At 55.0% G+C, this 60948-nt stretch overlaps 2 protein-coding genes across 2 annotated transcripts; one reads left to right on the plus strand and one right to left on the minus strand.

The window, feature by feature from the left end:
- The first annotated feature begins 3680 nt into the window (after nucleotides 1-3680).
- Nucleotides 3681-21484, plus strand: EPHB4 (EPH receptor B4). The gene is made up of 17 exons (XM_020875982.2): nucleotides 3681-4189; nucleotides 6739-6812; nucleotides 7002-7289; nucleotides 8026-8422; nucleotides 10321-10476; nucleotides 10661-10993; nucleotides 11321-11445; nucleotides 12120-12285; nucleotides 13217-13319; nucleotides 13538-13602; nucleotides 13715-13828; nucleotides 13945-14192; nucleotides 17542-17757; nucleotides 18053-18202; nucleotides 18633-18826; nucleotides 19020-19175; nucleotides 20377-21484. The coding sequence occupies exons 1-17, from the start codon at nucleotides 4138-4140 to the stop codon at nucleotides 20504-20506; spliced, it is 2967 nt and encodes a 988-aa protein (XP_020731641.2). The 5' UTR covers nucleotides 3681-4137; the 3' UTR covers nucleotides 20507-21484.
- A 2628-nt stretch (nucleotides 21485-24112) lies between these two features.
- Nucleotides 24113-59676, minus strand: ZAN (zonadhesin). Its single transcript, XM_020875968.2, has 46 exons — nucleotides 59625-59676; nucleotides 59036-59132; nucleotides 57726-57778; nucleotides 57260-57406; nucleotides 56808-57079; nucleotides 56555-56642; nucleotides 55397-55549; nucleotides 53365-53529; nucleotides 52950-53041; nucleotides 52349-52427; nucleotides 52112-52258; nucleotides 51303-51574; nucleotides 50922-51006; nucleotides 48900-50099; nucleotides 48000-48184; nucleotides 45518-45659; nucleotides 45241-45357; nucleotides 44628-44752; nucleotides 44282-44427; nucleotides 43311-43454; nucleotides 42849-42956; nucleotides 42556-42725; nucleotides 41274-41476; nucleotides 39841-39982; nucleotides 39319-39566; nucleotides 38904-39084; nucleotides 38547-38658; nucleotides 38074-38168; nucleotides 37595-37771; nucleotides 35900-36108; nucleotides 35494-35638; nucleotides 34959-35203; nucleotides 34703-34867; nucleotides 34377-34501; nucleotides 33769-34061; nucleotides 30408-30619; nucleotides 29811-29952; nucleotides 29226-29473; nucleotides 28022-28151; nucleotides 27636-27810; nucleotides 27164-27340; nucleotides 26787-26926; nucleotides 26210-26409; nucleotides 25959-26097; nucleotides 25286-25426; nucleotides 24113-24222 (listed from the first exon to the last, which is right to left on the minus strand). Exons 2-46 carry the CDS (start codon nucleotides 59110-59112, stop codon nucleotides 24113-24115), a joined length of 8121 nt encoding a protein of 2706 aa, XP_020731627.2. The 5' UTR covers nucleotides 59113-59132; nucleotides 59625-59676.
- Between the last annotated feature and the right edge of the window lie 1272 nt (nucleotides 59677-60948).

Here is a 60948-nt window from a genome sequence, read left to right on the forward strand (position 1 = left end):
CTAGAGAAAGTCCACTCATGGCAAGGAAGACCCAGGGAAACAAACAAACCAAAAAAAAGAGAGACTAACCAATAAGGAGATAGTCAACAAATATTTATTAGCATCTACTATGAGAGAGGCTTGCATGGGACTTCAAGTGAACACAACATGTAACCTTTTATGAAGCTTAGAGCCACATACAAGCAAATACACAGTCACTAATAAATTATATTAATAAAAGCATGTGTCTATTACAACTTTGTATATGATGAGTTCAGGAAGGTTTGTGGTGGTCATGTAAGGAGTGGATTCAGATTTTGTGGGCCCTGATGTTTTTACAATGTGGGGGAACCCGCTTTAAGAAAACAAAAATAAAACCATGAATATAAAATTAGGTGTAAAAGTTAAAGTTTACTTAGATTGAGCAATCACAACCGGCTGCACTGTTAAGATGACAGACACCATAAATATCACAAAATCTAGAAAAACAATACAATATTTGTAGTTAATAACTGCCAACAGATCACTATAATTCTATCATGTCCTGTCTCTTAGATGTGAACTCTGACCATCTCTTCATATTATGATTTTCTATTATTTTCTATTCTCTCTCTCTCTCTTTCTCTAGTATGGCTGATTGAATTTTTTTCTTTCATTATTGAGAATTTCTAAAAATCTCATTGAGAAAAAAAAATCTCATTGAACTTTACAACTTATTTTTGGTACCATCAAAATCTCTATCAAATTCCTTTTGTGCAAGAGGTGTGAGATTTGGGGCCATTTCTACTGTTCTCCTGCTGTGACTAACCTTGAACACTGTTTAAATGGATGGTACTCATTAACTCGGGTAGTAGGAGGAGTCTGGAAGGTGAGAGATGCCTAAACTTAAAACTTTCTGAGCTCCCAGATAAACTTAACTCTAGACTGACAGAGTCAGGTGGTCCTTACAAGGAGGGGCTGGGATATGGGAAAAGGAGAGACAATTTCTACAACTGATGTTGAAAGGGATGGCTTCTTTGTTGTTTAATACATAAAGAAAAGAAAAAAAAAATCCTAACTCCAAGTCCACTCCAAACAACTGTAACCATGTGGCTAGCATAAAGAAAACCCTACCAGCTGTTGGGGGTGGGGGGTGCCCCACACAGGTACTGCCACTGGCAGTATATCGAACATGGACAAGGAACAGGGGCAATAGCCTAATAGCCTAATAGCTGGGGTGGGAAAACAGCAAAGTACTCTAAGTGCCCTAATAATGAAGAAAGGTGGGCTTGAGACTTGTTGGGGTCTGTGGAGCCAGCGTCAAACCAGGTAGTGCCATGGATGCTCACCTGTGTAATTTAACCTGGTGGATACTGAATTAGCTTACCTCCAAAGTGGTTCTGGGTGGTAGGAAGCTGGAGGAAACAATCTCACACCCACAGAAGAGGCAGAGCATGGTTTTTGAGCACTTGAGTGTATCATCTCCATGGAAGAGGGAAATAATGGGATCTCCACCAGAGCATAGATCTTTCAGGTCAGGAGCCCTGTTTTACAAACAAATCTTGCAAACTGGCAGAGTGATCACTTGGCACATAGTAGATGTTCAATAAAGGTTTCGTTTTATTCACTCTTTGATTGGTAAACACCAGGTGACTCAGTGGTAAAGAAGCCCCCTGCCAATGCAGGAGATTTGGTTTCTATCCCTGGATCAGGAAGATCCCTGGAGAAGGAAAGGGCAGCCCACTCCAGTATTTTTGCCTAGAGAATCCCATGGACAGAGGACTACAGTCCATGGGGTCGCAAAAGAATTGGACACAACACAGCGACTTAACAACAGGTATTAGGAACTGGCTCACATGCTGTGGGGTGAGGGCTGAGGACCCATGATAAGGGATCGACTGTGTATATTCCCTGTGGTGCTCTGCTCCCTCTTGCTGAGGGAGGTGCTCAGGGGTCAGAAATACAGGGTTTGAATCTGTGATGAGCTGTTGCATCTCTTCACCCCTCTGACTCATCAGCCCATCACTCCATCCAGCCTGATTTCTCGGGGCACCTGGGTTTCCTTTCCATTCAGGCCGTGCACCCCCCCTCACCCACCCCCACCAAGATGATGAACTGCCTCCCCCATCAAAGGAGAGGAGTTAAGCAACCAAGAGCCTGAGGGGGATTGAGGGCAGGGCCCAGGAGGAGACACAAACATAACTTTTAGAGGCTGGAGAATCAGTACAGGTTGAGAGCAGTCAGAGGGTGTCGGGAGGAGATGGATAACCTGGAGGAGAGGCTGAGTAAGGAGGGAGACGGGGCTTGGATCGGGGAGGGAGGAGGGAATTCCCAGCTCTGACCTGGTCTGCCTGGCTCCAGCCAAGCCGGCTGTTTCCTGCCCTCCGTGACCCCCCACCCCGGAGCAGGACCCAGGCAGGGCCACGAGGAAGGGCAGGGGTGTGGGGAGCACCACTTGCAGCAGAAAGATAAGTGCGCTGGGACAAGAGGTCTTTACAGGCCTTGCTGTCCTCACCGTGGGTTAGAGGGGCTTGGCAGCCGCGCAAACATCTAGGACTCCTCTCTCCCTCTCTCTTGGCTCCTGGGCTCCTCAAGACTCTGTCCCCCTTAACTGCCTTCTGAGTCTAAGCTCTTTCCTTCCAGCTCTTCCACTGGCCGACTCCTGCAGTACTGTCTTGGTCTCCCCAAGACCCACCCCACGGGTGCCCAGACAGAACCGGGCTGGGGGGAGGAGCTGCTTTTCTGTGGCTCCCCTCTAACTGATGAGATGGACGGGGAATGGCCACGAAAGGAAGGGCCCTCCCAGCCACGCCGAGGGCCCCCAGGAGCCAGACAGGAAACAGCTTCAGGAAAGACAGACAGCATCAGACCCGGCCCGAGTCCAAGGGGTCAAGGCTGAGGGCAGCGCGGGAGCCCTCCTAAACGCGACGGTGGGAGAGAGAGAACCATGATTTGGGAATCTGGCCCTCCTTCTTTCGGATCCAAGTACCTTTTATTTACCCTTGCTTGCTTCCCATCTCAACCCAGGTGCCCCGTTCCTCCGCACGTTTTCAGCGATAGGTTGCGCGCATAGTAGGTCCCCAATATTTAATGTTTGTTGAATGACTGTGTGAACATTCGCTCCACGGTTATCTAAGCTGCGATCGCTGCCTCGGGGCCCGCTGGGCCACCCCTCCGTCCTCAAAAGTTTCCCTCCAAACACGGTCCCCTGCGCCAACTAGGGGGTGGTGGGAGAATCCAGGAGAAGAATCCGAAGTCCGCAGGAAGCATCCGACAGGGCTTCGCGTGTGCGGCCCTCCAAGCTGCTGGGTGCGTTTCTCTGCTCCCTGGTGTCTGCTGGGCTCAGGCCTGCCCCGGACGGGGGCGGTGGCGGTGGGGCGCCAGGGGGAGGGGGCAGGCATCCCTGGGCCCCAGCCCCGACACGCGCGGTCCGGGCCAGGGCGCACGGCCTCGGTGCAGGTCCGGGCGGTCCCCCGCTAGGCGCCTGCCGCCCCTCCCCCTTCTCCAAACTTTCTCCCAACTTCCCGACCTGCTCCGCTCAGCGCCCCGCTCAGCTTCCCTCATGAATTATTCAGCAGCGCGCGCTCCAATCAGCGCGCCCCGGCCCCCTCGCCCAGCCGCGGCTGGGGGGTGGGGGAGCTCCCCCCGCCCCCCGCGCGCCCCTCCCTCCCGGCCAGGCGCCGCCCGGCCCAGTCCCCAGCCCGGCCCAGCCCCAGCCCGCCCGGCCCGCGCCGCAGTCTCCCTCCCTCCCGCTCCGCTCCCCGCTCGTCTCTCACCCTCCCCGCCGGCGCGGAGCGCACTCGGCCCGGCGGCACGAGCAGCGCCACTCCAGGGAGGGGGGGAGACCGCGAGCGGCCGGCCCACCCCCAGCAGCCTGCTGGGGCGGGACCCCGAGGCCCCGGAGGGACCCCGACTCCAGCCACGTCTAGCTCTGCGCCCGCCCGGCGCAGCCGCTGCCAAGACGCCCCCCGCCTTCTCGTCTGCGCGCGCGGCGGGGACGCGGGGCCACACCTGGGCGCCGCCGCCCGGTGCCCGGCGCGCCCGCATGGGCCCGCGCTGAGGGCCCCGAGCGAGTCCCGTGCGGGGAGTCGGCGTCCACCCGCACCGGCGGGGGTTCAGACCTGGGGGGGCTAGAGCCCCCCAAACTCGGATCGGATCCAACAGGAGTGAGGCGGCGCCATGGAGCTCCGGGCTCTGCTCTGCTGGGCTTCGCTTGCAGCCGCCCTAGAAGGTAAGTTCCCTTGGGGGCACCCCAGCCCTTCTGGGGCCCCCGAAGAGGGGCTTCGGAGTGGAAGGGCCGACCTCTGTCTCCCCCTAAACCGGCACCCCAACCCCAAACGCTCCGGACCAATAGTGCTAGCGCGGGAGGGGGGCGGGGAGGAGGCGGCCCAGCGGGGAGTCGAGTTTTCTTTTGTTTGGGAAAGACTTGGAGTCGAGCTCCGTCCCGGGACGTGCCCCGGTCCCGGCTCCCCGAACTCTTAAACTCGCGTCTCCAGACGCCCTTGGCAGCCTTTCGTTTTCTCCCGACTCCAACCTGCAGAGCTCTCTCCAGAGTTTCTGTCCCTCTTCCCACCTCCGCCAAACAGGAGGAAACATTTCTGGAGGAACGAGAGGACAGGCAGAACTTTGTGCTAGGCCATAAAACTCCGCCCGCCCCCCATTCCAGAGCGTTCACACCTTGATCCTACAACAACCCCTGCCGCAGTAGGGGATGGCTGCCTTCTGCACTCAAGTCTCCAAACCTCCCAATCTCTCCCCAGTTCGCGGCCCCTGGAGCAGGGAGGCTCCCGCCCTGTCTTCCCCAGGCTGCATGCCAGCCCTTTAAATGCAGTGTAGACCCCAGCCCTTGCCCCAGTCCCACCAGAGTCCTTTTCCCTAACCCTAGCCTCCCTCTTGTCCCCTGAACTCAGCCTGACTTCTGTCTCCTAGGCTCTCTTAAATTTCTACTTTTTCTGCAAGGCTGCAAATGTTACTTTATCCGTGAGCCTCTGCCCTCCCCTCAACCTCTAGCAGGGGAGCGGAGAGCCCTATAAACCCTCCTCCCACAACCCTAATCTCCTTTCAATGAGTTGCCTCCTTCCCCTCCTTCACTGCCTGCAATCAAAGGGGTCTTTGGGGAGTGGGCCATGGGGGGCTGCTGAATAGAAGGAATCAAAGGCAGTTGGAAACGCGTCTCCTCCAGGCTGGGCAGTGCTGCTCTGGACTGGGGATCAAAGGCAGGGTGTGGGGGAGAAGGGAGACTTGCTGGGCTCAGGAAGACCAAGAAAGAACCAGAGGGAGAGAGGGGGGAAGGCGAAGCAGGGAGAAAACCCGCCAGGATGACGTGTGGTGAGAGAAAGAAAGATGCCAAGGGGAACAGGGAGTAACTTCGAATTCCTGTTACCTAAGTGCTTGCCGAGCCCAAGGCCCGCTGCTCTGTGCTTTCAATTTTCACTGTCCCAACAACCCTGTGGTGGGAAGTATTGTTAGCCCCATTTTACAGGTGAGCAGACTGAGGCAGGCGTTCAGTCTTTTATCCAAGGCCCTGTGCCTCAGTGAAGGTGAAAGATGGGAGACAGAAAGCAGAGTGACAGTCAGAGAGATGGAGGTGGCCAGAGAGCGGGGGAGAGGTGAGAGGCAGGAGAAGTGCTCCAAGAGAGGGAGGCAGGCAGGGCCGCGGTAGGATGAGAGAAAAGGGAGCCGCTTGGAGCGCCCAGGACAGCCCGAAACAGACAGTGTGTAAATTGGAGACAGGAAAACACTCTCCAGTCTGGAACAATGGAGGGTGGAGACGGCTGCCTCTATCCACCCGCTTCCCAGAACCCGGGCATCCTGTCCCCAGCGTGCCGGGCTGTCTCCTGCCACCCATGGGGGGCCTGGGCCTCTCCTCGGGCGGGCCAGGCCTCCGCCTGACCCCTGGCCTTCAGTGGACATCACCTGGTCTCTGGGAGGAGGCTGCCCCACCCACCTGCCTTCCTGTCTCTCCTACAGTCAGGCCAGGGGGGACCTGGGCCCAGGTGCGCTGCAGGCTCCTCCCCATCAGACCTGTAGCGGCCCCCTCCCCGCATCTCCCAGGGGATTCCCCTACCCTCCCTCCACCCTCCTCCAGCGCAGTTCTCCTAATCCCCCCTTCCGCCAGAGCCCCACTCCTCCCCTCCCCTCCTCCGACACCCCTCCCCCGAGGCCAGAGCCCAGCCAGGTGTACTCACCCCCCCATACTCACACCCCTAAAATCCCCTCCCCTCTTCTTTCCCGTAACCAAATCCAGATGTGAGGCTTCCCAGACAGAGGCCGAGGGCAGGGAACCCCAGCGTCCTGGCCTCCAGGATGTCCTCTTCCGAGGACAGCTAGGCAGTGGGGAGGGGATGGGGTTCGGGGCTGGGGTGTTTGGTCTGAAGGATCAGAGTTGGGGGAACAGAGACAGCATCTTTGCGTTTTGGGGAGGGACTGGGACACCCTGATAGGAGGGGTGTCCCCCTACCCCACGTCAGGTCTGGTCTCGAGTTTGGCCCTTTCTGAGCTGTTTGCCCGTTTTTCTCCCTTTCAGCAGCTGTGTCTCCCCTCCTCTGGGGCACAGCAGGTCACAGAGGCCTGGACCTGGGGTTCCTGGGGGTCAGCTCCCTGCCTGCCAGCTGTCAGGGGCGGGGCTGGCGCTCAGAAAAGAGGCTTGAAATCTGGGTGCGGGTGGGAGGGTGGGCAGAGGACAGGGCAGGTTCCCCTCCTCGGCCTCTCTGGGGAGCCTGCTTCCAGGGCTTCCTGTGTCTCTCCCAAGCCCCAGCTGATTCTGTCTGTCTGTCTCAGAGACCCTGCTGAACACAAAATTGGAAACTGCCGATCTGAAGTGGGTGACGTTCCCTCAGGTGGACAGTGGGCAGGTAAGAGCTGGGGCTCGGGAGGAAAACCGATGGGGATGGGGGGGCCACCGTGCCGCTGCTTCCGGCGGCACACACCCAAGCCCCGCATCTCAGCAGCCAGGGCAGGTGTCGTCTGAGCCTTCGCTCTGCGAGGGTCCCCCCAGCCTGCCTCCTGGCCCACTGGCTCAGCAGCCCCTCTTCTCCTCACAGTGGGAGGAGCTGAGTGGCCTGGACGAGGAGCAGCACAGTGTCCGGACCTACGAGGTGTGTGACATGCAGCGGGCCCCAGGCCTGGCCCACTGGCTGCGCACAGGCTGGGTCCCCCGCCGCGGGGCCGTCCACGTGTACGCCACGCTGCGCTTCACTATGCTGGAGTGCCTCTCCCTGCCGAGGGCCGGCCGCTCCTGCAAGGAAACCTTCACCGTCTTCTACTTCGAGAGCGATGCGGACACGGCCACGGCCCACACGCCAGCCTGGATGGAGAACCCCTACATCAAGGTACCCAGGCGCCCCGGGGCTGGGGGGTGGGGTCTGGCCTGGGGGATGGAAGCAGGAGGCCCCCGGTTTGAGGAGGGAAGCGGGTGGTCTGCTAGGTGGAACGGCCAGTCTACTCCACTGGGCAAGTACACCTCGCCCCCCCCCCCCCCCACCTTTTATTTTGGCTGGGCCAGCATATCTTGCAGGATCTTAGTTCCCCCGCCAGGGATTGAACACATGCCTTTGTTAGTGAAAGTGTGAAGTGCTAACCAGTGGGTCACCAGGGCATTCCCACCTCGCCCCTTCACAGCCTTTGCACCAACTGATGCCTCACTCTGGAGTGCCTTCTCTCTGCCTCTCCCACCCGGCTCCTACTTGTCTTGTGATTCCTGCTCTGGGGTCCCGCCTGCTGTCGCACTCATTATACTTTTAACTTATCCTTAACTTTTCCTCATTTCCTTCCTTTCTGTTTCCTCGGCACAGAGTCCGGGGCCTGGCCTAGAACAGGTGTTGATAAGTGTCTGTAGGGGGAGTAAGTGCACAGCTGGGGGCGGCTGGACTCTTCATAGGAGCTCAGCGAATGTGAATGGACTGTGTTGCGGCCTGCAAGAAAGCTCACGATGGGAAAGGTGGGGAGAAGGTTCTGGAACAGGGACTGAGCAAGGTCACAGAGAGGGCGAGCCTGGGCAAAAGACAGTCCCACGGGGTCCTCGGGGAGTGGACGACTGTGGCAGTGAGTCTCTTCCCGCCCTGGCAGGTGGACACAGTGGCTGCTGAACACCTCACCCGGAAGCGCCCCGGGGCCGAGGCCACCGGGAAGGTGAACGTCAAGACGCTGCGCCTAGGCCCGCTCACCAAGGCCGGCTTCTACCTGGCCTTCCAGGATCAGGGCGCCTGCATGGCCCTGCTGTCCCTGCACCTCTTCTACAAAAAGTGCGCCCAGCAGACTGTGAACCTCACCTACTTCCCGGAGACCGTGCCGCGGGAGCTGGTGGTGCCCGTGGCTGGCAGCTGCGTGGCCGACGCCATGCCCGCCCCTGGCCCCAGCCCCAGCCTCTACTGCCGGGAAGATGGCCAGTGGGCCGAGCAGCCGGTCACGGGCTGCAGCTGCAATGCGGGGTTTGAGGCCGCCGAGGGCAACACCAAGTGCCGAGGTGAGGGGAGGGGTCTGGTACCCTGCTTGCGGACCTGCTTCTCAGGATTTCCAGTTTGAACGTTCTTTGCTCTCCTGGGCACTCAGTTACTGGAGGGTGTGTTTTCAGGGCCCCCAGCACCGTTCTGAGCTCTCTATCACTTCCACGCTCTTGCTCCTGACTCCACACAGTTGCTTTCAGGACCTGCTCCTGGGCTAGGGCACCTTGTTAGACTCAGAGGCTTCATGAACTCTAGTCCTGTTCATTATGGTTTCCTCTGATTTACTGATACTGAATTCTCACTTAGCTTGTTCTCGAGAGCAGAGGTTCTTTTTTTTTCTTTTTTTTTTTTAGTTCTACCAATTTATTGCTACCAACCCATCTCCCTCCACCCTCGTGCACACATGCTCAGTCATGTAATCCCATGGACTTCAGCCCACCAGACTCCTCTGTCCATGGATTTTTCCAGGCAAGAATACTGGAGTGGGTTGCCATTTCCTTCTCCAGAGAGCAGAGGTTCTTAACCTGGATTTTGTAGATAGGATGAGGGAATCTGTGAACTTTCAGCTCAGTTCAGTTCAGTTGCTCAGCTGTGTCTGACTCTTTGCAACCCCATGAACTGCAGCACACCAGGCCGCATCACCCAACTCCCGGAATTTACCCAAACCCATGTCCATTGAGTCGGTGATTCCATCCAACCATTTCATCCTCTGTTATCCCCTTCTCCTCCTTCCTTCAATCTTTCCCAGCATCAGAGTCTTTTCCAATGAGTCAGCCCTTCACATGATGTGGCCAAAGTATTGGAGTTTCAGCTTCAACATCAGTCCTACCAATGAACACCCAGGACTGATCTCCTTTAGAATGGACTGGTTGGATCTCCTTGCAGTCCCAGGGACTCTCAAGAGTCTTCTCCAACACCACAGCTCAGAAGCATCAATTCTTCTGCACTCAGCTTTCTTCACAGTCCAATTCTCACATCCATACATGACCACTGGAAAAACCATAGCCTTGACTAGACGGACCTTTGTTGACAAAGTAATGTTTCTGCTTTTTAATGTGCTGTGAACTCTGGTGGAATTTAAAAAAAAAAAAAAAAAGATGGCTTTTCCTTTTCACCCATCTCTACCTGAAACTGGTCACTTCTTTTCAGAATGTCAGTCACAGCCCAGCGGTCAAAGCAAGACCTGAGCTTTGGGCCCCATTCAAATGCTGGGGGTTTTCACAGCTCAATAGAGATGATTTGCAAGAAAAGCAAAATGTTGTTTTCACTATCTGTGACTTCAGGATTTCGTTGGCTGTCAGTCCTGCTGCTGTATCTTATTAATAGAGAAACATACCCTTTGCCATGTTGTGAACTTTTCTTCCTGTATTTTTTTTCAAGTATCTTTTCTTAAATCCATGGAATTCTCCAGGCCAGAATACTGGAGTCGATTGCCATTCCCTTCTCTACCTGTTTTGGTCTTTGTATTTTCACTTACTTGGTTTTATTGGTAATCTGTGTATTTTATGGTGCACATTTAAAATCATTATTCTGAGCAAGGGTCTTGAGTTTCACCAGGCTGCCATGGGATGGTGAGGTGTGCACGCCAAGGTTCAGATCCTTGCTCTGGAGAAAAGTCTTCTCCTCTTATGGGCCAAGTTTCTGAGCTCCTCACTCCCTGCTTCCCTCTTTGCACCTCATGCAACTTTGTTTTTTGGCCACACTGTGCGGCATGTGGAACCCTAGTTCCCTCACCAGGGGTCGAACCTGCACTCTCTGCAGTGGAAGCTCAGAGTCTTAATCAAAGGACCACCAAGGAAGTCCCTCATGCACCTTTAATAACCGCTGAATGTCATTTTTTTCCCCCTGGATCTCCAGCCCCAACCCCACCGCTGAATGTCTTTGATGCAAGTTCTAATGGATGCTTTCTCTGTCTCAGCCTGTGCTCAGGGCACCTTCAAGCCCCTGTCCGGGGAGGGGTCCTGCCAGCCGTGCCCAGCCAACAGCCACTCTAATGCCCTTGGCTCGTCCATCTGCCAGTGTCGCATCGGGTACTTCCGGGCCAGCACAGACCCCCGGAGTGCACCCTGCACCAGTAAGTGACCAGTGACCCCTGGGGTGGACCCCTCACCCCAGCCCCCGTCCGCCCATGCCTTCCTCCTCTTGACCGTGGCCTGGTGCCCTGCCGACGCAAGATGTCAGTGTGGCTGCCGGTCTGTCCCCACTGCCCATGCCCGGCCATTGTCTCAGCCTCCGCCTGATGCCCTGGTCTCCCACAGCCCCGCCGTCCGCCCCGAGAAGCGTGGTTCCCCGCCTGAACGGCTCCGCCCTCCGCTTGGAGTGGAGCGCGCCCCTCGAGTCGGGCGGCCGGGAGGACCTCACCTACGCGCTCCGCTGCCGGGAGTGCCGCCCCGGTGGATCCTGCACGCCCTGTGGGGGAGACCTGACCTTCGACCCCGGCCCCCGGGATCTGGTGGAGCCCTGGGTGGCAATTCGCGGGCTGCGTCCTGACGTCACCTATACCTTCGAGGTCACTGCCTTGAATGGGGTGTCCTCCTTGGCCAGTGGGCCGGTCCCGTTTGAGGCTGTGAACGTCACCACTGACCGCGAGGGTGAGACTGGGGACCCGGGGCAGCCTGTGGTTGTATGGGAGAGGCCAGCAAGGGCGGTGGACAGTCTAAAGGACTGAGGCAGGGAAAAGGCAGCAGCTGGGGAGTGGAGTTCCCAGGAAGTAACACTGGGTCAAGGCCTTTGAGGCAGGAGGCAGAAAGAGAGGGTTAAATAGATGCAGAGGCGGGCTCCAGAGTTCAGAGAGAGCCAGGAGGAAATCCCAAAACAGCTGGAGGACCCAGACAAGTGTGGCCAGCAGAGGGAGAGCTGGGGAAGATAAGGGCCAGACCCGCCACGCTCCAGGGCCCCAGCGCGTCTGTCTCTCGCAGTGCCACCCCCAGTGTCTGACATCCGGGTGACTCGGTCATCACCCAGCAGCTTGAGCCTGGCGTGGGCCGTTCCCCGGGCACCCAGCGGAGCAGTGCTGGACTACGAGGTCAAGTACCATGAGAAGGTGAGGACCAGGCCCCGCCCTGGGGGGTGAAGGTGGGCAGTGGGACCTGCTCCAGGGGCCGGGACACCTGAATTGCAGGCATCTGCCATATACCAGCTAAATGATCTTGTGTCAACCTCTTGGCCTCTCTGAGCTTCATGTTTTCCTTGTAAAATGCTTAAGAAAGGAATTTCCTGGCAGTCGAGTGGTTAGGACTCCACACTTCCCTGGTCAAGGAACTAAGATCCTGCATGCCAAGTGGGATGCCCCCCCCAAAAAAATGCTAGATAATGGAGCCTACCCCACAGAATGGCTACCAAGACTAAACGATGTAATTCATGCAATACACACAGCTCAGTGCATATATAGTGAAAGTCGCTTAGCCGTGTCCGACTCTCTGTGACCCCCATGGACTATACAGTCCATGGAATTCTCCAGGCCAGAATCCTGGAGTGGGTGGTCTTTCCCTTCTCCAGGGGCTCTTCCCAACCCAGGGGTCTCCCGCATTGCAGGCAGATTCTTTACCAGCTGAGCCACCAGGGAAGCCCCAGTGCATATATAACTGAGCACAAAGGCCTCACCTGTCTCACAGCAGGGTGGAGATGCTAGTGATGGAGGCAGGGGAGGGGAGATGGGAAGAGCCGTGGAATCTGGGGCCCCTGGCTTACGGCCAGCCCCCCTCTCCTCCCGAACAGGGCGCTGAGGGCCCCAGCAGCGTGCGGTTCCTGAAGACGTCGGAGAACCGGGCAGAGCTGCGGGGACTGAAGCGGGGAGCCAGCTACCTGGTCCAGGTGCGGGCACGCTCCGAGGCCGGCTATGGGCCCTTTGGCCAGGAGCACCACAGCCAGACCCAGCTGGACGGTGAGTCTGGGGGGGCAGGGTGTGCCTGGGGTTGGCTGTTCCCCACAAGGTAAGGAGGCCTTGGCCCTCAGGACCCCTGAAGTCACGTCCCTCCCACTTTTCTTTCCACCGAGAAGCATTCTGGCCTGGCGATGGGACACAGAAACCAAATCCAACAGCTGGGTGTGAAGGCCTGCTCAGAGGCTTTCCAGCTATGTGACCTTTAGCAAAAACTTGACCCCTGAGCCTCAGCCTTCTCATCCAACACATGGAAATAGGAGGCCTCTCTCCCAGGGCTCCCAAGGATTAAATGAGGTGACACTTTGATAGTTTTTATATGCTGGCCCAAGGGTTTTTGTCCTAAACCTTTTAATTTTTTTTTTCAGTTTTATTGGGATATGATTCATCTACCTTATGATTCACCCATTTAAAATGTATAATTCTTTGGCTTGTAATATATTCACAGAGTTGTGCAACCATCCCCGTAATTAATTTTAGAACATTTCAGCACCTCAGAAAGACACATATACCCCTTCCATTACCTCTCAGCCCCTGGCAAACACTCATCTACTTTTTTGTGTCTAGATTTGCCCATTCTGAATCTTTCATACATATGCTGTCATACGATACAGTCTTGTGACTGGCTGCTGCTTCTTTCATGTGGCATAATGTTTTATAGGTTCACCCGTATCAGGACTTCATTCCTTCTTGTAGCCGAAAAATACTCCGTTCTTTATCCATTCATCTGTTGATGGACGTTTAGGTTATTTCCACCTTTTCATTTTTAGCCTTAGGTACCTCCTATTCAAGTGGGACTTTTTTGCGGTCACCAGTATTTATGACAGAACAGAATCAAACCCACTCAGGCCGGGAAACTTCTTCCCTGGCCCCGAGGGATCTGAGGAGCCCGTGAGCCCTCGGAGTCTCCCTGATCTCACTTCTTCTCCTCCAGAGAATGAGAGCTGGAGGGAGCAGCTGGCCCTGATTGCAGGCACGGCAGTCGTGGGCGTGCTGCTGGTGTTCGTGGTCATAGTCATCGCAGTTCTCTGCCTCAGGTGAGCATCCTGGGCACCAGGAGGCCCTAGTGGAACCCCTGGGGCTGACCGCCCGCCCTCTTGCTCCAGGTTGAGGCTCCTGGGCTATCCAGGGAACCTACCTGCTTTCACTTGGAATCCTCTCTGACTCTTGCTTCTCTCTTCCCATGCATTCCCTCTGGAACTGTTTCCTCTGGGACATGTGACTCAGTTTACTTCTTCTGTCCCATCCACTCCAGGAAGCAGAGCAGCGGGAGAGAAGCTGAGTACTCGGACAAACACGGCCAGTATCTCATCGGGCACGGTGGGTAGGCCCTTCCTGAAGGATTCAGGGCTGGGGCGAGAGCTGTGAGCCCAGGGCATCTGAGTGCAGTGGGAGTCACCTCTTGGCTAACGGGCCCCATGCGATTCCCCAGGTACTAAGGTCTACATTGACCCCTTCACTTACGAAGACCCTAATGAGGCTGTCAGGGAGTTTGCAAAAGAGATCGATGTCTCCTATGTCAAGATTGAAGAGGTGATTGGCGCAGGTGAGTGGAAAACGCCTGGGTGCCGGGGAGGAGGGTGGAGTTGGTGGTGGGGTGGACGGCAGGGCCAGCCAGACCCCCCGGAAGAGGAGAGCTGACCCTCAGTGTCCTTCCTGAAGGAGAGTTTGGGGAGGTGTGCCGGGGGCGCCTCAAGGCCCCTGGGAAGAAGGAGAGCTGCGTGGCCATCAAGACCCTGAAAGGCGGTTACACAGAGCGGCAGCGGCGGGAGTTCCTGAGCGAGGCCTCCATCATGGGCCAGTTCGAGCACCCCAACATCATCCGCCTGGAGGGCGTGGTCACCAACAGCGTGCCTGTCATGATCCTCACCGAGTTCATGGAGAACGGTGCCCTGGACTCCTTCCTGCGGGTGAGCCCCCCAACACACCAGTCCACCCTGCCCTCCCCCAGCACAGCCAGGCAGCTCAGAGCCCAGGACAGACGGTGGGTCCCGTGTCACTGCCCCTCAGCCCTTCATCCTCCACCAGGGAAGGTTGAGTCCTGGGACTGGTCTCCCCGTGGGGCCAGCCGACCCCGGGATCCGGAGGAGCTGTCATCTGTCCTTGTGACAAATATTTACTGAGCTTCTCTTTCTGCACCCACCACCATCCGGGGCCTCAGGAATTCGAGCCCTGAACGTCTCTGCTCTTGGCGAGCTGCTGGTATAATGCGGGAGGCTGAAAGTTAACAAGTTCAAACAAGTTTTATAGAAAGTAAACAAAATTTCAGATGTGAAAAAAATTAAACAGGCTCATAGAAATGAGAGGAAAGAGGTCAATTTTGCTAGTTTAACAAAATTGTATGACGTTTTCTTATTTTTTTTAAACTTTACTAGGTATCTTTTTTTAAAAAAACAAAACTTTTTTTTTTTTTTTTTTCCGGCTATGCCACGTGGCCTATGGCACTTCCCTGACCAGGGATCAAACCTGTGCCCCCTGCGGGGGAAGTACAGAGTCTTTTTGTTCGTTTGTTTGGTTTTTTTTGAAGTGCAGAGTCTTAACCACCGGACCACCAGGGAAGTCCCCAAAAGTTTTTTCTACATAAGAAAACAATGTTGCATTTAACAGAATGACAAAAACCCCCTGGTATCACCTACTACCTAGGTGATACTCATATTTTTCCAGTTGTCCCCAACATGTCCCAGCATCCAGTTCAGGATCAACCATCGTACTGGTAGTTATTGTTTTGAGTCTTTTTACATCCCAGGACAGTCCTTTGTCCTTCTGATAGGCTGAAGGGCTGGGCTACTTGTCCACTTGAATGTGTTACCTTCTAGGTTGACTGGATTCTTCCTCGTGGGGTCATTTAGCTTGTCTCTCTGTGTTTCCCATAAGGGAAGCTGTATCTCACATTGTGATAAGTTCAGGATTCTACATCTGTGGCCAGCCTCCATCAGGGGGTGCAGTGTACTTCCCACGGTACTGTACTAGGAAACACAGGCTGCCCAGCTCCCGTCATGAGGGATGCTGCAGCAGATGCTGGGGCAGTGCCTTGTGGATGTGGGAGTTTGTTCCATTGTCTGGGTGCAGGAGAGGGAAGGGGGTCTGTCTTAGAAGAGATGGCATCTGGGTAGATGAGAAAGCCAGCCGTGAGAAGATGGAGGTGGGGGGAAGCATATTGGGGACTGAAGAGCTCCCCCAGAGTATACGGGATCTGGTGCATTCGAGAAGCAGAAAGGCTGGTGAAGCTGAACCAGGTCAGTAGAGGAGCAGTAGTGGATCACGTCATAGTTGGTGGCTGGGTCTCGTGGCCTTAGAACTGCGGGTGTGATTAGAAGACCAAAAGAGGAAGCTTTGGGGAGGATATCAGCAGGACTGAGTCGCTCAGTCATGTCCGACTCTTTGCAACCCCAAGGACTGTAGCCTGACATGGAATTTTCCTCTGGCATGAGGAGGCAGAGGAGGACAGCCTCATCTGTCCATGGAATTTTCCAGGCATGAATACTGGAGTGGGTTGCCTATCCCTTCTCCAGGGGATCTTCCTAATCCAAAGATCGAACCCAGGTCTCCTGCATTGCAGTCGGATTCTTTACCGTCTGAGCCGCCAGGGAAGCCCATCAGCAGGAGAGGAAGATGATTTAAGAAGATCCCTTGCACAGGTGCTGGGGAGCAGGGGCAGAAACCAGGAGCTGATGAATTGTTGTTTGGTATCTTAGTCATGTCTGCTCTTGGCGATCCCATGGACTGTAGCCCTCAAGGCTCCTCTGTCCATGACATTTCCCAGGCAAGAATACCGGAGTGGGTTGCCATTTCCTCCTCCAGGGGATCTTCCCAACCCAGGGGTGGAACCCACGTCTCCTGCATGGGCAGGCGGATTTTTTACTGCTGAGCCACCAGGGAAGCCTGCCCGGATGAGGAGACTGGCAGTCACTCAGGCTGTGGGGGCTGTAGTGGGTGTGGAGAAGCAGCTGGGTTTGGGGTGTGTTTTGGAGGCATAGCCAGCAGAACTTGCTGATGGATCTTAGGCTGTGAACAGGGGAGAGGGGAACCGTGGAGACTCCGAGGTCCCTACCCTGAGTGCCTGGAAGTGAGGCCACCAACTGAGATGCAAGGCGTGGAGCAGGTGCAGGCTTGGATGATGGGTTCAGTATTCAGTTTCTGGACTCAGCATTGCTGGCCCTGCAGGGCTGCTAAGAATCCCCTGCAGGCTAGCTGAACCCAGAGGACGGGCTTAGTTAACCACCATGACTGACGGGCTTACCTGATGAGAGCAGACTCTATGAAGGTGAAGGTCGGGCTTTAGACCTTGGTTTTGGTGCTGCAGTTCGATCACACCTGACTCCTCACCATTCTCTTGCATCCTGTATACAGTTGGTCCAAGAGGGCTGGGCGAGAGTGTGGCTGGATCAATGCCAAGGCACACCTCTCCACCTGGAGACAGGTGTCTTCAGAGCACACTCGTAACTTTCATTGCTCTGTTGCTGTCAAATAAAAAGAACATGTTAGATCCAAACCATTTGTCTAATATTTCCTGGATGGAATGCACTGACTGTACTAGGTTAAATGGGAGAAAGTATAATCTTTTTTAAATTTTCATTTTTATTATTTTTTTAACACTGAAACATTTTGTATTAGGGTATAACCAATTAACAGTATTATGATAGTTTCAGGTAAACAGCGAAGGGACTCAGCCATACATATACACGTACCCATTCTCCCCTAAACCGCCCTCCCACCCAGGCTGGCAAATAACATTGAGCAGAGTTCCATGTGCTATACAGTAGGTTCCCGGCTCCTTATAATCTAATTACGAGAGACTTGAGTGCATGTATTTGAAACAGGAACAGTTATAAGCATTGTGTCACGATACTGCAAAGAGAACTGAGAGAAACAAGAGTAAAATAAAGCAGAAGGGGTTTACCTGGGATGTCAGCACACCTGCTCTACAGGTTGGAGTGAGATGGGTCTGGAAGGGATAAATACGGTTTATTTTATTTTTTAATGTATTTGTTTTTATTGATTTATTTGGCTGTGCCGGGTCTTAGTAGTGGCATGCAGGATCTTTGATCTTGGTTGCAGTTTTCAGAATCTTCAGTTGCAGGACGCAAACCCCTAGCTGCGGCTTGTGGGATCTTAGTTCCCCGACCAGGGACTGAAACCTCTGTATTGAGAGTGCAGAGTCTCAGCCACTGGAGCACCAGGGAAATCCCATAAATGTGGTTTAGAATGTCAGGGAAAGAGGGGAGTCCTAAATGCCACCCCCACCATTTCCATCTCCAGCTGAACGACGGCCAGTTCACTGTGATCCAGCTCGTGGGGATGCTACGGGGCATCGCGTCAGGCATGCGCTATCTCGCCGAGATGAGCTACGTCCACCGAGACCTGGCCGCCCGCAACATCCTGGTCAACAGCAACCTCGTCTGCAAGGTCTCAGACTTCGGCCTCTCCCGATTCCTGGAGGAGAACTCCTCCGACCCCACCTACACGAGCTCTCTGGTGAGGCTGGGGGATGACCATGTGATCTAGGTTCTTAGGGCCGAATTGGAAAGGCGGGAGGCTGAGGGACTGACAGCTCTGGTCCAGGCCAGGATGTAGGAGCAGACCTACATTGTGGCAGACGTGGGGGCTGGGGGATCAGCTTAAGGAACCTGGCTGCCAAGAGTCCAGGAAAAGAACAGAGTTGGGGAGCTGGCTGTTTGGGGCACCGAGAAAGGAGGCCTGAGCTGGGGGAGACGCAGAATACCTGAGTCCTGGGAATCCCTCAACTCGCCTCGTCTTCCCCCGTCTTTAGGGAGGAAAGATTCCCATCCGCTGGACAGCCCCTGAGGCCATTGCCTTCCGGAAGTTCACGTCTGCCAGTGATGCCTGGAGCTACGGGATTGTCATGTGGGAGGTCATGTCATTTGGGGAGCGGCCATACTGGGATATGAGCAATCAGGATGTAAGTATCCCGTGGTCCCACCAACCTGCCCTGGAATGTCTTGTTTCTTGGGATGTGGGGCAGCAGGGTGGCGGGGGATGCGTTCTCAGGGAGCTCATCACTGTTGGGTCCTTGAGGCGGTGAGGGCGGCATGGTGAGGAGGTGATCTGTGTCGAGAGTTTGATAATAGCTCATCTGGTCACAGACGGAGGCAGAGATGGAGGGCAGGCTAGGGAGGTTACATGTCTGGATCATAGCTCAAGAGCTTCTAGGACATTGAGCCACAGCCAGACTAGGCCCTGGCCGGGAGGACCACCCATAGGTTAGCCCTTCTGGTGGCCTGCAGCACCCATCCCAGCGTTTGTTAAGTCGCCATTTCCCTGGGGTCCTTCGGCAGCTTCGTTTTCCCCTTGACGCCCTCACCCAGTGCTGCTTCCACCCATCATTCCAGGTGATCAACGCCATTGAACAGGACTACCGGTTGCCCCCACCCCCAGACTGCCCCACCTCCCTGCATCAGCTCATGCTGGACTGTTGGCAGAAAGACCGGAATGCGCGGCCCCGCTTCCCCCAGGTGGTTAGCGCCCTCGACAAGATGATCCGGAACCCTGCCAGCCTCAAAATCGTGGCCCGGGAGAACGGCGGGTGAGGACCCCAGAGGACGGACCCTCTTTCCCACATTCTGCCACCCCGAGAACCTTGCTCCCCCCCCCCAGAAATATCCGTCCTTTCGGTGGGATGTGGGATGGTCTCCTTCCGCCTCTCCAGGCCTGGGCTCTGCATCCCCACCCTGACACACGCTGGTGCTCAGGGTATCCTCCGCATCCTCGCCCTCCAGGGCCTCACACCCCCTCCTGGATCAGCGGCAGCCTCACTACTCAGCTTTTGGCTCCGTGGGGGAGTGGCTTCGAGCCATCAAGATGGGAAGATACGAAGAAAGCTTTGCAGCCGCTGGGTTTGGCTCCTTCGAGCTGGTCAGCCAGATCTCCACTGAGTAAGTCGTGGTGGGAGCCGGGAGGCCGGGGGGTGGTGGTGAGGGCCAGGCAGCCAGGAGGGGTGGAATCTGGGTGACCAGAGTCAGGCCCAGTTTAAGCAGGGGGCTTTGAGGTCAGCTTCTGGTGCCCATTCTAGAGCCCCTCCCCCCGAAAACTAACAGCTGCAGGGGCTGAGAGCTCGGGAATCTTCCAGGTCAGCTGTGCCCGCCTCACCCCCTTGCACCACCTCGGCCTTGGGCCATCTCGCTCCCGCCTTACAATCTGTGTCTATCTTTGTGCCTCTATCTACATTCCAGACCCTGCTCTCACATTAACAACGTGTCAACTCTGGATGTTTTCCCACCCATAAAAGGAGAAGGTTGGCCTGGGTTTTGGAAATCCTTTCCAGCTTTAATGTTAAATGGTTTTACAATTCCAGTGCCTTCCAAATACTGCTTTTCCCTCCTTGGCCTCTCCGTGGTCCTCCTTTCCACCTTTCCATTCCTCTCCCAAGGACTCCTCTCACCCCCGGGTTTGAATCACAGAAATAGAAGGACTAGAAATCCAGACACAGAGGGTCCAAGAGGCCCTTTCTTTGGGAAGCCAGTCTTGTCCCAGCAGGTCTGGGCCCCTCCTCCCTGACTGGCTGGAGCCTTCCCTTGACGGGTTCACTGACATGGGTTCTTGCCTTCCATTTCTCATCGCTTCTTTCTTATCTCAGCCTCCCCGCATAAGGACGGGGGCTGTGAGCAGTATGTTTCTGTCCTCTCTCTCGCCCATTCCTCTCTCCACCCACCCAGCTCCTCCTCTCTCTTTCTACTTTTGATTTCTTTGTCCGGGAGACTTTTCCTTCTGACTTCTTTGTCCTCTGAAGCAGTCTATCGCCAACCTCATTTTATGGGCTTTTCTCTCCCTTTCGTTCCTCCTCTTCCCTGATTCTCCGCCTTTCCTTCTAGTTTCAGCATCGGGGGCGCAGCCCTCCATCCCTTCTTTCTCTATCCCTGCGGGTACCTAGCCTCGCCCCCTACTGCGACTGCGCAGAACTGTGGTGGGTGCCTAAATCGGCCCCCACCCCCGGAAACTGCCCGACAACTATTGACGACTACCCGCTTCCCCGCTGGCCATTCTGATTGGCTGGCACGCCTGAGGCGGGGACGGGTTTTTGAAGGAGAGATGACCTGGGAGCTTGGTGGTCTCACCTAGCTGTTCATTCTTCCCCAGGGACCTGCTCCGAATCGGAGTCACTCTGGCGGGACACCAGAAGAAAATCCTGGCCAGTGTCCAGCACATGAAATCCCAGGCCAAGCCTGGAGCCCCAGGCGGGTCGGGAGCACTGGCCCCCCAGTACTGAACTTCATCTGCACGCCTGGCTCCGTAGCTCTGGAGCGGCAGGGACTCCAGCGCCCGGGGATCCCTTCCCTTTCTTCCTGGGGCAGAGTCGGGTGGGGGGGGTACCCAAGAAGCTCCCATCCCCACGCCCCACTGACTGGATTGCACTTTGAACCCATGGGGACGGGAAGCTGGCTGTTTGGAGAGAGAGGATTTGGGGATTCTGCAGTGTGGAATCATTACACTCCCCCCTCTCCCCCGCGGGGGGTGGGGGGACCCCAAACCGAGGGTGCAGGAGCCCTTCCCTCAGGATTGGGTGTGACGGGAGAAAAAGGAGCCCCCGGAGTCTGCCAACATCCCAGGGCTAGTTGGGCAGGGTCTCCACAGCCCCCCTTCGATCCCCAGTTAGGGCCCCCAGGTGCCCCCCCCTCACCTTGAAGGGCAGCAGGCCCTGCAGACCAAAGAGAAGGGGGGGACGAGCCTGCGAGCTCGGGAGGCAGGAAGGGGCGTCATGGCCCAGTGGCGAAGTCATTGGACTTGGACGTCCCAACCTTGCTGCTGTCTCCGCGGAACTCAGTTTTCCCTTGTAAATGCCCCTCCCCCATCTGCTGCCTTCATATTGAAGGTTTTTGAATTTTAATTTTTTGTTTTTGGTCTTATTTTTCCTTCCTTTTTTTCGGTTTTTGTTTTTTGTTTTCCACAGTCCTTGTCATAACTTTTTGTGTTAGAGGGGACCTGTTTCATTATTGCCTCTTCGGCCCAAGTGGAAACAGGGACCTGTCGTTGTGTCTTGTTTCCAGAACAGTGCCTTGGTCACGCCACAACCCCCTGACATTTCCCTGCCCCCCAAGTACCCCCAAGCTGTGTCCATGAGGGCGTGTCGGGGGTTGGCGGGGGAAGTGGTGGAAAGCAGAGACAGACACCGGTGCTTGGAGGGGTTCTTAAATTATATTTAAAACGACTGTTTTGTATAAATAAAAGAAAATGGGAAGTGTCTTCACTCTGCGGGTGATGGAATAGACTTCTGTGGAGGGGGGCTCTGGTATGGAGGGGCTTTTGAACCAGGCTGACAGAGGGGTCGGAGGTCTGGAGATAGGGCTATGGTGGGGGCGGGGGCTGGGTGCTTGGATCCCAGCCCCAGGGTGTGTTTGAGGTGGTGGGGTGGGGGCACTGGAGATGAGTCATTGGCAGCTGCTTCTAACGGCTCCAGATGGCTCTGCCAAGAGCCTGGGGCACCTCCGGGGTGGGGCTGCCCTTCCCCCCCACCCTACCCGCCCTGGTTGAGGGGCTCTATGACCACAGGGGAGGCCTAGCCAGAGCTCGGGGCCCTGGTCCTACAGCCCCCTGACGTGGGGAGGGGGATCTGCTGGGGTGGAGGCCCCGTCAGATGAGGGAGACAGATGTGAGCCAGATGTTGACAGCTGGGGTTGGTTTAGAGGCGGTAGGGGGAGCGCCTGCATTTGGTTGTGGGGGAGGGGCAGAGGCTGGCGTGGAGGACACGGACCCCCCACGTGTATGTACACACACAGACACATACGCTGGGCTGGGTCTGGAGGACAATTCCCCCTTTCAAGATGCTGCCCAGGCAGGTTCTCCCAGCCTCTTGGGAAGGGAGGGGAAAGCACCTGAGTATCTTTCCCCCAGCTTCTCCCTCCTGAACAGGAAGATGAGGCTGGGGTCAATTCCCTGATGTCTTTCTCACTACGTTCAGTTTCCCGGCCTGCCCACCCCAGGGGACACCTGCAGGGGCAGGCCTGAACCCAGCCCGCTTTGTCAAACTGGTGCAGCCTTGCCATTTTTGCATCTCAGTTGCCCCCTGTTGTCGTGCTGGGGTTGGTGTGTGTGAATTGTTCAGTTGTGTCCAACTCAGTAACCCCATGGACCGTAGCCCACTAGGCACCTCTGTCCATGGAATTTTCCAGGGAAGAATACTAGAGTGGTTGCCATGCCCTTCTCCAGGGCATCTCCCCAACTCAGGGATTGAACCTGGGTCTCCCACATTGCGGGCAGATTCTTTACCATCTGAGCCACGAGGGAAGCTTCGCCGGGGTTGGTATAGGATCCCAAACCCCAGCTTCTGCCCCTCCCAGCCCAGGAAGCCTCCAGGAGTGGTCCTGTCCTGTTTCCTGCCTCTACTACTTTCTTTGGAAATCTAATATTCTCTGGAATCCTCTGTCGCCTTCCTTGATGACATGGCTCATGTTTGTACCTCTAACAGGATGGGCGGGACTCTATCCTGCCGAGGACTTAGGATGCTGGTGTAGGCCACCTCCCCCTGCCAACCAGACATCCAGGCTAGATAAGGAGACCTTAGGTGGGTCAGAGGTCAGGGGAGCCGGACACAGATGAAGAACAGAGAGGCAAAGGGTCAAAGAGCAGGAAAACGGAGGTCAGTGCGGGGGGACAAGGGGTGGTGCCAGGCATGCCGCTGGGAGTCCCGTGATGCTCAGGTATGTTTAAACATGACCAGCCCAGCTCCAGAGTGTGAGCTGCTCCCTCCAGCTAAGAGGCAGGGGGACCTGGCCAGGGGCACCCCTTCCTTCTTGGAGCCCTTTCCCCAACCAACTTGGGTCTCGCTTCCTTGGGTCAGCCACATGAAGGTGGCCACTGGGCTCATTTGGAGGACAAACAGAGTAAGGATTCCTTTCTAGAACCCAGGGTCCTGCCTGCTTCGGCGTCCCCTGTCTTTGGTATCTCACATCTGAGCCCAGTGGGCAGCCTTCCTTTTCTTCTTAGAGCCTGAGCGGGACCTCCCAGCCCCCTCCCCCAGGACCTGCCCGGTGGGAGGCACGAGGCGTGGGGCTCAGGGCGGGCGTTACTGCACTTTGGCCCTTGGCTGAGGTGAGCCGTCACTCCTAGTAGGATGGAGCTCCAAGCTCCTCCCAAGCCGGGCCTCAGCCCCCACCTTCAGTTACCATAGCAACCCCAAGGCCCTTTGGGTCACAGGCCAGTTCACCCTTTGGAAAAAGCCACATTTCCCATCCTGAGCCTCTGCCCAGAGCTTTAATCTCATCATTGGAAACATAAAACCTCAGGATCACCTTTCACTTACCCAGGTGGGAAGCTCAGAGGCCAAGTTCTACAAGAACCAGGATTCCTGGGGTGACCTCTTTTCTCCTGCATCCCCGAAGCCCCTCACGTGACTTTGTCTAAGGAACAGACAGCCGCTTACGTCCTCAGACCTCGGTTCCCCTCCTTGTGGACACTTTCTGGAGCATCCAGCCTTAGGTCCCCGGGCCCGCGTCTCCCTTCTGTTCTCCCCACCAAGGTCCACCTCACAGACCCTTCCTCCACCAGAATCACATGGGAAGTCACGTCTCAAAAATAAGTGATTTTATCTCTCCTTTTTCTGTGGACAACTCAGAACTAAGCAACTCTGAGGGCGTGCTCTGGACTAAAATCTGAGGGAAAAAAGAGAAGATGTGGATAAGAGGCAGCCTCAGGCCAGGCGCCAAAGTTGGCGGGCCGTGGGGCTGGGGCTCACCCGTACCTGGTGGCTTGTCTCTGGTCTGGCTCTGCATTTTCTCCCTAGAGGGCGTGGCGAACAGACACGAGTGATGAAGGTCAGCACCCACTCCCCACATTTGCTCCCCCACCAGCTGGCCCACCTCTGCCCGTTTCCAGAAACTCACCTCCTCCTTTTCTTCCTGGAAATGCACTCTCTGGTCACTGCCGCGGGCACTATGACCACCATGGGCACCAGCCATGGCAACAGGATGGAGGCAAAGTTGGATGCTTCTGGGGTGCGGGAAACAGAAATAGGGGTGTGGGATAAGAAGAGGTGGGGGGGACACTCCCTTCCGGCCCTCAGCTACCACCCTGGAGGGACTACATTCCCTGCACATCTCTGGGTCCTGGCTCCCCCTCCAGGAAGCCGCCACCCCCAGGGTTTTCAAGACCTTGATGCCGCCCTCCTGCTCTCGGGGGACACACAACTCCCACAGACCCTTCAGAAGGATGTTCACCCAGCTGGTCCCCCAGAGTCCAGGGTACCAGCTGGGTCAGTGCTTCTCCAAGAGTAGCCCTGGTATCACTTCCATCAGTCACCTGGGAGCTTGTAAAAAAATTCAGGCATCTTGGGGCCCCACCGAGACCTACCAAATCCATGTCCCAGAGACAACCTTGCCCCAGCCTGATCTTAGGAACAAGGATACAGTCAGAGAATTGCTGGTGCAGAGGCACATGGGAATTATAGTTTAGGATGGAGAAAACCGATAAAAGGTACCAGGAAGGCTCAGAGGGACACAAGAGATGGGAACAACAGCAGGGCGAGGCATACAGATCACAGAAGCGGGGAGCTCAGGGTCAGAGAGAAGATTCCAGAGTGCTGGGTAGGGCATAGGGACTCTGAGATTCTTTGAGGATACTGATCCTGCTAATCTTTAGGGATCATATCTAAATATTATATTATTACATCTTATATAGTAATATAAGACATTGACAATATATTATCTATTATACGTCTATGGGCTTCCTTGGTGGCTCAGATGGTAAAGAATCTGCCTGCAATGAGGGAGACCCCGGTTCAATCCCTAAGTTGGGAAGATCCCCCGGAGAAGGGAATGGCAACCCACTCCAGTATTCTTGCCTGGAGAATCCCATGGACAGAGGAGCCTGTTGAGCTCTAATCCATGGGGTCACAAAGAGTCAGACATGACTGAGCAACTAAGACATACACACACGCATACATCTATAATAGATACTGTAGGTTAATCTTATATACACCAACTTATTCTGCGGCCATTGTTGGTGGGGAAGGTGAGGAGCTTGTGAGGATACAGGTCTGGGGTGAAGTTCTTGCCTGGCTCTTTGGGGGGAGGTACATCCCGCGGCTCCGTGCAGCGGTCTCCCCCGTAACCAGGTTCGCACTCACAGGTGAAGTGGGTTCCCTGCTCCCGGCACCGCCCGTCATTTTGACAGGGATTCTGTAGGCACGGGCTGTCTGCAAGGATGGAAGCGGGTGGGAGGGGGTTCTGGGAGGACACTCAGCCAGGGAGAGGGGCCTGTGCTGGGACACTAGGGAAGAATTTCTCCCTGAGAGATTCACTGGGGTCCGCTGGCCGGGTTTCCAGTCCTGGCTCTATACCCCTGAGATCTGGGGAAACTGCTTACCCTCTTCTGAACTCCATTTTCTTTACCTTATAATGTGGGAATGCTATGCTCACCCCAAGTGCTGAGTAAGGACTAAAGGAGGTCTTGAGACACTAGCGCGGAGCAGAGAGCCGAGGCTCAGGGAAGCCAGAGTCTCTGCCGTGTCCCTCCCGCGAGAGAGAGAGAGAGAGAGAGAGAGAGAGAGAGACAGAGAGAGAGAGAGAGGAAGATGAAATGGCAGGAGCGTCCTGACTGTGATGAGGTGGAGTCGTCCCAGGGACAGGACTGGGAGAGTTGGTTTGCTCCGGGTCCAGGGGCTTCCCCCTTCCCCCACCCCCGCAGGGGATCAGGGCAGCTGAACGCTGAGGGCCCATCCAGCTCACCTCGGAAGCAGCCACGAGTGAGGTTCCCCAAGGCGCAGACCTCCCCGGGGCGGCAGCCGAGGGGCTCACATAGCAGGAGCCCCGGCCGGGCGCAGGTGCAGCTCTGAGAGCAGTCGTCGCTGACAACGCGGTCACCCTGCTGGAGACAGAGAAGGCCAGGGGAAAGGGGGCGTCTGCCTGGCCTCCAGGGCCGGGCTGTCCTTTCCCGCCTGCACTCCCCCTCCCCCGGGCCTCCCCCTTCCAGCCCGGACCTGGTAGTAGATGCCGTTGTCCGTGCAGCCGCAGCGGGCCAGGGGGAGGCTCTGGGCTCCGCTGTAGACGTAGCCCGGGAGGCTGGCACAGCCCTCCACACAGGGACCCGTGCAGCCCCGGGGGGCTGCCAGCGTGGCACAGGAGGCTGGGCAGGGGGTCATACAGCTCTGGTAGACCGTATTGGCTGGACATGACAAGGCTGCGGGGACACAGTCATAGTCAGAAGGTGGCTGAGCAGGGGCAGGCCCCCCAGGTATGGAAAAGAAGGTCACCCAACAGAGCACAGAGCTTGCTAAAGGCACAGAGGACCGGCTTCCTGAGTCTTCATCTGTGACACTAGCTCATGAGGAGGATCAAAGGTGGGCCTTGGCAGAAAGGAGGGAGAAGGGGTGACGGGGATGAGGGCAGAGAAGGGGTTCCGTCGGGAGGACGTTGACAAGGGGGAGAGTAGGCCCGGGGGAACCAAGACAGAAAGCCAAGGTGGGGGCAGCTATGGAGGCCCAGAGAGGAACGAGGTGGGGGGGGAAAGAGCCGAGGGGGTCAGGGGCCAGCTGCTGGGGCAGGTCAGGGCCTCACCGCAGTGGGTGTGGTCCCGCCAGCTGGCAGGGGTGGCGCCCGCCTCCTGGCAGATGATGGCGTACCCGCTGAGGACCTGGCAACGCAGCTCCTCCTGCTCCTTGGGGTCGCGGGCCGCACACAGGTCAGACACACAGTGCCTGGGGGATGGCAGGGACAGGTGGGGGGATGTGAGAGAGGGGGAGGAAGGCCAGGAGGCCCAGACCTGAGAAGAGGCCCTGGAAGCCCCATCGGAAAGTGGGCCGGCGTGCTGTGGGGATGTGTGTGCGTGTGGGCTGTGTGTGACCAGGTACTATGGACAGAATTGTGCCCAACAGACAGCCAGTCAGAGAGCAGGCCGCAGGAGCTGGATACAGGGTCTCGGGTCCCCGACTCACTCCAGGAAGGGCTCGGGGGCCACAGTCTGGTGACAGGCAGCAAAGGGGCCCTCGGGATCCACCAGCACCCCACACGCCTGGGTGCGGTTGATGAGCTGCAGCTCCTCCGGGTGGCATCCCGACACACCACGAAAGCCTTGCGCCGCTTCTTCTTTCACCTCCTCCTCATGTACGGCCCTGGGCAGAGACAGTGAAGACTCAGGTGAAGCCCACCACCGGGGAGGGGAGGGCCCGGACACAGGCTGGGATCCACAGGGCCGGTGCCCCGCAGTCGGCGGGAGAGGAAAGATGTAACGGGATGAGAAGAATCAGGCCCGTCTGAGCCCTCGGCCTCGGGGCTCCTCCTCTGCTGAGCAAGGGCGGGTGAGCTTGTGTGGACAGATTTTAGGTTGGCGCTCATGCCCACTCTGGCCGGCCGCAGCCCCTACCGCCCGGGTCAGGGCCTCCCTGCTTTGAGCCCCAGCCCTCTCACCTTGAGACGCGAGGGAAGCTTCCCTCGGTCATTTTTACCTCCCAGCTGTTGGCAAAAGCAAGGAGGTTCTGGGTGACAGCCCCATTGGGCAGTATAAAGTCATTCCTCTTGTTCTGGTCGCAGTTGCCGCACAGGCCAAGCACGAGCTTCCGGTAAGTGACAGGCAGGGAGATCACTGCGGGAGGAGGGGGCCCAGGAATGAGACACCACCCCCCCACGCCACACCTTGTCCCTCCCCGCCCCTCCTGGGTCGTCTCCTGGAGCTTGAGGCCTTGCTCGCAGGCAGGGGTCCTTCTCATGGAGCCCAGCCTGTCTCCTACTCCTGTTCCTGCCTCCCACTTCCCAGGAACATTCCCTTTGGCCCTCTGGTTCCCACGCTCAGGCACCTGCGTTGTTCTTTCCGTTGAAGCTGACCACCAGTTCAAAGTCTGTGATCACGAACAGGCGATCACTTCGTAGGGAGACCCGCAGCTGGTCGACGGGCTCATAGGGGGCGGTCACCTTCTGACCATTGACCTGGAGGAGGCAGATGGGAGCCGCAGGGAAGCCTGAATCAAGGTGACTCTCAGGCTTCCCCGGTGGCCCGGTGGTAAAGAATCCACCTGCCAATGCAGGAGTGTGTGCGTGCTAAGTTGCTTCCGTCGTGTCTGACTCTGTGCAATCCTATGGACTGCAGCCCACCAGGCTCCTATGTCCATGGGATTCTCCAGGCCAAGAATACTGGAATGGGTTGCCATGCCCTTCTCCAGGGGATCTTCCTGACCCAGGGATAGAACCCATGTCTCTTATGTCTACCTGCACTGGCAAGCAAGTTCTTTACCACGAGCGTCGCATGGGTTCAATTCCTGGTCTGGGAAGATCTCACATACCACGGAGCGACCGAGCCTGTGAGCCACAGCTAGTGAGCCTGGGCTCTAGAGCCCAGGAGCCGCAGCTACCGCGTTCATGTGCGGCAGCTACTGAAGCCCGAGCTCCTGGAGCCTGTGCTCTGCAACAAGAGAAGCCACTGCAATGAGACGCCTGAGCACCGCGACGAGCAGTAGCCCCGCTCACCGCAACTAGAGAAAGCCCATGTGCAGCAACGAGGACCCAGTGCAGCCAAAACTAAATGAATAAATAAAATTATATTTTAAAAGGTGACTCTTTGCTGTTTTGGGCCCCGCTTCTCCACACATCTCGGGACCTTGCAGTTCCATCATTCCCGAGAACGGGATACCCCAGGAAGCTTTACTATCCTGAACACCAAAAGCCTCTCTGAGGTCTGCTCCTGTTGCAGCCCCTTTCTTTGCCAAAAAAAAAAAAAACAAGCAAAAAACAACTGTTAGGTGGGCACCCTTGGTGCTTCTTCAGACTGGCTGTTGGATCTTACCTTCTCCCCACTGCCCTGTCTTCCCCCACCTTACCTGAAATCCTCCTGCCCACCTTGGGCTCCCAAGAAGGTGAGTGCAACACTGATTCTGATTTCTACAACTAGGCAGCCTCTGCCGGGAACCTCCCAGGGAATGGGCAGCCCTGACTTCACCTGCTCCCGGTGGCCTCTCCTGGACCGACCTGCCTCCCCCCACCCTCCCTGCCTAGCCCGGGTCTTACGACAAGCTCCAGTTCGTGCTGGAGCTGGACCGTGTAGCCGTAGACCATCACGATGATTTCGTGCAGGAAAACAGGGTTGTGAGACGCATACATCTTGTTGCGTCCCTCCACGATGAAGGGCTCCACCCCATTGGGGAGCACGTCCACGGTCTTGACCAGATAGTAGGTCATGCGGCCCTGGAAACGGTAGCCGAGGCCATCAAATGTGCGGTAAGTGGGGTCCCCATAAACTGTGCATCGCTCCGACTCTGCCAAGAAGAGCCAGTGCTGATGAGGAATGGCCGGGCCCAATGGAACGACCCCAGGGCCCCTCACCCGCCTGCCCCAGTGCCTCCTGTTGCCTTCCGTCTTAGCCCCCGGCTCCCCGTGAACTTGATTTTTCCAACTTCTCCCTCTCCCAGCCTGAGAGGATCTCCCTTGCCTGCTTCGCTCTTTTGGCCCTGAAGGTAGATCCCAGAGAGAATCTGCAGGCGATCGGGGAGCTGGTGAGAGGTGAGAGCCCACCTCTGTCTATGTCAGCAGCCCCCTCTCCCCAGAGCCCCCAGTCTGGGCGCCCCCTCGACTGCACCTCGAGGGCCCCCTTACTGTAGGGTTTGCAGATTTCTTTGCCGTCCTCGTCGGTCTTGCACTGGGAGCCCGTGGGGCAGGCAAAGGGCCGGCACTGAATGGCCCCCGCCCTGCAGGTACACCTCTGGGAGCAGCTGCTGGAGAACCAGGCATTACCCTCCTGCAGACGCCGCGGGAAGAACGAGGAGTGAGAGGGAAAGGCCAGCTCTCTTTCCTCGACGACTTCAGTCTAAACCCATGGTCTGATGGCTCACTTGGCACAGGCCAGAGGCAGTCCCAGTGCCATCCCACCCTTTGTCCCTAGAGGCACTGTACTAGGGACTCAGGAGGTACTGTTGAACCCATCTTCCAGATGAGGAAACTGAGGTCACTCAGGAAACTGTGACTCATGAGGGGTACCACCAAGATCTTCAAACCAAGGCCACTCTACCATGCCTCAGTCCTCACATCCAAACCATACACAGCTTCCACCCCAGTCCTGGCAGGAGGCCACCCAGCCCGACCACCAGCCTTCACACCCAGGGCCAGCTGCAGCGGCACAGGCCAGGGGACGGCGGCATCCTGAAGGTGTGTGGGTGGCCCCCCCTGCACCCCTACTTCCCATTCCCCACTCACGGGGAGGTCTCTGCCCCGGGCGTCCCGGCAGCCACACTGACTCCTGGGCACACACCGCCGCTGCTTTTGCACGTAGCCGGGCTCACAGACGCAGCCCTCCTGGCAGATGGAGGGACCGCTGGAGCCCTTGCACTGGCCTTCCGGGTTATCACAGGTCGGGGGGCAGTGGGGAAAGCAGTTGGTGTAGACGTAGTGGGTGGGGCAGTCCAGAGCTGGAAGGGTGGGGGAGAAACGCTGACTGAGCGTGGGCTCCGTGGTGGCCCCGAGGACAGAATAGAGCAAGAATGGTCCTCCCATCTTGGCGTGAGAGCCTGTGGTCAGGCCGCAGGTGCAGCGCGACCCTGGTGCATCTGGGCAGTAAGCATGTGACTGGCCTGTGTACCGGCAGTGATGGGAGCCCAGGGCAGGAAGGGGCTCACTCTGCTGGGGGGAGCTAAATAAAGCCTTTGGAGCAGAAGTAATTGCAAACAAATGGAAACGTTCACAGACAGCAAGAGTCCACAACATGAAGATGTCAGTTCTTCCTAAATTAATTTTATTACCGTTATTAGGCCACGTCAAGCCACATTCGGGGTCTTAGCTCCCCAACTGGGGATCGAACCTGGGCACCCTGTAGTCCTAACCACTGGACTGCCAAGGAATTCCCTCCCTAAGATAATCTGCACATTTAATATGATAGCAATAAAATATACCAACAGGATTTTTTTTAATAGGGAAAGATGATATTAAAGTGGAGATGAGGATATAAACAAACCAAAAAATCTGGGAAAACTCTAAACCAAAGCAAACAAAAAAAAACCTAAATGTCCCTGCCAGAAATCCAAACACTACTTAAACTCTCAATGATCACAACATTGTGTTGCTAGTAAATGAAGCTAAATGGAGCAGTGGAAGAGGAGAAAAAGCCCAAAGAGGAACTCAAATACACATGGGAATTTAATATAAAGCGTGACATCTGAGTCAGTGGAAAAAGAGACTGGTCATTTAATAACACTGGGAAAAAATAAACATGAAGTTGATTGAGTTCTCACCCTACACACCAGGATACATCCCCATGGATCAGAATATTTAAATATACAAAAAAAGAAACCATTCAAATGCTAGGGCAAAATGTAGGCAAATTTTTTTAACTTCAGAGTAGGGAAGGTGTTTGTAACTGGGGCTCAAAATGCAGAAGCTGTAAAACAAAGACTGTTATATTTGACCTCGTAAATACATATATATATATATATATATATATATATATATTTCTGCATGGTAAAAAAGAAAAAAAAGTCAGAGATTAAAAAAAAAAGACATGGAAAAAACTGTGTGACTCATAGCGCTAATGAAGGGCTGGCTGCTCTCTGTAGCAGACAAAGGGCATCTATAAAATATTTCAATAAAGGGCAACAGACCAGTGGAAAAACGGTGAATAGGTAGGAAGAAATCACAGGAAGGGAAATCCAAACGGCTCCTGAATGTATGAAAGAATGCACAACCTCACTCATAATAGGAAAAATACAAATTAAGACTCTTTTTATCTTTCACTTATCAGATTGGCAAAAATCCAAAAGCATGATAATACTCTGTGTTGGCGAGGCTGTGGGGAAATGGGCAGTCTCACGTGTTGCTGGTGGGAATGTAAATGCCTCAACCTCTATGGAAGGCCATTTGGCAAGATCTCTCAAAAGCATAAATCCACACAATCCTCGATCCAACAATTCCACTGCTAGGAATTTATCCTACAGATAAGAGACACACACACAGAAAATTGCATCTGCGTAAGGTTATGCATTGCAGCACTGTTTGCAATAGCCAAAGACTGGAAACAACTAGGGAAGTTCATCAACAGAAGACTAGTTAAACAAACTATGACAAAGGAATTATGACGTGTCTGCAAAAGAGAGTAAGGATGCCTTTTACATATCTGACCAGGAAGGGCAGCCAAGTGAAAAATAATGAAGTACAAACGACTGTGTCCTGTCTGTTGTTTGTAAGAAAATATGAAAAATAAATTTGCATTTGTTTGTATGTGCAGAAAGAAAAGACTTTTGGAAAAATACTCAGATGCGGATAAGAGCAGGCTGGAGCCTGGGCCCCTGGAGTCAGGGTGAAAAGAGACTTTTCACTGGGAATCTTTTAATACTTTAAAAATTTTTGAACCATAGGAATGCAGCACATATGAAAAACACTTTACTGTTTTAAAATTTTAAAAGTTCTGAAATTAAATAGTGGTGCTGGTTGTATAACCTTGTGAAGATAATGAAAATCCGTGAATTATATACTTTTTTTTTCTTTTGCGCATCATGTGGCATGTGGGCTCTTAGTTCCCTGAGCAGTTATCAAACCCACACTCCCTCCAGTGGAATCTTAACCCCTGAACCACTAGGGAAATCCCTGAATTATATACTTTTAAAGGGTAGAAGAATATAGTACGTGAATAATAATTTTTAAAAATTTTTTAAAGGAAAGAGAGAGAATGCCTTGGAATCTGCCAGGAGCGAAGAAGAAAGAACTTTTGGGGTGCAGGGAAGGGTGTGTATAAAGGCAGGGAGGGGTGTGGGAAAGCGAGGCCCACGTGGGGAACAGGATGGTTTGTTGCAGGTGATGCCAGGGCACAAGTAACAGGGGGAGTTGGGGGTGGACAGCTCACAGGATCTCAAACATCGCAGAGAGGAGCTCAGACTTGCAGGCACAAGGGCTCACGGGTGTAACATGATCACAGTTCCTTTGGAACGACAGTGCTGAGAAGCAGCCTGTGCCATCCTGCGATAAGGGGCACCGGCTACGAGCTTACGGTAAATGGTCCACATCACAGAAAATGAGGCCAGAAATAGGTCAAGAAACACCAAAAAGAAGAATGGAGGAGCTTTCAGAGCTCCACAGATGGGGGCCTTCCCGTGGTCCAGTGGCTAAGACTCCACTCCACCAAAGCAGGGCAGCTGGGGCTTGATCCCTGATTAGGGAACTAGATCCCACATGTGCGGGCGCTTGGTCATTCAGTTGTGTCCGACTCTGTGGGACCCCATGGGCTGTAGCCCACCAGGCTCCTTTGTCCATGGGGATTCTCCAGGCAAGAATACTGGAGTGGGTTGCCATGCCCTCCTCCAGGGGATCTTCCCAACCCAGGAATCGAACCCAGGTCTCTTGCACTGCAGGCAGATTCTTTACTGTCTCAGTCACCAGGGAAGCCCAGACCCCCCAGACTGCAGCTAAAGATCCAGCAGGCCGAAACTAAGACCTGGTACAATCAAATAAATAACAATAAAAATATTTTTTTTTTAAGAAGTACCAAACTCATATTTTTTAAAAAGAGAGAGGCACACAGATGAAAAGAAGGTTTGGGAGCAGTCTGGGGGTGGCCGGAGGGGACACTCACGGCAGAAGCTGCTGTTTCTCCAGATGGGAGGCCTGATGCCCCGGGCTTGGCAGGCGGCCGCGAAGGCTTGCAGAGACTGGCAGAGGGCGCTGCTCAGGCCTCCAAACTCACAGAGGCTGTCGGTGCATTTGACCAAGAAGGGACTGAGGATCACGCGGCTGGCACACCTTGCCCAGCCCGGGGTCTGAAAGACTGCCCGGCATTGCTCCTGGGCTCTCTCCAGGTCAGCTGGCTGGCAGGCTGTTTCTGGCTCCTCCTCCGATTCTTCTTTGATCTTGTCATCATCTCGGCAACTGGGAAGGGCAAGGGGGTCATCACAGGGACAGCCACGGCCTCATCTATGAAGACGACTTGGCGCTCCCAAACCACCCTCTAGACCCCTCCTGTCTTCACTGGGAAGCTGGCCTGGACTCTGGCCAGCCTTCCACGTGGCCCCAGTCTCCTCCCACGTTTTGAAGCCAAGACAGGAAGACCCAGATGCCAGCCCCTGTCAAGCGATATGCATAGAGGACCACTCCAGTCTTTCCACCCCAGGTGGGCCATCCAGTCTAGAATCCCAACTCGCGTTCCTATGCAAACCAAGGCAGAGAGTCTTTGAGCATAATTACTTTGGGTCGATCTCCTTATCTTGCCAACTGTCCACATACGTGACATCATCCGGGGCTAGCTCGTCATTAGGCATCAGTAGCTCATCCTCTTCCTCACCGTTGAAGTTCCCACACATGCCACAGGTCTGGGTAGGCAGAGGGGAAAGAAGGATCTTATGCACCAGGGATGGCAGGGGGCATTTGTGGTTGGCACCCCCTTTCCACTCCACAGAGAAAGGCACCCCCTCCCTGCAGCTTTTTCCCATTCTGGGGAGTGAGTCTCCAGTCGGGCACCCTGTTCCCTGCAGGCTGACGCCCCTACGAAGTGCCCCAGGTGTTTTTCTCACCTTTCCATAATAGGCTTTGGGGATTTCGATCTCTAGGAAACCATTGCCATCAAACTTGACTTCCACCCCAATGCTGATGGTGAGCACCATGTAGCCATCCCTGGAAATGACTTTGACCCCCCGAATCTGGGAGGTCGCGGGCAGGGGGACCCATGTGCCATTGATCTAGAGAGGAAGGCAGGACCCGTGAGCAGCAGGAAGGACCAGAGCCCCGTCCCCAGAGCCCACGTCCTCCCCCCACCACCGCCCCGCTCACCAGTGCGTGGTCCTTCTTCAGGGTGACCAGGGAATTAAAGACGTGCACATAGACCGTGCGGAGGTAGAAAGTGTGGGGTTGGTCTTGCTGCTTCCCATTCTTGCCACTGATCTTGAAGAAAGGCAGGTCCATGGTGGAGTGGCATGTTTTCGCCAAGACGTAAGTGCAGGTGCCCTGGACAGCATGGTAACTGCCATCGAAGCTTATGTACTGGGACCTGTCCTGGATTCGGCACACTCCCATCCCTGGAGGACAGAAAGGTGGCTGAGGAGTGGTCCAGCCTCTAGCAGGAACAGGCCTTCTCCCCACCTTCAAGGAAAGGAAATGGAGGAGAGGGAGCCTCAGAAGGGAAGGGGACAAAGAAAAGAGTCAAGACCCAAGGACGTGGAGCAGGTGCCACTCGGCCCGGGAGAGACATAACATCTCAAGCTCACGACTGCCATGGGAGCCATGAGTGAACCCTGAGGAGCCCTCCTGGACGGAGGGGCAGTCTCGGTGGCTGAAGTTCCTCCTCCACGCTTGGTGGGCCTCCTACCTGCCCCCCGGCACCGCATCAGCCCATCGCGGGGCCAGCACATCTGGCCAGGCTTGCAGGCGGTTTGGAGGCAGGAGACGTTGTTGTGGATGGAGCAGGTGCAGAGCCGGGAACACGTGTTGTCCGTGTACCATCTCTCCCCGACCTGTGGGGCACAGGTATCAGTGGAGCCGATAGAAGCTTGGAAGCTGGAGAGGGACGGAGGCCTCCCCTCGACACACTGCACCCAGGGCCCCTAAGAGGTCAGCTTTGTTCAGCCACCCGCCTCTGTCGCCAGCCTTTCTCAAGCTCCAGGCTTCTGAATGTTGCTCCTCAGCCCCCAGCACTGCCCCTCCCCACTTCTTTGCACGGCCTGAGCCCTCTGGCCCCCAACTCATGGAGGCCCCCTTGCAGCCTGGCTTCTCACCGGGTGGTAGGCGCCCCCGGGGCTGGTGCAGCCACACTCGCCGAGGGGCACACAGGTGGTCCCGCTCAGGATGTGGCCTCTCTGACACTCGCAGCCCTCAGCGCAGGGCAGCGAGGAAGGGCAGTACGATGGGGTGCTCAGGCTGAGACAGGTGGCCGGGCAGGGGTCAGCGCAGGGGCTGTATCTACTGCCTGACGGGCACTTCAGAGCTAAGAAGAGATTAGCGTGTGGAAAGGAAGAGTCATTTCCAGCTTTCTTGACCGTGGGGACTGAAGAGCTCCTAAGGGCTTCCTTGGTGGTCCAGTGGTCAAGAAGCCGCCTGCCCCTGCAGGAGACACGGGTTCGATCCCTGATCCGGGAAGACCCCAAGTGCCGCGGAACAATTAAGCCCATGCGCCACAACTACGGAGCCTATGTTCCAGAGTCTGGGGGCCACGACTACTGAGCCCATCCACCACAACTGCTGAAGTCCACATGCCCTAGAGTCGGTACTTTGCAACGAGAGAAGCCACCGAAAAGAGAAGCCTGAGCACTGAAACTAGAGAAGAACCTGTGCAGCCATGAAGACCCAGCGCAGCCAAATTAAATAAATTAATTTTTAAAATTTTTAATGCATTTAGAAAAAAGAATTCCTAAGAGAGAATTCCCTGGCGGTTCAGTGGCTGAGACTTCTCGCTTTCACTGCTGAGGGCACAGGTTCAACCCCTGGCTGGGGAACTAAGATCCTACAAATGACACAGGACAAAAAAAATTTTTAAAGAGTGCTCCTGGAAGTGTCAGATGAAAAGATTAACAAAAAAGGGGTCCATCCATACAATGGAATATGATTCAGCCTTACAAAGAAGGAAATTCTGGCATCTGCTGCAACATGGGTGAAACTTGGGGACATGATACTAGGAAAAGCTAGTCACAAAAAGATGAATACTGTGTGATTCCACTTAGATGAGGTCTCTAGAGTCCTCGAATTCATAGAGATAGAGAGTGGATGGTGCTTGCCAGAGGCTGGGGGGAGAGGAATGGGGACCTGTGTTTAATGGGGACAGAGTTTCAGTTTGGGAAGAAGAAAAAGTTCTGGAAACAATGGTGATAATGGTTGCATGACAAGTGAATGCACTTAATGTTGCTGAACCGGACACTTAAAATTTTGTTACAGTGGTAATTTTTGTGTTCCGCATATTTTACTACAATTAAGAAAACAAAACCAGTTCCTGGGAATGAGGAAGAATGGTCATCACAGCAGTGACCTGGGGAAGATGGGAAGGAGACAGTAACCAAATGAGTTCAGAACTTTTCGGTGGTGCTAAGTCGCTTCAGGTCTGACTCTTTGTGACACTGTGGACTATAGCCCACCAGGCTGCTCTGTCCATGGGGATTCTCCAGGCAAGAATACTGAGGTGGGTTGCCATGCCCTCCTCCAGGGGTCTTCTGACCCAGGTCTCTTAGGTCCCTATCTGCATCTCTTACATCTCCTGCATTGGCAGGCAGGTTCTTTAACACTAGTGCCATTGGTAAGATGGAAATCGGATGGGGGCTCCCAGGGGAGGATGGGGGCTGGGCTCCGAGAGACTGGAGAGTAGGGGGCAGAGGGCACCCCCATGCGGGCTGGGGGCCGGGCTGCGAAGGGGAGAGTAGAGGAGCAGGATTGAGGGAGAGGAAGAGAGGGCGGGGCTCGGGGGACGCCTCTGGGTCACTCACGGCAGAAGGTGCTGTTCCGCCAGGTGAGGACCTGGCCGGCGCGGGCGCACAGAGACGCATAGGCCTGCAGGGAGCGGCACAGGGTGAAGGCGTCACCCGTGGTCCCACACTGGCCGTACACACAACTGGCAAAGCTGGCCTGCGGGGCCACCACCCTGTGGCACTTGGAGAAGGGTCCTGGTGGATGAAACAAGGCAGGTGAGAGTGAGCCACAGAGGAAGCGGAACCATGAGGCTGCTCTGGGGCAGAGTCTACATCCACTTCCATCCAAACCCGTGATTATTAAGAACCTACTGCCTGAGATGCAAAAAAACCCCACAGACCCATCAGCGCCCCCAGGTGACCACTGCCTCCGCATCCCCTTTGCTGTCTCTATTTCCTGTCTCACCTTTCCTCCCTCCCTCAGTGATCAGCTCCCCTCCTCTGTCTCCTGTCCTGGGGGTAGGGGGGGAGCAAATAGGGGCCCTTGCGTGGCTTACCCTGAGGATTCACTAAGATATCACAGTTCTTACTCCAGGGGTCAGTTGCATTCTTTTCCAGGCACCTGGGGGGCCTGGCATCTGCAGCAAAGCAGCTAACAGAGGAGGAGGGGAAGGGACAGGGACTTAGGATCAGAGGACGCTTCCCAAAAGCCATGTCTTCCCAGAAGACATGGAGAGGGAAGCAGGGAGGAGAACCAGCATGGGAGAGAACAGAGTGAGGGCCTTGAGTGGTAAGGTCAGCAGATGCAGCAGGAAGGGATAAGGTTAGATCTCAGGGTGGACTTCCCCAGAGACAGGTCAGGAAGCCCGGGAGAAATCAGCAGGGAGGAGTATGAGGGGTCAGAACAACCTTCCATCAATTCCAGGAGAGATTGGGGACACCACCAGGCTGCCTGCCAAGGCTTCCCCACCTGCCCTGACCCAGCTCCCTGCCCCGGTCCAGCTCCCCGCTCTCCCCATTCCCGGCTCACCCAGATTCAGATAACTCATTTAGCTTCCAGGAGGCCCCCAGGCGCGCGGAGTTGACAGCAGGTCTCTTATCAGGCTGCAGATTATCGTCCAGGCTGTTGTTGTTGTAGTTCCCTGGGGGACCGAGCCGTCAGAGAGGCCGCAGGCTCGGTCCCAGGACGGAGAAGCCACCCTCTCTCCAAGAGAAGCCTTTTGTCTTCCTTCATCTTCGGCTTCCCTTCACGCCCACCCTCACTCACAACACCCTCAACCGAGTAACAGATCGCCAAGCACCTGTTCCCGTGTGGATGAGCAAGACCCCTGAGAGGCTTGGGTTGCCCGTGGCCCCGGCTCCACCTGCATGTGCCCAGGGAACTCACCACACATCCCACAGAGCCGGCCGGCATAGGAGGAGGGAGCGGTCACTTCCACCAGGTGGTATCCGTCGTAGCGAACTTGAAGCCCGAAGTCCGTGTAGAGGAGGATAAAGGAGCCACTGGACCTCACGGTCATCCGGCCGCGTGCAAACCACAGGGGCAGAGCCACCTGGCGACCGTCCAGCTGCAGAGGTAGGGAGGACGAGGTTGGGAAAGGCTCCGGGGACAGGATAACAACGGGGCAGAGACCAGGGAGCAGGCGGGGGTCGGGAGCGGGGGGAGGCGGGGATGGTGGGTGTGTCTCAGAAACTGGGGTTTCGGTGTCTGCCGGACAGCTGTAACTACAGGCAATGGGGAAGGGAAGAGAGATGCCATGTGGGCTGGGGGTGGGGACAGGGAGGCAGGCACAGGCACACACCATGACCTTGCGGCCTTTGAGCATCCAGACTCTGATGCCGAAGGCCTGCACTTGGACGGCTTTGACGTAGGAGGCCTCCAAGTTTCCACCGCGGAACTCGTTGGTGGCGCTCACAAAGAAATAATTCTCCAGGGACTTCAACAAGCAAGGCCGGGTGAGGATGTAGGTGCAGGTGCCCATGAAGTGGTGCAGGGCTCCATCGAATGTCAGGTAGTGGGGGTCCCCCCAGACAGTGCAGGTGGCCGAGCCTGGGCACGAGGAGACGGCGTTCAGAGATGCACTCACCTTGATCTGCCATCTGGGCGAGTCCACGTGGTGATGGTACCCACGGCTCATCGGGGTGGTCAGTGAGGCGCGGAGAGGTCAAGGTCAGGGACTGCTGCAGCCTCCCTGTCTGGGTTCTTAAAGGCGTTGCTTTGGCTCCGGGCAATCACCTCCCAGCCCCTGGTTACACCCCAGCTCTCTGCTTTAGGACAGGACCATGCCTCCGCTCAAGGTCGCTTGGGCAGCCCCCAGGCTCACCTTGAGGGTGGCAGCCATAGGTGCCATCCTGCCGACCACACATCTCCTGGGCCTGGCACTGCCAGGGCACACAGCGAGTTCTGTTGGTGCCCTCACAGATGCAGAGCCGTCTGCAGCCTGGCTTGAACCACCGCTCCCCTATCTGGAAGGAAAAGAAGTTGTCCCCTCGTCGGGACTTCCCTGATGGTCCAGTCTTTAAGAATCTGCCTTGCAATGCAGGAGAGAGACGCAGGTTCGATTCCAGTTCAGGGAACAGAGATCCCACATGTGGCAAAGCAACGGAGCCTGTGTGTAGCAACCACAAAGCCTACAGACACTGGAGTACGGGCACCACTAGAGAGTCAGCGTGCCACCATGAATAGACATGATTTTTAAAAGAGGAAATCATCTTAGCACTGCTATTCAGATCACTGCCTGCTCATCGGGAAGCATTCGTGTCATCCCAAAACTCCAGGCTTAGTTGCAAAACTCTGGCACTAGCTCATTCATTCAGTCACTCCATTATTTGTCTGTCCACTGTTTCAACATATAGTTATCATCTGCCTTGTGCCAGGCATCAGGAATTCAGTAATGAACCAGATGGACGATGCCCCTGACCCAACAGAACTCACAGTCCAGAGGGAACAGTCAACATGTAAACAAACAGATCCCATGCCCCAGCCTGTTATGTACCCAGAGGTGACCATCAGGGTACCCAGGGTGTTTCCTGCCACTGGCATGTGCTGCAAGAGTTTAGGGATGCTTATTAGGGTGCCATCAGGAGGGCTTCAAGGAGGAGGCAGCATTTCAACAGGACCTCAAAGGAGGAGAAGGTGGCTAACCCAGGTGGTGCCTGGGAGGCCAAGCAGGGGAAAAGGGGCTGCAAGAAGGTGAAATTGAAAGTGCAAAATGTGGATAAGGAGTGTTCTGGGGGTCAGCCTGGAATGCAGCGCTGAGTAGGGGAGAGCCCCGTGGACATCAGGTGGTGGAAGGCTTGGATGGACCTCATCCTCAGGCCTTGCAAAGAAGGAAGAGAGAAGTTTCACAGACCAGGGCCAGCCTCAAGCACTGCCTCTGAGAAGATGGTTCAGATGGGGTCCAGGTAGTGGCTGAGAAAGAGACCCTCCGTAGGAGACAGAGTGTGGGTGAGACACAGACATGCCTGGGCCTTCAGAGGATGAGAAACAAGGGAAGTGACTCAGGGATGTGATGGGCAGGGGAGATGGGATGGGAGAGAACTGAGGGTCCCAGGTTCTGCTGGGGACTGGGCTGACTCTGGTGAAAAGTACTGGAATTGAAGAAAGAAAAAGGGGAATTAGACCTAAGCCCTCCTCCTACCCCTCCCCCCACCCCCAGTCTCCTGTCTCCTGCCCACGAGCTGGGCAGAGACTTCAGAACCCGCACAAGTGCCTTCTAGCTGCAGCACTGAGAAAGGCCCAGCCCCGGCGGTTCACCTGGAAGTAGCCAGCCGTGGGGTCGAGGCAGCCACACTCGGACTGGGGGACGCACTGGAGCCCGCTGAGGACGAAGCCCTGGTTGCACTCGCAGCCCTCCACGCAGCGGTTCTGGCAGGCCATGCCCGAGAACGTGGAATGGCAGGTATCAGGGCACAGCTTGGCACACAGGGTGTATCTGCTGTTGGGTGGGCAGGCCAGCGCTGGTGGAGGGGAGCACAGGTGAGGCAGGGTGGGGAGAGGACGAAAGAGGTAGTTCCCAGCCTAGAGCTCAGAAGGCCCATGGCCAGAGGCTTCAGCCCCATCTCCAGAAGAGAGGAACTGGGAGAAACCACCAAGGAACTCAGCCTCCACCCCCGGGGCCAGGAGGGGGCCCTGCAGGGAGGTGTCAAGAGGCAGGACCACGGGAGCAGACCCACCAGGAGCCTCAGCAGCTCTGCCGTGTAGGCAGGCCCCAGGGGAGCAATCAGAACCCATGTGGCCCCACCAAGGCGTTCAAGCAGGCCCCTCAGGGAGCTGGGCCGGACTGGGGACTGCGGGGCACCCTCCCACCCACCAGTCTGCATTTTACGTGTATACCGCTCCAACTGGGGTGCATTCACACACACGTGCATTGCTCTCACACCCATATCCTCAGGTCGTTGGGAGGGCTTTTTTTTCTCTTTCTTTTTTTTTTTTTTCTCTCTTTCTTTTTAAAAAATCTTTTCCTGAAGAACTTTAATTAAGACGTTAACAGAAACAAAAAAGGTCGGAGTATACTCCGGACCCAGATCAGACGTAACAAAACCAAGCTGAACCCAGGGTGGAAATGTTGTTGTTGTTGAGTCATTAAGTCATGTCTGTCTGACTCTTTGTGACCCCATGGACTGCAGCCCACCAGACCCGTCTGTCCATGGGAATCTCCAGGCAAGAACACTGGAGTGGGTTGCCATTCCCTTCTCCAGGGGATCTTCCAGACCCAGGGATCAAACCCGGGTCTCCTGCATTGCAGGTGGACTCTTTACCATCTGAGTCACCAGGGAAGCCCTAGAGTGAAAATACTGCCCGGAAAATCCACAGCTGGGAGGAAATCCCAGGAAGCCTTCCTGAGTGTGCAGGTGACCGTGTGATTTTCCCAGGGGAGGTTTCCGACTCTGCGGATTTCCTGGTCCTTGTGTAGGGGTGAAGGGGTTCCACCAGGTGCTGCCCCCCCAACCCCCCGGCCTGTGCCACCACTCTCAGAAGCCACCAGCCCTCTGACGTGCGCGTGAAGAAAGGAGCCCCGCATCTTCGCACGACTCACGGCAGAACTGGGGTCCCCTCCAGGGCTTCACCGCATAGCCGGCCTCCTGGCAGGTCTCAGTCAAGGCCGACATGTGGGCACACAGTATCTGCTGCAGCCCCTGGAAGTTGCACATGTCAAGCATGCAGTTGTCGTAGAAGGAAGAGACCTTGAGATGAGGCAGGCAGGCCCTAGGGAGAGAGGCCAGGTCAGAAGGGATGAGAGGACGGAACCTCGTTCCTCCCACTTTGATGAGCCCGGGCACGGCCCCTCCTGCTCCCCCCCCCCCCCCCCCCCCCCCCCCCACTATGTACTGAAAGGCTCCGTAATCGACTGCGAGCCGTCCGCAGTACTCCGGCCCCGACAGTGTGTTCTTCAGGTCAGTATTGCAAGATGGGAGAGACCCCTGGTTCTCCTGGCACCTGGAAGAGACACCCCCACAAGCCTTAAGGACTGAGGCTCGCCTCCATCCCCGCCCTGCCCGGGCAGTCTCCCCGCTCTCGACGCCCCCTAGTGGACAACATCTGAACGCCAAGAGGTGGGAAAACCGGCCCGCAAGCAGGAGGCGGGGCTGCTCAGAATCGCCTGGGGACCACTGATGGTGAGGGTGGGGTGAACGTGGTGGCAGCGAACTTTGCAGGGAACCAGATCCAGGAGAAAGACAGACGTGGGGGCATACAGAGAGGGCAGAACAGGAGTGATGCCGGTCAGGGTTCTTGGTTCCTCGAAGGGGCAAAGGAGCAGGAGAGCGGAGTGGGGGGCGGGGAGGTCCTCACGCCTGGTCCTCATCCTCCGAGGTCTGCCAGCTGTTACCCAGCTCCTTCTCATCTTGTGCTGGTCTGCCATCCGGCTTCTGGTTGTCGTTGCTACTGTCGCCATCATAGTTGCCACAGAAACCGCAGAGTTTGCTGGAGTAGGTGCTGCGGGCCGGGGAAGGAAGGGTGTTAGTGGAGAGAAACGGCCTCCATCATCTGAGGGACCAGAGGGGCGGGGGGCGGGGGAGGCCATGGGCACGAGGCGGGCTGCGGACCAAGAGGTGCAGACAGGGAACCAGAGCTCCACGCCAGGCACGAGGCGCGCAGGACCCCAAGCTCTAGCTCTTAAGCCGTCTTCACGTCTCCACTCCTCCCAGTCTTCTGCTAACACCCCATCTTCCAGTCATGGCAAACTTCTTGCTGGCCCTAAGACATTCCATTTTTGGAATGTCTTGCAATTACTTGCAATCCCTTGCAATTACTGTTCCCTATTTCTTCTTTTTACTGAAAAAGAAATTTTTTTTTAAATTTTTCGCCTGTACCAAGCAGCATGCAGGATCTCAGTCCCCCAACCAGGGATCAAACCTGTGCCCCATGCATTGGAAGTGCAAAGTCTTAACAACTGGACCACCAGGGAAGCCTCCACTATTTCTGTCAAGTCTTTCTTTCCCTTGTTTGGACATCTGGGGAATTTACTCATCCGTGAAGACTGCAGTCAAGAGACCACTGTTCTGAAGGCTCCCATGGCTCATTAGCAACTCCTTCTAGAACATTCCCGAAGCCTTGTGTATATATATCCTGCTATTATCCCACGGCCCTGAAAGCATTTCCTCCCCCTCTGCAACCAAAGGGAGGCCTGCCGGTGGAGCTAGGTGTTTCCTACCCACAACTGAGAATGAACGCCCTGGGATGGCAGGGGAAGGGGGGTGGGAGAGTCCCCGAGAGGGAGGAAGGGGCAGAGTGGCAGCTGCCTCCCTGGGTCGCCCCCTCACCTGGGCACACGCACATACAGCTGCTGGTCACCGTCCCATCTCACCCGCAGACCGAAGGCCGTCTGCAGCTGCACAAACCGCCCGCTTGGAGTCAAGAAGACACCTTCAGAAGGTATGGCCGGGAGGGTGACTCGCTGACCCCCAACCTGGAAGGCGGGGAGGGAGGGGGCCGAGGGAGGAGACGAGAGACAGATCCAGGGGTCAAGGAGGACCCCCCCCCCAGCTGACTCCCACAACCCCACGCCACGCTCGTGACCTCTTCGGCTCCACACAGAACGCTCTGGAGGAGCTGGGCGGAGGAGGCCACGGCGGCAGCCGCAGAGGGCTGAGTGGAGGACGGCCTTACCAGCGTGTGTCTGCCCTTGAGCAGGGTGATGGTGGTTTCCGACAGGGTCACGGAGACCCTGCTCAGGCAAGACGCGCCCTCCTGTCCTCGCTCCTCGTTCTTCACTGTCACCCTGAAGAAGGGCTCTGGGCCGGCAGAGGAGGGGTCAGGGGAGAACGCCAGGGGGCTCGCTCATTCCGGAAACATTTCTGAGCGCCAATGGGGGGGGGGGGGAGCGCCCCCACCCGACTCTGCGGGGAGAAAGCCAGAGGGGAGGCAGGACCCCAGCGGGAGTGGGGGCGTCCTCCGGAACAGCCTGGGACTGCGTGCCCCGGGAAGCCGGCCCACCCCGGCCAGCGGGGGTGTCTGCTGCCGCGCGCGCCCTCAGTCCAAGCAGGCCAAGGAAGCAACTGGCGCCGAGAGGGGTCTTAACCTGCGTTCGCCCCGTGGTCTGGTCCTGCGTGCCAGTGGGTGTCTCACCCCCCACTCTACAGTCGGCCCGCTCCCATCTTGCCCTGCCATCAGCTCCGGCCCTGCCCCGCCGGCCCAAGTGCTCCCAGGCCCAGCTCTCCCGACCTCGGGCTCCTCGGCCAGGCCGTGGGGACAGGGAGGGGAGGCATCTCCAGGGTCCTACCTGTCGAGTTGCCACAGGGTTGGGCCAAGACGTAGGTGCACTTGCCCATGAAGTTAAAGTACCTCCCGTCGAAGGTGAAGTAATGAGGGTCTCCATAGACGAAGCAGGTGGCAGTGCCTGCCGAGGGGACATGGGGGACGTGTGAAGTTGGGTTGCCAGGCCAGGCGCCATGGCCACCTCACCCACCTAGTGGTCCCAGCTCCCCTGGTCAAGGAAGGGATGGGGACCCCCGTGTCACACTCATGGGGACAGGTGGGGAGAGCATGAGGGGTCTCACCGTAGGGGTGGCATCCATACTGGCCATGCTTCCATTGACACACGGTGTGTGTCCCGCACTTGTAGGGCTGGCACTCTATCTGACTGCCAGGCTGGCAGCGGCAATGTTCTGTGCAGTTGGGGCTGAACCACTCCGTCCCTGACTGAGAGCAAGCGGGCTGGGGTTACCAGGGTACCACTCCTTCATGTCTCATCCCGTGGTCTCATCCCCTCCTCCTGCAGACCTTACCTTGTTCAGACTCCTACTCGCCCCAGGCCCTTTGCACATGCTGTGTTGGAGCCTGTCCCCCTTCCCGCCATCTAAACCATTCCCATACAACCAGCAGAGTTCAGCTCAAGGGTTGCTACCTTCTCAGGAAGAACTTCCAGACCACCCCAACTAGCTGTGGGTACTTCTCCTTCCCAGGGCTTAACACAACCACACTTTTATATTAATTTTTGTGATTATTTGATAAGCTCCCCCACAAGGGACTGTGTCCATCTTTACTCTCTATCTTAGCTCCAACACATAGCACAGTGCCTGGCAAAGAGTTCTCATTTAATGAATACTTCCTTAAGTCTCCCCCAGAATGTGAACCTGCCCTATTCATGGTGACCCCAATGCCAAGAGGGTTAAATGTACCCAATTATGTTTATTGCATTTATAAGTGAACATAAATCCATATGTGTTTCCTGGGGCAGAGAGAAGAGATGCCTGGTGCTGATGGTTCTGACATCACCAGATGGTTCTATCCCAGCTACAGCTGAAGCTTATCCCAACACTGACGCAGGGACACCCAGGAGACAGGTTAAGAGGGCTGGAGGAGGAAGTAAGCCCTCAAGGAGACGAGCAGGAACTCTGATGCTCCATGGGAAGAACCCCAGAGCTGAGAAGATGTACTATTCAATAATGAATAGCTGACTGCACTTTCATTTAATAGGTTGACTATATTCATCATAAATTGCTAACAATAATAATTAACATTTAAGTAACTGGTCTGTGTTGGGACCTAATTTCATCTTCACAGCAACCATATGAGGTAAAAAATCTCATTGTGCACGTTTTATAGATATGGAAACAGATTTGAAGAGGTCAAGAGAGAACCTTGCCAGGGTCACTCAGTAAACAAGTGCCAGAGCCAGGCTGCAACTCAGATCAGCCTGACTCTCGGCGGCTCTGTTTAATATAATGGCATATATATATATATAATGGGCAATAGCCCACATCTGGCCACTGAGCTCTTCAAATGTAGCTGGTGCAGATTGACATTGGCTCTAAGTGTGAAATACACATTGAATTTTGAAGACTTCATTGGATTAAAAAAAAAAAAGGTACATAAACAATCTCATTAATAAATATTAATTACCTGTTGAAATAGGTAGATGACTGGAGTTAATTTAACCTGTTTCCTTGTACCTTTGTTTTTTTTCAAGATTTTTTTTTGATGTGGACCATTTTTAAAGTCTTTACTGAATTTGTTACAATACTCCCTTTTTACGTTTTGCTTTGTTTTTTTCAGCCCCAAGGCTTGTGGGATCTTAGCTTCCTGACCAGGGATTGAACTCACATCCCCCTGCATTGGAAGGTGAAGTCTTAACCACTGGCTCACCAGGGAAGTCCCATCCTTTTTTTTAAGGTGGCTATTAGGACACATAAGTGCCTTATGAGGCTTGCATCTGTCCCTTCTGGACAGCACTGGCCAGCAGCCTTCAGAAACTCTGGGGGTGCCTGGGGGCAATCAAGTAGGAGAGACAAGACTAGAATCACCTCTCCTTTGACCGATCCTATCAGAATCTGCAAATTCCTTGTTCATTTATTTTGTTTTGGCTATATCTGTATTTCCCCAATGAGGGATTGAACCCAGGGCCCTGGCAGTGAAAGTGCCGAGTTCTAACCACTAGACAACCAGAGAATTCCCTGCAAGTTCCTTTGGAAGAAGGTTCTGGGATGCTTCACTCTGCCCTGAAAATGCCTGAATGTACTCAGTGTCCGGGGCTCTCTGTATACACAGGGACCCCTGACTTTCCTGAGGATGGAGATAAGGGCCCAGCAATAGCTGGCTGGTCTAGGGTCTAGTGCGTCATGGCTGCCTCTACAGGATGGAGAAATACAAAAATTTCAAAGCTTCCAAGAGCACCGAGGACAGGGCCTCAGGACCACAGGATCTTCTGCACAGCCTAGAGTCAGGCTGGGCCAAAGTGACTGCTTAACAAATATTTATTGTGTGAACAGACAGACCATCAAAAGCCACATGCTGCCAGACTTCCCTGGCGGTCCAGTGGTTAAGACTCTTCGCCTCCACTGCAAGGGTTGAGGGTTCAATCCCTGGCTGGGGAACTATGAATGAAAGACTCCAGCACCAGGTCATCACTGCCTGAGAGCTGACCCCTTGAGAATATCCCATGGACCCAAATTTATGCCAAACTGGAGAGTAGGTGGCGCCAGACCCCAGGGGTTCGGCTCACAGTCTCCCTCTGGGGGAGTGGCCAGCCCCAGGTCTCACCTTGTAGTAATTTTCATTGTAGAAGCATTTGCAGGAAGAGGCGTTGATGCAGCGGGAGTCGTTGAACAGAAAGCCTGAATTGCAGACACAGCCAGGCTTGCAAGAGAGACCACAGGTGGGCTTGGGGCTCTGGCAGGACGCTGGGCAGGCACAGCGTTCGTAGTGGGCATTCGGGGGGCACATGGCTGAGGGGAAACCAGCCTCCATTAAACCCCCAGCTTTTCTCCTGTCTCCCCTCTACCCAGCAACCCCCCACCCCGCCACCATTCTCCTCAAGGAAGTAGGGCCATGTTACTCAGCCATTCAAAGCAACGAAGTCCTGACACAAACCACAGCCTGGATGAACCACAACCTTGACAAAAACACATGCTGAGAAAAAGAAGCCAGTCACAAAAGACCACCTATAACATCATTCCTGTTATGAATTGTCCAGAACAGGCAAATCCATAGAGATAGAAAGCAGGTTTGTGGTGGTCAAGGGCTGAGGGGTTGGGGGACAGGGAGCGCCCACTGATGAATATGGGCTTTCTTTTTGAGGTGATGCAAAATGTCTTGAAATGGAAAAGGGAGGGTGGTTGCACAATTTTGTGAACACACTAAAACCACCAAATCATACACTTTGAAAGGATGAATTTGACGGCAGTGAATTACATCTCAGTAAAAGAAGAAGCACTAGTAATTCTAGTGGTTGGTTCGCAACAACCCCACCCCACCCATCCCCCACCCCACCCCGCCCCCACCGTCCTTCTCAATGTTGTCCTCAGCTTTCTTTCTAAAGTCACCATGATTGGTTCCTCTTCCCTCTGAGACTGCACTTTTCTACAGCATGCGTTTCCCCAGCCCTCTCTCCTCACCACTGTCCCTGACTTCCAGCTCTTTGTCCGAGGCTCCACCACATACCAGGAGTAGGTCTCGGGGTTGTAGTGGTGGCCGGGGTCACAGGGGTCATGGAGGTACTTGGCATCGTGAAGGCTGTCGGCTGAGTGGGTACAAGAGCTGGGCTGGGCTGGGGTGTCATGGGAGTTGTGGGCCTTTCAGTGGGGACGGTGGGCTTTCCTGTGGGAATGGTGGTCTTTTTGGTGGGAATGGTGGTCTTTTTGGTGGGGACAGTGGTTTTTTCTGTGGGAATGGTGGCCTCTTGGGTGGGGACAGTGGGCTTTCCTGTGGGAATGGTGGTCTTTTTGGTGGGGACAGTGGTTTTTTCTGTGGGAAAGGTGGTCTTTTTGGTGGGAATGGTGGCCTTTTGGGTGGGGACAGTGGTTTTTTCTGTGGGAATGGTGGCCTTTTGAGTGGGGACAGTGGTTTTTTCTGTGGGAATGGTGGTCTTTTCAGTGGGGACAGTGGTTTTTTCTGTGGGAATGGTGGTCTTTTCAGTGGGGACAGTGGTTTTTTCTATGGAGATGGTTGTTTTTTCTGTGGGAATGGTGGTCTTTTTGGTGGGAATGGTGGTCTTTTTGGTGGGGACAGTGGTTTTTTCTGTGGGAAAGGTGGTCTTTTCAGTGGGGACAGTGGTTTTCTCTGTGGGAATGGTGGTCTTTTCAGTGGGGACAGTGTTTTTTTCTGTGGAGATGGTTGTTTTTTCTGTGGGAATGGTGGTCTTTTCCATGGGGACAGTGACTTTTTCTGTGGAAATGGTTGTTTTTTCTGTGGGAATGGTGGTCTTTTCTGTGGGGACCATGGTTTTTTCTCTGGGGATGGTTATTTTTTCAGTGGAGATGGTGGTCTTTTCAGTGGGGATTGTGGGTTTTTCTGTAGGGACAGGGGGGGGCCATTCACTAGGGGAAAAGGGCCATTCAGGTAGGAAGGTGGGTTCTTCAGGGAGGATGGTGGGCTTTTCTGTGGGAATGATGGTCTTCTTAGTGGGAGTGGTGGTCTTTTCTGTGGGGACACTGGGCTTTTCTGTGGGAACAGTAGGTGCTTCATTGGGGACAGTTGGTTTTTCTGTGGCGGCCACAGGTTTTTCCGTGGGGACATGGGATATTTCACTGGAGGTGGTGGATGTTTCTTCAGGGGTCACAGGTTTTTCTGTGTGGGCAGGGGTTTCAGAAGGGCCAGTAGGGGGACCTAGAGGTTTGGGAGGGAGCGCTGTAGATGCAGGTCCTGCAAAGAAAAAAAATTCCTGGAGTTTAGTCAAAATCACACCACCCCCATCTTGACCCCCATCTAATTGGAGTGGGTAACTTTGTCACACCTCTTCTAATCCCAACTCAATCTCCACTCACTCAACACTCAACAAAAACTGCCCCTACTATATGTCTGCTCTTGCGCTGGGTTCGGGAAACGAAACAAACGGGATGTGAGCCTTCCCTTCAGGTTCACCGTTCACTGGGTAAGGGGTCCAACCACAGAAATCCATGGCGCCAAGGCCACATTTATCCAAGCAAGCATTCCAACGGGGCCGGGAAGGTACAGGTGGGCAGAACACAGAAGACAAAGCTTTGTGGGGCCTCGGGCACCAAAGTATTAGTCACTCAGTTGTGTCCGACTCTTTGCGACCCCGTGGACTGTAGCTCACCAGGCTCTTCCGTCCAAGGAATTCTTCAGGCAAGAATACTGGAGTGGGTAGCCTATCCCTTCTCCAGGGGATCTTCCTAACTCAGGGATCAAACCTGGGCCTCCTGCATTGCAGGTGGATTCTTAACCAAATGAACCACCAGGACACAAAAGTGGACTTGCATTTTAACACATTATTGAAAGGGTAGTGGGGGGGGCGGTGTTGGTGTTTGCAGAAATGAATGCCTGTGGCCAGCAATTTGTTATGTACGTGAACATTGAAATGCCTCCAGTCAGTAATGTTCGGGTGACAAAGGACGCAATCATAAGTCTCTGATCAGTGAGTTGTGAACAGCGTGTGCAGAGAAGCTCAAGTGCCGCTCATCCCAGAGCGTGGCCCCCTTTCCGGGGCCTGGGGTCCCGTCTTACCTCGACAGCTCCCCTGACTGATGAAGATGAAACCCAAAGCAACGACGAAGTCAGCATGGGAGCCCCTCTCAACCTCAAACATCAGCTGAAGGTCCGAGGGAGAAAAAAACAAGAGAGAAATAGAAGTGAAGGCCTGGCAACGCGGTGACTCTGGGCAGAGAGTCTGTCTTCCACCAAGATGTCGCCTTATTCTGGCCTCAACAGTGCCATGTGGACCCTGGCCTTCCCAGGGGTCGGAGAGCCTGATGGGGAGCACAGAGTACCCTCTGATCCACCCTTCCTCCAGAGATCCATCCTTGAAGTCCTGATTGTGCTCCCGGACCACATCCCCCTCACCAGCCCCACAGCAACGCTCACGCAGTGACTCTCGCCGTTCCTCACCTGCATAGGCTGTTGATGTCCCGAAGGGATGGTCGTGGACTCGTTCAGCCAGTCAGGGCCCTGAGACCCAACTCGTTCCCAGAGAGAACTTGGGGGGCTGCCTGCAGGGCTCCCCAGCTGAAGCCTGAGCTTCGTGCCCTTGCCGCGGCCATCCATGTGGTAGGTGAATGCCACACAGATGGCACCTGGGGCACAGAAGGGCCGGCTCACCAGTTTGTAAGACTGGCCTTCCTGGGAGAACTTGTCAGCCTCAAGGTAGACGAAGTGACTTTCTGGGCATAAGAAGGGAACGGGCAAGGTGAGAAACCCCCAGAGGACAAGGCCTGTGCTTTCCTGAGCGTTGCCTTGCTTTCCAAGTGGGGATGAGATGCAAACACCCAAACTCCTCACATTGCAGTGGGCTTTTTAGTTTGTTGTTTGGTTTGGTTTCCTGCTCTTTGTAGACTTCTCACTGGAAGAAGGCAGGATCAGAAAGAAAGGGAAAACCAAACCAGCAACCCAGACTCCTGTACTGGCTGCATCAGTAAATGTCTTGACTGAAAACGACAGTGGATTTTGAGGCCTTGGGCTCAATGAGAAATGCAATGCCTGGATTTTCTTAGGGGGTTTTCAAGCAAACCCAGAACGTAATAATCCTCAACTCATTCTACCTCTGTCGCTTCCAGAGCTCTGGCCCCATTACCGCTTTCCAGTAAACACCCCCTGGTTGATCCTCACCACCTACATCTTGTGTCCATCACACCAGCCCGCCCACTAGCCGTGAGCAGATTCAGGAACTCGTTGCCTTGAGGGATCCTTCATCTCCTCACCTCCACTGAGGGAGATTCCGAAGGGACCTATACCGTGGATGAGCGTATTTGCGCTTCCCTGGGTCCAGTGTCCGCCATCCTGTAATACCTGGACCCAGTCACAGAAGGGGTGGTCCTTGTCTTCAAAGTCACACTGAGGAAAGCTCTCTGGGGAATCAGAATTGGAGGTGTGAGAAATCTGCGCCATGCTCTCTATTCCCCTCTCAACCCCCACACTGTTCTCTGAGCCCCTCTCACCCCCACAGGGAGCAACGCTGATTGCATCCACGGCCACCGCTGGCTCTGGGATCTTTGCAAACACGCCCACCAAGGTGAACTGAAGGGAGAGGGAGAAGGGCCCAGGAGTGAGGAAACAGCATAAACACTCTGTATGCTCAGTCACTCAGTCGTGTCCGGCTCTTTGTGACCCCATAGGCTATAGCCCACCAGGCGCCTCTGTCCTCAGGGATTCCTCAGGCAAGAATACTGGAGTGAGTTGCCATGCTCTCCTCCAGGGGATCTTCCCAACCCAGGGACTGAACCCAGGTCTCCTGCATTGCAGATGGATTCTTTACTGTCTGAACCACCAGGAAGCCCAAGAAAACTGGAGTGGGTTGACTCTCCCTTCTCCAGGGGATCTTTCCGACCCAGGAGTTGAACTGGGCTCTCCTGCACTGCAGGCGGATTCTTTACCAGCTGAGCTTCCAGGGAAGCCCTGCCTAAAAGCTCAGCCCCCTCCATCTGATTTTACTCTATGCAGGGACCCAGGCACCCGGCTTCCAGGGCCCAAACTCTCAGTCCATGTCAATATCGAGCACGCCTCCCATAAAAGGAGACCTGACCCCTTGCTGCTCTATACCTGAATCTGTCCCTGGCCTGTGTAATTGACAGAGACAGGCTGCCAGTTGGGTCCAGGTTGTCCTGAGAAGATGGTGTGTTTCCGGATGCTGCCTACGATGGAAGGAACGCAAGAGAGCCATGAGATGAAGGGGGCTGGGAAATGAAGTCACACCAGTACTCAGAAGGAGGAGTAGCCGAGGGAATATCTGGAGTAGGTTCTCAGCACATCCTTTTGTCTCACTCTCCTGGTTTTTTTAAATCTATTTTTCCAGAAGCCCATGCCCTCCCTGCTCCCAAATTCCACCCCACGGAATCATCTTGCCAGTATCCCAGATTTCCCCAGACCCTGGGGGATGCCCCCCATTTCCTCGTCAACCCAACCCTGGAAAAAGAGCCTCAGGACAGTATGAATCCTGTGACACTGTCATTCTCACCTAAGACAGATGCGTAGGCCATGAAGCCTGCACCGGGAGACCGGCCACGGAGGATGTAGTGAAAGGACAGACTCAGGCAGCCGGAGGACTGGATCAGGGGGCTCAGGAGGACAGATTTCTGACTTGCTTTTGCATTCTTGGGGTCCAGAAGCATGTAATAGCCATCTGGGGAGGAAAAGATCAGTAAAGTGGGGAGTGACCCAGGGCTAGGGGCTGCAGGGGCAGGGAGCCTGGCCCCGGGGAGCTTTAATAGCTGCCAAGGATAAGCCAGCACCGAGGTGAGCCTACACCCATCACACGAATGGCTGAGGCCTTGGTTTCTTCCAGAAATGCTTGGCAGGTCGGGATGAGGACGCAGGAAACGCAGCATCTTGTCAGAAGCAGCAGTCAGAGACCTGTCCTTTGGATTCTGATGTTTGAGGTCCCCTCAGAGTCACTTCCTCTTCCTGTTCTTGAGCCACTGGATGTGAGTGACTCACAGAGTGGTGAGATGCGGGTATGATGCTGACTGCGGGGATGTCCCCGCCCAGCCGCCCACCCCCACCAGCCCACCAGCTCAGGCAACTGATCAGCCTGGACCTCACTCTGTGGTGCAACTGGTAGGTAGCCTGGAAGCTGGGCTGCAGGAGGGGGGTGCCACGGAGGGGTGTGGATTAAGGAGGCACATGTCACGACACCCAAGGACTTCTACCTGGAGAGCACGCTTGACCCAGGGAGCCCCTGAGAAAGGTGGGCTTTGTAGAGGAGAGAAGAAGGCTGAAATGGAGAGAATGGCAGGAAGCGGGCTGGAGAAAAGAAAGGAGCCAGCAGGGAAGGAGGAGGGGAGGGGTAAAAGGGGGAAAGGAAGCAACAAGTGTTGATATGGGGACGTCTGAGACGCGGAAAAGAAGATGCAGGAGGAGAAGGGAAGAACGATGGGAAAACATAAGGGAGCAAGATGGGGAAAGGAGGAGAGAAAAAAGGGAAGGGAACCCCCGATAACATTTGCTGAAACTGCTGGGCATGAGGTATAGTGCTAAATGCTGAGGGAGATGTAGAGATGGGCTGGCCCTGCTCTCCAGGGTCTTAGTATGAAGGTGAGGTGGGGTTTTCTCCAAGTCTTTCTAGAAGGCAAACCTCAAGCAGGAGAAAAGATCAGAGGAGGGGATCAGAGGGAGGGATGGAGAAGAATGGACTCTGCCCTTGCCCTGTCCCTTCAGTGGATTCTAGGACAAAAACAACCTGGGGATCCTTTTAAACGTAAGTCAGAGCAGGCCACTCCCCTGCTCCTGCAATGGCCCCTGCATCCATGTAGAATAAAAGCTACAGTTAGTCCTGACAACGGCCTTCAAAGCTCCAAGTGCTCTGAACCACCCAGGACCCATCTGGGCTCATCTTCTCCATCCTAGGCATGTGGCTCCCTGCTGTGTTTCAACAACCACCCCCAGTCCACTCCCCACTCAGGGTCTTTGCAAGGCTGGCCCCTTTGCTTAGAATGTTCTTCCCCTCAATAATTTCATGCCCCTCTCCCTCACCTCCTAAAAGTTTATGCTCAAACGTGACCTCTATGAGACCTCCTCCGACCACGCTATTTAAAACTCCCAGCCTACCCTGCTCCCAATCCCCTTACTTTGTTCAATTTTTTTCCCCCTGATAGCACTGGTCAACTTATAACTGTATAATTTACTTCTTCATTGTTTCAGAAACTGTCTCCCCATCTCCTTCCACACCACTCTGGTGTGGGACAGTACCTGGCACATCGTAGGTGCTCAATAAATGTTCGTTGGATGAATGAAGGGAGGGTGACGGGGAAAAGAGGTGAGGAGAGGGTGGTGTTGGGTCTGCCGGGTAGACCTTTGGGGGTGGCAATGGCGGGGGGAGCTGGCTGGGCACTTAGAGTTTGCTTTCTGCCCTGTAACTTAAGCTGATGGAGGTTGGAGGTAACTCCATCCCAAGGGAGTTACGGTAGGGTGGTCAGAGAAGCATCGTAAATGTCCGCAAAGGTCTCTAGAAGCTCAGAAAGTCAGAGGACAGAAGCGTGGCCGTTACTCACCCCCAGGGCTAGAGTAGTCTCCCTCGGGTCCCACTTCCTGCACCCCCGTCGGCCCCTTCTTCTGGACCCACTTGGCCCCAGAGGGCGTCGAGATCCAGCTCCAGCCACAGAGATCTTTCAGAGTGTCAAAGTTGCACGTCTGCATCATGCAGACTGAGAGGAGAGAAAGGAGGAAGGAGACGGCTCAGAAAAGTATGCCTCAGACACAACATCACGAATCAGCTACACTCCATGTGTGTGTATGCATGCTGGGTCTCCTCAGTCGTATTCGACTCTTTGCGACCCTGTGGACTGTAGCCCACCAGGCTCCTCTGTCCATGGGATTCTCCAGGCAAGAATACTGGAGTGGGTTGCCATGCCCTCCTCCAGGGGATCTTCCTGACCCGCGTCTCTGGAGTCTCCTGCATTAGCAGGTAGGTTCTTTACCACTCGTGCCACCTGGGAAGTCCAATACTCCCATATAAAATAAAATAAAAAAAGAAAAGATCGCCTCAGTCTGGAGTCAGACTCCCGAGTCCCAACCTGGGTCCTGATGTTACCACTGCCAGCTTGCCAGGCAGATTTGGTCCCACTCCCCAGCGGCTGTGTTCCTGCCACAGGTTACGTAAGCCGTCCAAGCCTCAGTTTCCCCATCAATAAAATGGGAACAAGAGCACCGGCCTGTTTTAAGTTACATCGCGTGCAGGAGCATCTCGCACAGTGCCTGTGTTCATTAAGTGTTAGTTCCTTGCATGCACCTTCTGGTGCATTTATTCCCCTTCCTTTGAATTTATTCCCCTTGAATCTCAAACATCAGCTTAGAGGGCCAATTCGGAATGGATCTGGAGTATTAATTACAGCCAGGTCGACCGGACACCCATGTTTGTCAGAGACTGAGTGTTCCCTGGGATGCAGGACTTTTGGTGCTAATGTAGGTACAGCCCTGGGCAAACCAGAAAGGCCAGTCACTTTAGGACAGGTGTCGCCCCAGTTGTGTGTCCCAGGAGAACCTGTCTTCAGACGTGGCAACTGCAGGAATCAGGTGTGGGGTGTGGAGGTAGATGGAAGCAAGTCGCCCTAAGTCTGGGAGAAGCCAGGGTCACGGTCCCTGAGCGAGTCCTGCCACCTGGGCACCTACATAAAGGGTGAGGAGAGAGAGGAGGCAGGATGTGGGCTCACCCCGATTGCAGGAGCCCCGACGGATAGAGATAGCGTCCAGAGCGATGTCCAGATAAGTCGTGCTGCCCCACGTGCCTTCAAATATCAGCTGCGGGAGGGAGGAGGGGGCCACCCGCCCCATGAGCCCCTTTGCCTCAGGCTCCCACTTTCCTGCCTGAACTCAGAAGCCCCCCTAGCCCCTGTGCCCTCTCCTGGACCCCCCGCCCAACACCCAGATTCCCATGGGGACCTCAGACTCTGCCTGCAGCCTCACCCGGCTGGGCAGGACAAGGCCCAGAGGCACCGTGACGGCGGTGGGGATCCAGGAGGGGCTTTGTGTGTTCACGTGTTTCCACAGCAGGTTGGGGTGCTTGCCCTTGGCGTCTGAGGCCAGCCACAGCTTGAGTTGGGCGCCCCACGACAGCCCAAACATGTAGTAGGCGAAGCGCACGCAGAGGGGGCCCTGCTCCCATATCGGGGGGCTTTGCAGGCGGGCCACCCCGCCCGGGTGGAAGGCGCTGGAGTCCATGTGCAGGTAGTAGCCCTCTGGGGGAGGCAGAGCCCTGAATGATGAAGCCTTGCCCACCCCCACCCAGCACCCCCCCAAGGGCTGCCCCCCCCCAGCCCTTTCCCAGAGCCCTAACACCCACTTCCGGCCAGCTCCCTGCACCCAAACCTGCCGCTGTCCACCTTCCAGCTGCCTCCCTAAACCTTCAGCCTCCTCACCTCCACTGGGGTACCCCCCGGGGGGCCCAGTGCCACTGGCGGGGGAGGGCTGGCTTTCTCGAGTCCAGTCTCCATCGTCTTTAGTCGCTTGGCTCCAATCACAGAGGGGTCTGGAGTCATCCTCAAAATCACAGTGGGTGAGAATGGCTGGGGAGAGGAGAGGGGAGCCTGCAGAGCCAGCCCCAGTGGTGTGTGCGGAGGGTGTCTAGGTCGGGGGTGGCAAACCGAGGTCCCAGGCAGGCAGGCTCCTCTAGGCAGCCTCCTGCCTTGCTGTTGTTCATTTGAATGTGAACCTTTCAGGCAGGGCTTGTTCTCTGCTCCTCCCCGGCTCCCTCCACCCTCCATCCTCTGAGGGTTGCCCTTCACGTATTTATTACATGTTTATGTCAACGCAGGGCCAAGAGCACCTGCGGTGGCCACCCCTGGGAGGGACTGGAGGTCCGAGCAGTCCCAGGTTTCAACTCACAGTTTTCCCGTGAGTTGCGAGCGAGGGGCTTCCAGTCTGGAGGCTTCTCTTTCCTTGGTATTGATTTGGGAAAAGAAGGGGGAGGGGGAATGTAGTTCTCGCCATTACCAAGAACTGCTAAGCCTCCACGATTGTGAGCTTTCTGGAAGTTTGTCCCTTTCTTTTTATCCATCTTGTATCAACGTGTATGCAGGGAACATACACTTACTTGAGGGTTTTCAAAAAGGTCACTCACAGCCTTCTCACCTCGTCATCTGTCTCCTAAAGAGCATCTCCCCTCCAAGCGCCTCACGTCCCCTCTGGCTCCCTCCACCCGCTGTGCCCAGGATGTCACGCATGGTTCTCTTGCATAAGAAGAACGAGCTTCTCTGTGAGGGAATTCTCACACACCACCTGGGAGTTTACATCTGAGGCATCTCTTTATTTCAGGTCGAGGTTTTCCTGGGCTGTTGCCCAAGTTTTCCCCACGGAGTAGGGACTATATGGGCCTGGTGTTGCCAGATGGGTGGTGGGAACGGTCCTGCCCTGACTGAACACAGAGACCAGTGACACCTTACAGATTCCAGAGAGAAGCCAGTGGCCTTTCCCCGGTGGCGTGGGCCACATAGGACAGCTGTTTGTTTTAGTAGTTCAAGTCCTGCTTGTCCATAACCCTTCAAACACGGGACTTCCCTGGTGGTTTAGTGGTTAAGAATCTGCCTTGCAATGCAGGGGACTAGGGTTCGATCCCTGGTTGGGGAACTAGGATCCCACATGCCCTGGGGCGACCAGGCCTGCATGCGGCAACGACCGAACCCATGAGCCACAGTGACCGAGCCCGCAGGATGCAGCAAAAATCCCGAGTGCCACGACTAAGACCCGACACAGCCACATCGATAAATGTTAAAAAAAAAAAAAATCCTCTCAAACAAGTTCCAGGACACCAAGCCATCCATCATTTGTTGCTGCTTCCAACTTGTTGTGTCTCTGTCCACTGGGTCTGCCCTGGGTTTTGTCCATTTTCTGAGAACCCAGCCTCTCTGTCCTCCCTTGCCGCCCCCAGACCTGTCTCCCGAGCTCTGCACCTCCTCCCTGTCCCCTGACACTTCACCTCTGTCCCGCTTCTGCGCAGCGGCTCACACCCCCAGGTCCAGGCTCAGCGGGCTGCAGGGCCCCGCCGCTTCTGTTCAGGAGCCTCCTGACACCCATCAGGGGGTCCCTCCTTCCTCCCCGGGGCCACACCGTTCATCACCAGCCCACTTGTCCCTTCCAGCTTTGCCCCTCGCTCTCTTCCTCAGAGGCACCCCAAAGCCCCCCTGAGCCCAGCTTACCGGGTGGGGCCAGGCATGTGGCCCTGGCCCCAGGCAGCCCCCAGCAGCAGCACCAGAGTCCAGACTGGAGGAGCCATGCAGGACCTCAGAGGCGGCTCTCGGGGAGAGGAGGAAGGCAGAGTGAGGAGCCCAGGCCGCCTTATCCCCGCCTGCCCCTCCTCGCTTGGCATCCTACTGAGGAAGCCAGAAAACTGCCCGGAGAACACAAGAACGCTCTGGGAAATGGAAACTATGAGAACTGAAACCTAAACCCCTACAGAAGAGTTAAACGTTGACATCAAGAGAAATAAAATGAGAACAAGAGAGAGGGAAAGAAAGAGAGGAAGAAAAGCGAGAGAGAGACTCGGTCCAGGATGACTGACATTCAACCAGGAGAGTCCAGAAAAGAAATAACAAAGAAAAAGAAATTACTTAAGAAAAAACACAGAAGAAGATTCCCCAGAACTGACAATTGAGTCTCTTGATTAAAAAGGGGTCCATTCTGACAAATGCAAAGAGACCCATGAAAGGTGTGTCATGAAATCTCAGACTGTCAGGGCTGAAGAGACAATCCCAAACACTTTCAGACAGAAAAAAGCAGGTCACCTACTAAAGATCAGGAATCAGCATGGCACCGGAATTTTCAATAGTAACCATGGATTCTGAGATCCAGTGGAACATTGTCTGAAGAATTCCAACCATTTCAAACCTAAAGTTCTTCATAGCTGGCAACAGGGGCGAAGGCAACAGAAAGATGGAGCAAAGTGAGGACTGAAAATGCTTCTTGGCAAAGAATTGAAAAAGACAAGTCACAGAGGAAGACCGACAAGGAGCCAGGTGACATTGGAAAAGAGGTTCTGCTTCCGTCATCATAAGGGAAATGCTGATCAAGACTACAACTTTCATGTTGGCAACAGTTCAGAGGACTGAAGCATTGAGTGTTGGTCACGGTACAGGTAGACACACTCAAATATGCTCATGCTAAGAATATGTTGATGAAAGCATCTTAGAAGGTAATTTGACAATGACTATTCAACTTTCAAATGTGTTTCTCTTGGATCCAGTTTACCTTTCTAGGAGTCTATCTGCAGAAATATGTGTGTATTTTCACAAAGATGTACATGCCTTAAAGATGTTAATTGCAGCACCATTCACAACAGGAAGGAAAAATCAAGGTTACCTAAATGTTTGTTGGGCTTCCCAGGTGTTGCTAGTGGTAAAGAATCTGCTTGCCAGTGCAGGAGACCTAACAGATGCAAGAGATGTGGGTTCAATCCCTGGATCAGGAAGATCGCCTGGAGGAGGACATGGCAACCCAGTCCAGTACTCTTGCCTGAAGAATCCCATGGACAGAGTCTGACAGGCTACAGTCCACAGGGTTGCAAAGAGTCAGACGTGAATGAAAAGACTTAGCATGCACGCAAATGTTTTCCAGATGGATGGTTGTATTGTATTAAGAAATATTATTTATATGAAGGAATATTTTATGGCTGCACAGCAAAGTGATTCAGTTATACATATATTCTTTTTCATAGTCTTTTCCATTATTGTTTATCACAGGATATTGGATATATTTCCCAGTGCTATATGGTAGGATCTTGTTGTTTATCCATCCTATAGATAATACCTTGCATCTGCTAACCCCAAACTCCCATTCCATTCCTCCCCCCCCACCCCCCATTGGCAAACACAAATTTGTTCTCTATGTGAGTCTGTTTCATCTGTTTCTGTTTCATAGGTGAGTTCATTTGTGTCATTTCTTTAGATTCTACATATAAATGAGAGCATATGGTATCTGTCTTTCTCTTTCTGACTTTACTTAGTCCTATAATCTCCAGGTCCATCCATGTTGCTGCAAATGGCATTATTTCATTCTTCTTTATGGCTGAGTAGTATTCCGTTATATATATGTACCACATCTTTTTTATCCATTC

Source organism: Odocoileus virginianus, chromosome 33 (assembly GCF_023699985.2).
Source record: "Odocoileus virginianus isolate 20LAN1187 ecotype Illinois chromosome 33, Ovbor_1.2, whole genome shotgun sequence".
NCBI lineage: Eukaryota > Metazoa > Chordata > Mammalia > Artiodactyla > Cervidae > Odocoileus > Odocoileus virginianus.

Excerpts from the sequence above, each read along its gene's own strand:
- EPHB4 (XM_020875982.2), top strand. The coding sequence starts at position 4,138 with ATGGAGCTCCGGGCTCTGCTCTGCTGGGCTTCGCTTGCAGCCGCCCTA. Across the intron at positions 6,813-7,001 it reads CTCAGGTGGACAGTGGGCAG|TGGGAGGAGCTGAGTGGCCT; the intron begins GTAAGAGCTGGG and ends TTCTCCTCACAG. Across the intron at positions 13,320-13,537 it reads ATCGCAGTTCTCTGCCTCAG|GAAGCAGAGCAGCGGGAGAG; the intron begins GTGAGCATCCTG and ends CATCCACTCCAG.
- ZAN (XM_020875968.2), bottom strand. The coding sequence starts at position 59,112 with ATGGCTCCTCCAGTCTGGACTCTGGTGCTGCTGCTGGGGGCTGCCTGG. Across the intron at positions 37,772-38,073 it reads TATCTTAGTGAATCCTCAGG|GACCCTTCTCCAAGTGCCAC; the intron begins GTAAGCCACGCA and ends TTCATCCACCAG. Across the intron at positions 36,109-37,594 it reads GCGGAACAGCACCTTCTGCC|CTCTGAAGTGCCCGTCAGGC; the intron begins GTGAGTGACCCA and ends ATCTCTTCTTAG.